Here is a 72,089-nt window from a genome sequence, read left to right as displayed (position 1 = left end):
ATATTTGGTATCGGATGGTAGATGTGGAATATGTAGTAGAAAGACTTGAAAGAGAATGGAGGTTCCCAGAAAGGTTGGACTTTGTGAATATCCTGAAAGTAGTCAGGGACCACATACAAAGGATGATAGAAGAGGAAGTGGGGAAGTTGAGAGGTTTCAACAATCCTAAATATGTAAGTGTCGGAACGTTATAGCAGACCCTTGATATTGTTATCAAAGTGAGATGTATTTTTGGATGACATCTTCAATTTGACAGAGTGGTCATTGTCAAAAGGGGACTGGACAAAAGAAAGCAGAAAATATGAAAAAGGTAATGGAAGAAGAGGTAAAGAAAATTAAAGATACCTGGGAAAAAGAGAAAAAGGAAAACTAAAACTAAAAAGAAAGAAAGAGGAGTTTGATCGATTGAATAAAAACTGGATCAAGATACAAGCGAAAGTTAGATTGATGGGCCACCCTGACTGGATGTCAGAGAAGGAAAGGAAGCAGAAGAAAAAGAAAGGAATCATTGGGAAACTGAGGAGTTGGTGGAACAACTGGAGAAAATAGAAGACGAACACAAAGTCCCTTTTCAGGGTCACTCATATGTCTCGAAAAGAGTTGCTTTATTGCCTATTTTTTTATAGTTATGTTGTATAGTTGTTTGTCTGTTGTCTGTTGTTTGATTTATCTCTGTCTCTGTCCCGCCAGTCCCGTTCCAGCCAAGCGTTCTAGGTTGTTTTGCCCCCGTTGTTTGCTCCGATTGAGGTCAGACCCTTGCTTCATTGTTGCTCACCGTCAGTACCGTGACGTCACCTTCCCTGTTCCATTCCTATTGTCCCTATACTAATGATAAGTCTCATTGTCCTTATACAGCCCAATATGTTTTTGACTGGATTTCCCCTTGTCCCTATACAGGACCAGGGGGTATTTTAATGGTAAGTCCCATTGTCCATATATCGCCCCCATTCACTACTCCTGTGTGTCACGGAAATGAAACGAGTATTGTTTTTTTATTGAACTTTTTACGTCGTTAACAAAATCTTCTTCGATGGCTAATATACTCCTATATATATATATATGGAGTGTCACCGATGAAGAATCTATATAATGTACTTCCCTTACTTATTTCTCTTAGGAAGGATGAGGTAAATATATGGTTAAAGAAATGTATCCAAATATATCAACAATAATTACTCATTAATTGAAGATTTGTATCCAAATAGTTGTACTCTAAGATGATAACTTTGTTTCAAAGAGCTTATACATCGTTTATTACCAAGACCTCCGGGATAATTTAAACAGGAAGCACTGACAAAGACAACCTTTGATATAGAACACAATCCAACATTGTTTCCTATTACACAAGGGTTTGCCTGGTTGTCTCCTTTTTAACCTATCGGCATGAAACATTTCAAACCTTCCGGGCCTATATAACACATACAGTGATATTGAATGCATTTGCATTCTATGATTCCTCTAAACCCGTTTAGCAAGCGGTACTTAAGTAAATTCTCAGATTTTCTAATAGGCCATAAGATAGAAAACGAAAAATAAATAAATATATAAAATAATCACACTAGACTATCTAGATGGATTTCGATGCTCAGATCATTATTTCAGATAGTTATAAAACACACTAAAATACAAGTCTGCTACAGCAGCAAAACCTTGTTTTGTGTAGAGAATGTAATTTTCAATAACATTTTTTAATAAGATTAAACAAGATGCATTTTGTAAGGATGAAGGAAAATACTGAAAGGAATCTATAGGGTATGTTGAGAACTATACAAGATATGTGTCATAGATGAAAACGTAAATTCCAGACCAGAACTGGGACAGGAAATACATAGATAAGATCCATTGATGGCCTTAATAGATGAAACATTGACCCATTATATAAAAAACTTTAAAAATGATGTCATGTTTGTACTGAATTCTATTATTAGTTTTCTCAAAAACTTATGAAACAATTGATTTAAGAATGTCAGATTGGCGACGCTTTCGATGTTTAAACAAGAATTGGCTATCAGACGGTGGCTGAAATTATTCTGAAAACGATTGTCTAAGATATTAGCTGTAAGATTACCAAATAAACCTTTTAGCGGAGAAGATTTCGATAGTATACATGGAGGCCCCCTCCCCCCTGGAGTGAATGACTGAAGTACTTTATTTTTTCGATTGTTTAAAACACTTTTCAGATACTTATTTGAAAGTGATAATTTGATGTTAGTCATTAATTCAAAAGCAATAAAGTCATGTGAACAGTATTTGCCACCTTATGATGTTGGATAATCTACGCAACGGTATCCAGGAAGTGCGTAAACTTGTATTGTTTCTATCTCCGGTCTTGAAAGAGAAAGTCATCTGCGGCACACAGTGTAGAGTTATTTTTTACATTATCTATATTATCAGTCCATGATTTGTATTTGTCTTACATAAATAAAGTAATTTCGATATTTTTTTTCCATTAGCTGCTTACTTTTTATTAACATAACACAACAGGTTAGATATCAGACAGTAGCAAATAGCATATAATGTTGAAATGGGCACATTTTCGCTAAGTGTTTTCCTTCTCATTTCATCACGTGCGATTCCTCTCTGTGTTTTCAGCACAAATTCAGATAACTAATTAGATTAAGTTATGCCTTTGTATTTGTCTTCAGAACGCTTTTATGTCATGCTTTCAAAAGCAAAGAGAATAGGAGACCTTAGAACTTTAGCTTGACCCCAGTAAGTCTGCCGGGAACCGCTAATTATCGTATTATTGATTCACAACAAGATAATTATCACTCACTAATATTTTCACAAAGGCCAAACAAACAAATCCTAAAAGCGTTAATCGATGGTAACTCGTTTGATCTATGTCATTTCCCAAACAAACAATACGCATGATCGTCTACAAGTGGACACGAACATAATTTTAATGAATTTACGCCTTTGATTCAAAGCGCATATATTGAAGGTAGTGTTCCTTACTTCAATCCGCGATAAACGAGCGAAAGGGTGTATGTTTATCAAAGCGTTTTGTATTTTTTTAGACCCAATACATGGTTTGGAATACCGTCTAATTGCGTAGAACGAAGAACTTATATATTTTTGGAAACTGCATTACCATCTCAGCATGGAACATCCTTTTGGTCAAAAATAATTCACCGACCAATATTTGCTTCTGTACAAAGTTATCTGCCCTTTAGACCTTGTTACTTTTTCAGTAAATATCCAAACGACATTGTAACTTGACTCATTCTTATTTGGAATCGTAGGATGATATTGATAAATATTTTAAAATATATCCAAATTTAATTTATTACAATCAGTTCAACAATTTGGAACCTAAATTTCTCTTACTAAGCTTCTATTTGTGTAAGTTAATTCTCCTGATACGATTCATGTTGAGGTATTTTAATGAAATCGGCAAGGATTTTAGAGTGATGTACTGTATGTCCATTTATTACGTATGCCGGAATATGATTATCCACTTAAAACAAACTGGTAATAGAAAGTGCAGAACTACCCTTTGTAATTTCTGGAACTACAGGTCCCTTTGTCAAAGGCAAATTCTCATGAAAGCCTCCTACAACATAAAAATTGAACTCAATAAATAAACAGAAAATAAAAAAATTCTACATGCTACTAATTATCCACAAATGTGTTCACAAAAGCAAACTTTTACATGAAGAAAGAGTGTTTGGATTGGTTGGTTGGTTGGTTGTAATGTCACTTTCAACATATTATGATTACATTATGCAGGGGAAATGAGAACAAAGTTTCTTTTCAGAGGATATTCTGAGAAAATGATCGTATCCGCTTGATATGCAAGTGCAGTGTTCCATTCAGGTAGTTGCTCTTGGTTTTCAAGCAGGTTGCTTTATGTCCATATTGAATATTAACTTTGAAAACGAACTGGCATTTCTTAAAGTTGTAACAGTAAGTCGAATGTGGTTTGGGCTTAAGAAGTCGAATATATAAACTAATCATTGGTGTGTTAAATTTACTGATCCACGGGAAGTGTAGCTCGAGATATGAGTGTCGTTTCTTTAATACAAAGTCCTCAGACTATTGAGACAAATGGAAATTCATTCGTTGTTTTTGGAAAATGAGATCATAAGGATCTGGATGTTTATTTTTTGATTTAAATTAAAATTAAAAATGTCATAACTTTGTTGCTTTAGTGTACAACTTGCAATCAAAGTCTCAAATTATGTGTATTGTATGTATATACCCATGTCCCCACTTTGTGCCATAAGAATAATAGAATAGAAGGAATGCAATTAATATTTATATAGTTTCTTTGTCTGGAAGAAAAAGGCTGTTATAAAAATATTTCTCTACCAAATTTACCCGCTCTTCGTAATTATAGGAAATTTGATATATCCTGAATCTGTATTGGGGGTGTAGGTGGGGTTGGGTGGGGGCTGGGATAGAATTTAAAGTGAGGGTCATCCCGATAACATTAACAAAGTCTTATAAAAACAATTCATAATTTGTTTTTCTTAAATATGTGTATCCTTTTGGTCAAAATTTAATCGGTAATTTACATGTGTCATGTGAATAAAAAGTATTATGTCTTTTTCTTTTATAATTTAAAAGCCTATGCTGAGAGCTGGCAAACGGAAATGTTTCCATCAAACATAGAATAGTAAGTAATTGCACATACGAACCAGTAAACGAGCCAGCTAAAACAGGATCTTTAATAGAAGACTACCTTAACAAAAACTGGACGTGAACCACCTTTCAGATTTTTTTCTTTGAAGAAGAAGAATGAGTTTTATCAGACCTTGTTTATGCAGTTAAATAAAACATATCAGAATTGGGTCAGATATCTCTCGATTTACTCACGATGTATGATAAAGAGATAAAAAAATTTTAATACAAAACAACCTTTCGAAGGATACAAATGGATTTCAACAAATTACAGGATGGCTCTGCTACAAGCTACTGAAAATGAAAGGGCACAAGGTGTTGGCCATTTAACAGAAGGAGAAGAAAACTTTATAGGCAATACAAATCACATCAATATAAAGATTTAGAAAAAAGTTACCATTAAATGAAAGGTTCAAACAAATGTTTAATGAAAACATCCAATTACTGCTATGTTTGCATATATTCTCTCTCTCTCTCTCTCTCTCTCTCTCTCTCTCTCTCTCTCTCTCTCTCTCTATATATATATATATATATATATATATATATATATATATATATATATATATATATATATATATATATATATATATATATGTGTGTGTGTGTGTGTGTGTGTGTGTGTGTGTGTGTGTGTGTGTGTGACTTAGTGGTGATGGAACATCTCCTGAAGACCGAAGTACTCTAGACACATTTCTTGATAATGTAATTTTGGGATTAAAAACATTGCACAATATTTGTTTGCTTTAGGTGAAAGCAGCAGTGGCATTGCCTGCATTATTGGCAGGAATAAAATGGTGATCAGCAAGACACTGTTTTCATGTGAGTTATGATAGCTATTCATTTTACTGTAATAATTAGCTAGTTATATTTGAATACACACATTATTATAGATCCTATGGTTATAGACGGAATTACAGAGGCATTGTTATTTGTTTTATGGTCAATATCTTTTAACATTTGTTAGCTTTGATCTCCTTCTGGTGTCATTAATCATCAAATTATCACTTTTAACTTTTAACACCAACTATTGCACTTATCAACATTTTAGTTCACTAAAATTGTTCATGTTTTGTCTACCTTATAAGAACTGATGAGTATCACTAGTATTCAACATTTTTTACAAAGTAAGCAACAACCAAAACAATTGCACCCAACTATTGCTAGGTAATAATTGATGTTGATAAATGTTGCGAAGATTTCCATTGGTCAGAACATAACAATATGGTCAGACCAAGTTGCATTTATTTCTGTACAAACTGTACGGAAACTAATTTACGCTAACTTCTATAACTATATTCACGTGCAAAGTAACTAATGTAAACACTGAATCGGAATGCATACACACTGCATGTCTTTAAAACGAAATAAAAAGGGTAGATTTCTATTTTATTCAGAAACTGTAATAAATTAATTTGACAGAATGAAATAAGAAATCGTTGTTGTTTTTCTGATGATAAATAATTGTTTCTTTGACTAGGTTAGAATAAAAAAAGCTGGGAAACTAAATATCTGCCAAGCTGTAAATTGGGGGTTATGCTATACAGCACTTTCACTGCTATTCGTTACAAATAAATTTAAAACTAAAGGTAAATGGATATATGGATTGGAAGGAGATTTTTTTCTTCTTCCAATTGTATAATAATAACAATAGGACTCACAGTCTTAGAATGTACGACGCCGACCATGGTAGTTACGATGTGGGGGTGGTTGGGAGAAAAATCCCGGTACTCCCTCCATCGAAACTGTCTGAGTCGATGTCTTGCACTGTTTGACTGTTTGACTCCCATCAATATAACCATTTGCCGATAGTCTTAATTTCAACTGTAAGCAGCTCCTTTAGGTAGCCTAAATTGTTAACGAACACGAAAATATATTTAACGAAATTTGGCTGCCCACGTGTCTGGACAATAGCCATTCGACCAAGTCACAACGAACTCAAAGAAAGCACCACATCCTTTGCTTTGAATACTGAATTTCTTCTACTCAAAATCATATATGCCAATTTAGATAAAAGATTAAGATCATGCTGTAAAATTTTCAAAACCATTGATAGAAGTATTTGTTTGATGTTGACGTAGCTATTAAGTTACAGATGGAGAATCCTCTGTTCTATAAATAGCTACGTAGAAGACGCCCTCAACAAGAATTCATACGCTTAAATATGACTATACAATTGACTGGAGATATCTTAAAATAAAAACAATATTAAAATGTATAATAAATACAGTTATAAAGAATTGCAAGTACAAGAGGTTAGTGTGGGCTTTTCTTAATTTCTGAGTATATATCGTGGTATAAATTGCCAGTTTCCGACTCATACTGCTTACGTACAGCAGTCAGTGTGATTAGGCAGCTGAGAGTTTATACCACGATAAGCTCAGAAAAAAAAAACACATCATAAAACTCTTAATTATCATCACATATCACGTGGTATTATAAATATTTCATCATCACCGGGTGTTTAATATAATTCTGAATCTGAAACGTATTGCTGAAAGCTTATTGTTATGGTTAAATCCAAATTAAATCCCTGCGCTTCTCCAATCAAAGTTTAAATAATTTTATCATTTTTTTTTGTAATGTATGTTCTATTTTGTGTGTGGGCGCCAGCCAAACTCTTTGAATCGGTTGTCAACTAAATATTTTAAAGACAAATGACTCCGATGTCGGCACCGACACGAGCAACGCATACGTATTTAAAACCATATTACACACACACACACACACACACACACACACACACACATTTTAGTATATGTTTCATAATGAGACATTGACATATATCAATGGTACAGAAGCGATATCGCCAGAATGAAGATACCACATTTATCGTTTTGGAACTACTTTCTTTTTCCATTTGATAAGTATACCTTCTACACTCTACCACAAATGGTATACACTCTTGGTTAGATAGAGTACTAACATTTTTTATTTAGCTATTCGAACTTCGATCACAATCACGGTAAGGTTTGAAAACAACGGAGATAATGGGCATTGTTGAGTGCTGATTGCAAACGGAAATTAAGTGACATTCTGAAATATCGTTATCACCCAACACGAGTCCAAAGTCGCCAGGGCACACAAAACTTCTCGTTTGAATGCAGAAATAAGCAAATTAAAGAAACCAAATCCCTAAAAGTAAACTCAAAATTATTAAAATATACAAAGGCTCTGTGATTTTTCAACAGAATCCATACCCCATGTTCACTCTATCAATCCGCCCAAAACAAATGTGTTTGGAAGATAAAACTGTAATTTCGAGTCAGTATCTTGAAATTTCGACATAGTATTTCGAAATTTCGAGATGCTAAATCGAAATTTAGAGATAATAACTCAAAATTTAAAGATACTAAGTCGAAACAGCCGTTGGTCACTTCGGTTAACGTTATGTAGCGATAATTTTGAAACAATAATTTGTTTCTGACATCTTACTGATCAAGTTTCCAAATGTATATCTAAGCATCAAATCACTGGACTTCATAAACGTATGATCTCGGTCTGTTTCATACAATATCATGTGATAGAGATGAATACTATGATGAATATTATGATTAATTATATCAATAGCAAGATTAGACATATCAATACTATGACAACCAAATCCAGCGTGTTTCAAGGGTTGTCATCGCCGGGGGCTGATGTGGGAGATAAGCATCCACTTCCCTTGGAAATCTCCCAATGACTTGCGTCTGATAGAGCCTCTGACAACCAAATCCAGCTCCAGACCTTCACGAGTGGCGGAATCTGTTTAAACCAGATGCTTCGGGCAGATGGGGCTCGTAAACCTTGCGTGGTCGTCCATCTAGGAGAAGGTAAACTCCAATTTCAAACCTTCGCTGCCTTGCGACTATACCCACTCATGGGAAAGGCTAAGGGAGTAAACCCCAACAGAACATCTGGAGACGGAGTCCCTAAGGCAACTAGGCATTGATTTCAGTGTCATATTGGCAACTCCTGCCATGACGTATCGGCTTGTCCTTTCCCTTGGATCCATCAGCCGCGTCGAGAGGGGGGATCAGCTACATGGGCAACAGTTGATTCTCCATATCACCCTACCTAGGCTTGCGCCCTAGAGAGAACACTCCAGCTTTGCTTCACAGCGTCGGCACAACACGGGAATCAGCAGTTTACCGGTTATAAGTCACCTCTCGATTGGCGTAGAGCCAGAAGCTAGAGGATGCTTCTGACAGTGGGAGAGACCAACATGTTTCACTGGACAGCTACCGCCCGCATCAAACAAGGCAGCCCCCAGCCAATAAGGTGCCGTCCCGCCACAGTTCGCCTGCCTTGCTGAGTGCGTAAGGCTTAAGGTACGCGAGTACCTGACAAGCGGACTGCAACTACTGCACCAAGAAATAACAACCACAACAAAAAAGGAAACTTAAATCCTCAAGCTAGGTACCTGGAATGTCCGGACCATGCTGACTGGGCTTTCAAATGATTTCCAGACAATCAGCGATGTTCGAAAGACTCATTCATCAACGACGAACTTGCAAGGCTTCAGGTCGACATCGCTTCACTACAGGAGACACGACTACCAGATTCCGGGTCACTCAGATGAAGCCAGCGAGGTTGGTGTTGGATTCACTTTCAGGAACACTCTGCTAGGGATGATAGAGCCCTGCCAACAAGGAAATGGAAGACTGCTATACCTCCGCCTCCACACCACAAACGGGACTGTCAACCTGACCAGCGTTTACGCTCCCACACTAAGATCCTCCACAGACACCAAGGATGAGTTTTATGATGAGTTAAACTCGCCCATCGACAAACTTCCCAAGGAAGAGAACTTGATTTTGCTGGGCGACTTCAATGCTGGGGTGAGTGATGACCATGACTCTTGGCCCTCCTGCCCTCCTGTCTTGGCAAGTTTGTCGTTGGGAAGATGAATGAGAATGAGCAGTGACTTCTAGAGTTGTGCTCGTATCACGACCTTAGCATTACCAATTCATTCTTTCAGACAAAGCCACATCACAAACTGTCTTGGAGGCATCCCCGGTCTAAACACTGGCACCAGCTAAACTTGATCATTACAAGATGGTCATCAATGAAGGGTGTTCTTCTTAGCCGTGGTGCTGACTGCGACACCGACCACTCGTTGGTGTGCTGCAAAATGAAGCTTCAGCCGAAGAAGAGCCACCCCTCTAGGCGAGAGGGTCAACCATGCATTGATGTGAGCAAAACGTCATATCCAGACAAGGCTGACGAATTCACATATGCTCTTTCCAAGACATTTGATTTAGAACCCCCCAACGGCAGTGGCAAAGAAAGATGGGATCACATCACAGAGACTGTATACAGCACAGCCACACGGATCTTTGGTAAGAAGCAATCAAAGAACAATGACTAGTTTGAGGCTAACTCTACCACACTCATGCCAGCCATAGAATAGCGTCGCAGTGCTCACCTGCAATACAAGCGATCCCCCTGCCAGAAGACACTACAGGCATACAGGTCTACCAGAAGCCAAGTGCAGAGATTAGCACGGCAGCGTGCCAATGAATACTGGCTTCAACTCTGTCAGAGCATTCAGTCATCAGCAGATCTTGGAAACATTAGAGGCATGTACGATGGCATAAAGAAAGCAATGGGTCCACGAAGAAACTGACAGTACCACTGAAGTCTGCCACAGGCGATACCATCCACAACAAGGGCAAGCAGATGGAGCGTTGGGTGGAATACTACTCCGAACTGTACTCCAAAGAGAAGCACGTGACCAATAATGCCCTCAACGCCATTGAAAACCTCCCTCTCATGGCCGTACTGGACGAGAAACCTACTGTAGACGAACTGAAGAAGGCCTTAGAGAAACTGTCCCTAGGTGAAGCTCCTCTGCCAGTGCTGAGACGAGGGTGCAGTGCATAGGACATAACCCTGTACAAGAACAAGGGCTACAGAAGCGACTGCAACAACTACAGGGGCATATCACTTCTCAGCATCGTGGGTAAAGTTTTCGCACGCGTAATCCTGAACAGACTGCAGACGCTTGCTGACAGAGTTTACCCAGAGTCGCAGTGCGGGTTCAGCGCAGAGATGTCCACAATCGAAATGATCTTCTCTGTCAGGCAACTGCAGGAAAAATGCAGAGAACAACACAGACCCCTCTTCCTGGCCTTTATAGACGTCACCAAGGCATTCTGTCTGGTGAGCAGAGACCGACTCTTCACAATCCTGGCGCAAATTGGTTGCCCTCCAAAGCTGCTAAGCATAATCCAGTACTTCCATGATGACACGAAAGGCACAGTGCAGTACGATGGCTCAACATCCGGTCCCTTTGACATCCGCAGTGGAGTTAAACAGGGCTGTGTCCTTTCCCCCACGCTATTCGACATCTTCGCAGTCCTTCTCAAGCACGCCTTTGGGATGTCCACAGAAGGGATTTACCTGCACACTCGATCAGACGGCAGACTGTTCAACCTGGCACGACTGTAGGCAAAGAGCAAAGTGCGTGAAGTAACCATCAGGGACATGCTCTTCGCAGACGATACTGCTCTAGCCACCCACACAGAAGCTGGGCTTCCGCGCCTGATGGCCCTCTTTTCTAAAGCATGCGATGAGTTTGGGTTAACCATAAGCTTAAAGAAAACAAACGTGATTTTTCAGGACGCGGACCCCACAAGCATCATCATCAACCACTACGAACTTGAGGTGGTGATTCAGTTCATGTACCATTACCAACAACCTCTCGCTCGATGCTGAGCTCAACGAGCGGATCAAAAAGGCATCAACAACTCTCTCCAGGTTGTCGCAGCGAGTGTGGAACAATAAGATCACCGTGTACCGTGCTAAGCACTCTCAAGTACGCCAGTGAAACCTCACAAGAGGAAAGACTGAGCGCCTTTCACATAAGATGCCTCCGACGCATACTCGGGATCACTTAGATCGATCGAGTAACAAACAACGAGGTATTCGAACGTGACAAGATTCCCAGCATGATCACACTTCTCCGCCAGCGTCGCATCAGATGGCTGGGCCATGTACGTCGGATGGATGACGGACGGATCCTCAAAGACATTCTTTATTCTGAACTCGCCTCTGGCAAAGGTCGATCGAACGGCCACCTCTCCGCTTCTAGGATGTCTACAAGCACGACATGAAAGCCCCTGATATCGATGTCAACACCTGGGAAGAGCTCGCTCTAGACAGATCAAGCTGGCGACATGCTTTGATCACTGGTCTGAAAGCCGGAGAGGACAAGCTACGCTTGCTAGCTGAAGAAAGACGATCACAGAGAGGAAGAATCAGCAGCTCCAACCAACACCAGACGCAACCTTCAAGTGCAGCAAGTTCAGCAGGGACTGCCACTCCAGCATTGGACTACATAGTCACAGCAGACGCCGTACAACCACCAACCGGAACATCTCTCATGGGCGCAGTTCCATATCAATACCATGATCATTATTAATAATGAGCGTATCAATCAATTTCACCTCAATCTCAACCAGTGATTAACAAAAAGTCAGCATCTACCTGTATCTTGGAGAACAAAATCTTTCTAACGAAACGATATGTGCTTGTCATTTCAGGAATAACACATAAAAGCTAAGCGATTCTGACTTGATTCTAATCCTTGATTACATTGATCGCATTCGTAACGCACGTTCTTAGTTCGATATTTTCAGCCTCTAAGATTCAATACCGTACATAAAATATATCTTTTACGCCTCAAAATTGTTTTGATTCAGCTCTGAAAAGTTTTTGCAACCATTTCTGGTGTCAAATTCAGTTATCACTAAACATCACTAAAATTCAGTTATTCTGATAGTATTTAAAGTATTAGATTTTATATTCGACATAATAATATTTTTATGGAATTGCCCTACTTGCCGTCTATTCGCTTTATTGAAAATTCCTTCAGGAGCTACTGGAAGAATTTCATCTGAAACTGTTTCGTGTCTTTGAATGAATTCTTACCTAAAAGCTTTCAAAGACAGGTTTACGTAAACAACTTTGAGCAGGGATTTGTCCTGTACCCGTTTTATATAGTCCAATGGCTTTATTTCACCGTTCATAGATCAAGACGATGTGTAACCAGCCAATAAGAACCCTCCTATTTATCAGATTTCGCTGAACGAATTTCATCGGTAATTCTTCTATTGAGCACCAGTGGCGACCTAAAGGTAAATGGCGTCCGGGGCCAGTGGCGTAAATGGTGCCCAGAGCGACGCTGATTACCCTATGTGCCTGAATACGAGACATGAATGGCCGAAGCCGAGGGAGGGTTGGGGACACTAGCGGGCTGGGGACACTGAGAGCTCCCCCAGCGGGACCCGGGGCTGATCCCTAGCGTTCAACGATTTTCCTGCAATTTGGTGGCTTTTCCTGGCATCTAAATTCTATCTTTCACACAAGACAACCAAGTACCATTTATGCATGTCTATCATTTCCACATTACGCCCATTACTTTCACCTTAGACATATTTACACAATCGTTGTAACGTTTCGAAGTCTGAAGTCATCGATCACTATCGAATACAGACACAGCTAGCAGTACACACACTATTCAAACCATACTACAACTGACATACCTTCAAGTGTCGATATTAAAGAAGTCAGCATTATTTGAAATTAATGACATCTGCAGACGTTTCCAAAAAGATAATTCCCCATATCGATTCACAAAATTCTAACTACTAGCGGTTGTCTGGCGGATTCAAAGACTTACGTCTGTCTTAACTGATTTGTGCACAGGCGATAATATTGATCAATTTCTGGATCCCTCTCACTCGCTGTGATACGAAAGCTGATTAGCGGGGTGTTGGGGGTGGGGTGGGAGGAGACGGCGATGGATAGAAAAGGTTTCTTCATGAAGCACACTCTAGCAGCAGAAATGATTTTGCAAATTCTTGTTATATGGGTGCGTTATGTAATTTGCTGAAATGTCGGCATTAAAGTGTGTGTGTGTGTGTGTGTGTGTGTTTTGGAATTTTAACGTAGCTTTAACAATTTTTCAGTCATATCGCTACGATGTCTGCAGTGTAGCAGTTTATAGTGATGTCTAGCACTGGGGCATCATGCCGCAGACATGTATCATGATGTCGTACCCAGTCACATTATCCTGACACCAGGCCGACCAGCCCAAAAACTAACCTCTTAATGCTGAGCGCAAAGCTTGGTAGCTGTTAGTACCATTTTTGTAAGTCTTTGGTATGACTTGGCCGGGGATCGAACCCACGACCTTCCTCATCATGCATTTAAGAGTAACAATTTACAAACACACAATTCTAGTTATTTTCAAAACAAGACTGTATCAGCTGTTTTGGCTCCCATAACCTCTAGTGCCCAGGGCAAAGCCTCGTACGCCACCACCTTAGTACCTACTGAGGGCCTGTGATTTATCTAAAATCGCAGGACGAATTTTGTCAAAACTTCTTATCTGCTTCAGAACATCCCTAACTACCAACGTTCAAAGATGGGTTCAAACAAAAATACTTTCAGTAAGGGTACTCATACTCCAAAGTGCTTAACGGACAGGCCCTGTCTCTAGAGGTTTTAAATAAGCGGCACCCGTAAGGACACTTCTTTTTCTCCTATTCCGATCAACGAATATGGTCTCAGATTTGTCTAGAGTTTTTTTTTCCAGTTTCGAAAGCCACATAAATATTCAAATAAAAATTAGTACAATATGGGTTCTGACAGACCTAATTCATAATCCAAGCTGGTCCGATGGGAAAGTTGCAGTTATTATTTCGATGTCGTATGTCGAGAAATCCAATATCACGTGTTGGATTAAATTGCATGTCGTTAAAGCACAAACCATTAGAAATTAGCTCGATACCACAATTTCAATTGACTCGTCGTCACCATACAGTTAGGATACAGAATTTGAGCGGCCACCACTAGCATCATTTCAACCTGTCTCTATCTATGGATTTCGTACGTACAATCCTGATGAAGAGTGCACCAAAGTCATGTGAACTTGATCCAATTCCGACATCACTGTTGCTTGAGTGCTTAGATCCAGTAATACCTTCACTAACTGATGTTGTTAATACCTCTCTCTCATCCGGGGAATTCCCATCATTTTTCAAAACTGCCATTGTAAAGCCTCTGCTGAAGAAACCAACACTAGACCATAACGATTTAAAGAACTACCGCCTAGTTTCTAATCTCCCATTAATACAAAAAATCTTAGAAAAGGTTGTTCTATCCCAGCTTGTATCTCATCTAAATTCAAACAGTCTTTTTAGCAATGTACAATCTGCATATCGCCCTTGCCACAGTACTGAAACTACTCTTCTAAAAGTAGTTAATGACATTCTTTCTGCGTTGGATATCGGAAAGATTACAGTCCTCATCCTCCTTGATTTGTCTGCAGCATTTGACACAATAGACCATGATATATTACTTCACCGTCTCCAGCATGTATTTGGCATTCATGGTACTGCCTTACTGTGGTTCAAGTCCTACTTGGCCAACAGGACACACACTGTATCTGCAAATGGAATACAATCCAGCCCAGTTGATCTATGTTGTGGTGTTCCACAGGGGTCTGTTCTTGGACCTGTTCTCTTCATTCTGTACACTCTGTCGCTCTCAAGTGTCATAGATCATCATCCAGTGTCTCACCAATTGTAAGCTGATGACACCCAAATATACAAATCTAGCCACCCAAGTTACCCAACTAAAGTTGATGCTACCATCCAAGGTGTAGACAGGTGCATTGCTGATGTGAAATCATGGATGCTATGTAACACGCTGCAGATGAATGATAATAAAACTGAGGCCATTCTGATCACAACACAAAGACTTTCTCATTCACATCCTTTACCTCAAGCAATAAATGTCAACAACACCAACATCAAATTCACACAATCAGTACGAAACCTAGGTGTTACTCCGGACAGTACTCTCACGTTGCACCAGCATGTCATGAACATATGCAAGGTTGCATATCTTGAGCTGAGACACATCAGCTCAATTAGCAAATATCTTTCAGTTGATGCCACTAAAACACTTGTGTGTTCATTAGTACTTTCAAGACTGGACTATTGTAACTCAATTCTGTCTGGTTCATCTCAATATCTGCTCCAGAAACTTCAAAAAGTTCAAAACAAAGATACTCGGATCATACTTAGAGTACCACGATCAGAGCACACCTCCCCGCTGCTCTGTACCCTACACTGGCTATCCATCCGATCCAGAATCAAACACAAAATTTGTTCTCTGTGCTACTTTTTACTGTCGGACTCTAGTCCAACATACCTATCTGACCTCACCCACGTTTACACACCAGCAAGATACTTACGCTCCTCTTCTGACAATCGTATACTCATTATTCCCACTATGAAAACAAAGTCATATGGACAGCGTTCTTTTGCATACCAGGGCCCAGCAACGTGGAATGAATTGCCCACTGAACTTAGACACAAAGACACAGTGATCACATTCAAGAGGGCTCTCAAAACTCACTTATTTCGACTGCAATATCAAACTTAAAGACCTAATAATGTTTCCTACATTAAATATTCTCAGCATGTGTTTTTAAAATGTTTTCTAGTTTCATGGTGTTTGTTTTTGTAATAATATCATTAATGTTTTTTTTTTTATATCTTATATGTGTTGTCTAATGTTGTAAAGCGCTTAGAGCTTCTAAAGATTAGGCGCTATACAAAGTCCTCATTATCATTATTATTATTTTCTAGATCTAGATGTTAGATTTTAAATGTTGAATTATACAGTGGTGGTTTAAATTTCTATTTCATATGTCAACGTTTTACAGTGTACATTTTGAATTAAACAGGGGTGGTTGAAATTTCAATATCATATGTCGAGAATCCCTAATTCACACCTTTTGTAACTGTTTGTGATGAAAGTTCCATTTGATATGGCAAGTATTTAGATTTCAAGTTTCATCTGTTGATTTCACAGCAACGAGAAGCAGTCTCCTTGTTTAAAAATAACACGGTCCGTTCACGAGAGCGACCTCTAGCGAAGAAATTCATAGTAATTCTCGACTTGTGAATGGTAACTTTCAAACTGTAAATGCACCAAGTGTAATGGCGCCTTGTAATTGAGTACACGAATGATGTATCTTAATACTCGATATTATTTTGAATTGTTAATGTGGACATTGTGTAATGTTAATTTTAACACCAACATATAATTTCACCATTTAAAAATAGCAATTTTGACAAGCACAATAAAATGTCCAACCACCGCTGTGTAATTCAACTAATACAATTTAAAAACTCAATATACGAGATGTAACTTTGAGCATAATCAATGTGATTCAACATGTTGAATTGAAACTCTGGACATATGACATTAAAAGTTCAACAACCGCCGTGTAATTCTGAAGATACAATCTAAACACTCGACATTGGACATCGAATTTTTAACCAGTACTGTGTGATTCAACGTAAGAAATTTAAATATTCAACATTTGAAATGGAATTTTCAACATAAACTCTTTGAACCAATACTTAAATTAGGAATTCTCGACGTATGACATTGACATGTCAGCCACCGCCGTGTAATTCAAACGACACAATCTAAAATCTCGACATAGAAAACATAATTTTCAATCACTATTGATTAATTTAACAGATACGTTCTAAAATCTCGACCTTGAAAATGGAACTTTAAGGACAAGCATCTTTTTATACAACACGTGAAATTGGAATTCTGGACATATGACTTTAAAATTTCGACGGCAACGTCCTGATTGGACCAGCTTGTATGCTATATGGCTGAACCTCCTGTTTTTACAAGGATGTTATGTGGACTGCACTGAACAGATTAGAAGTTTATTCTAGGGGTCCAAGTGAATCTCAAACCGCCAAAGGTCACCGAAAGGGTCAAAATCAAAGTACACCAATCAAAGGATTTTATTGTATTTGCCTCGTAGTATTTCCTAATAAACCTCCTTTAAGCATTATCTGATTTTTAACAGATGCTTCACTAAAAGATGTCCAAAAGAAGTCGAAGGTAAATCACGTTAAAAAGGAGTTCTTATAAGGGAGAAAAAGGTTGTTTTTTTTTTAAAAAAAAATAATATATGTCATCTGAATAATGCTATACGTAACAATTGCAAAAGGACCTTCATATTTCTCCCAAAATTTCGCTCGAGAAGATTTTTGAATTCTCCTTCTAGGACTCTGAAACAAATTCCAAGATATGAAATCAGAAACAGTTTCTAAATTAACTGGAACCCAGAAGGGCACTCCGATTTATTGGTTCCAGCTTGTTCCGGGGGCCTTTAAAGACCCGAAATAAGTTCAGTTGAAAAAAGGGGGTACAATAGGGGTTCTGATAGATCGAACTGATCGCGTAGTAGGTTATCTGTGTGTTGGCCTTACAGCCTTCCTTTCATTTTATGCAGATTCCGCTTAACGAATCTAGTCGAAACATTTTCATGGGTTCATGTAGGTCCCAAGATACCAAATAAGGTGTCAACATAAAAATACTTCATGCAGGTAATCGGATCGGTGATCTGTGGAAATGCCATGCATCTGCCCGTAGGCTTTTCATAAGTTTTCCTTATTTAGCTCATTTTCGCGAACTGATTGGAGGAATTTCGTCCAATCTTTTTCTAATACTTGAGAAGAGCCCGGAATACAATTTGTTTTAATTGATATTTAAATCAAAATACTTTATGCAGGGGATATCAAACTCCAGATTATTCATATAAACAATTGTCTGCATCAGGTTATACATACTAGCCCATAAGGGCCCTCGTATTTCTTTGTTAATACCTTATGCGATGGCATATATGTCGGTTACAACTACAAACGTCATAGATCCAGCAATGTTGTCCCATAAGACGCTGGCATATATGGGTCTATGCAGTTTTAGGAGCAATCAGTAGAACAAACAACGTAGACCCAGGCTCCAGTCAATATTGTTTGCAGTTGGACCTAACTTAAAAGCGAATACAGACGGTACTACGTCTATGGTTCCAATATAGTCCCTAGATAAAGAACTTAAACAAGGGGTCCAAATAAAATTAGTTTAAGAATTGGATATTGGACTTGATGAGTGGACATGCTTGATCATCTCCCGATGGACTTTAAATAACTATCATCGGCAAACTGTTCGCGGTATTGAGACACCGGTTAGAATTTTTTTTTTTAAAAATATGTCAAATACCAAAATCAAATACCCTAACCAATGTGACTAAAATCCAATTTCCACTGTCCTACGTAAGGGTCATGTTCTGGTGACCCATGTTATTACCATAATAGCTAATTTTATAAGCCAATCAGACGAAGTCCTATGTCTTAGCGTTTGGGACAAAGAGCAGTATGACTGAAGAGTCACAGTGTGTGCGGAATGATTAAATTTCGAAAACTGCATTTCCACTGGCTGATTCAAAAGTCACCAGAACATGACCCCTATGCGGTCGCTGTCAGATCTTCACGTTGGACACTGGAGATCTGATTTTAATCAGATTGCTACTGAACATTCCAAACAACAAACTTTCAGAGACGAGTTAAAATCAAATAACTTTTTAATGAACGATTAGCGTAGTTCAAAATGTGGATACACTCGGTCTTGTATGTAGTGGCTTGATTTAGCCTTTGAAGCAGAGGTCAAGTACACACATGCAATTGAATGAGAGGTGAAGTACACACTTACAAGGACAACTGATTGTTTAGGATGAGACAATTGATAGGCTTCAAATTGGCCTTTTTTGTACATTCCCAGTGTTTCACATCCGGACAAGAGAGGATTTACTAAGTAATTTATAATTTGGTACAATGAGTCTGTCAACAATGCATCAGATTGCACAAGTGCCTGACTTTTTAAAAGGCAATCACATTTTCATTTTTAAATTTTCTGAAAATTCAGGGGTCTTTTCTTTCTGGGAGCATACATGCACACTGCTAAAAACACAATTTACCACTTTCCGAGTATAATCATTCACACAAATGCACATGCACGCAAGCGACTCAACATTCATAGCCTACATTAGAAAACTGTCGATGATTGGAAATTTAAGAAAATATAATATGTGCACTGATGTATTGATAAGTTTTATTTTTAGCTACATCTTGGGACAATATAAATGTTGTATCATTTAATTTTAATTTTCGATATAAACAATATGTATTTGTCGTATCGTAGAGGGTTCAAAGTGGATTTTTAGGTTTGAACATAGATCATATATCAACTTAGAGTAGTTTTGTACTTTTTTGAGATTTTATTCATCTGATAGATTTAAATTGCTCCTTGTTTGTACACATATTACCCTAAGATTTAATTTTAAAAATAAATGGCCATTTATAAAATTTAAGAATTCCTTCAAGCTAAAGTTTTATCAAAACGGAGGTGGTCATCCAGTAATGAGGAAGAGGAAGATGAGTATTTTGTGGCGACTTTCTACGACGACAAATTGGGGGTCCGTTTGTTCGTTCAGAACCAGAACAGATGGAGAGCGTGTCCCAAGAAGACTAACCGAGCCTGGGTGAATCACGTGCTGCGACAAAATAAGCTATGAAAGAGAGAAATCAATATCACACAAAACAAAATATCCGGCACTGAAACAGGTAGAACCATAACTACTGAAGCACTTCTTCTTTGAAGAAAAGGAAAAGAGAAAACACTCAAATAAAGCAAGGATTGAGACAAATACTCAATCGACAAAATATGGTACGTGGTTGAAAAAGCGTTTTAAGGACTCAACGAAGGTGAATTTCCATGAGCGATATAGCACGTGTGTGATTAACACCAGTCCAAGCAAACAAGAGCAAGGTATTCCGTTACTTTGTTAGGACTAAGAAGTCAGACTGGAATCGTGTTCTTTTCAATGTTGGCCCTCAATGAGGAGGGAATAACTAGCTTGGAGGAGGTAGTATATAAACACTGTTAGAATTAATATTTTATTAACATGTTGGGACATGTATGAAGAAGCGATGGTATAGCCAATTCCATAAGATTGCATTTAGTTGTATTTGATATATTCTATATTCATTTGGTATTCACTGTATTTATGTTAGAGAACTGAGGAGTGCCAATATGCGAGCTTGGTGCTAAACCCTGAACAATTGATAGTTTTGTTTTAAGCGGTTTATAATCAATATTTGAGTTTTGAGATATACCAGAATATCAAAAAGAACACGAATAGTCAAAATGACACCAAATAAGGACGCATTTTTTTGTACTAATAGTTAACAATTGACTTTTTTCAGAGGCTTAAATTGAACTTTGGTGCAGTAGACATTCCCCTCAGTCCCTGTTAAGGGTATACAAATATCAGCATCATGATTTCGAATGGAATTTTGTTTTCAAATACAAAAATAGCAAGACTACTGCATGTAATAATGCTGTTGGAATGCCGGTCCTTTTCACTTTCAACCCGTATTAGAGATAGAACAGGAACACATATCTACTTTTGGCTGAAATGTCCTACCACCATGCATATAGCGAGTGCCTCCCCCTCCCCATTTCCACCCCTTATTTTATTTTTGGGTCTGGTGTTATATTGGTCTGGCAATTCTTCCACTGAGATAAATTAAAGGTCATTAAAAAGATGTAGATAATATTTAATAACAATGAAATCGAGTATCTTCTCTCAAAGCTAAGTATTACAATCGAACAGAAGCTTATTGGAATATAATCATAAATTAAATTGTAGAGCTTCACTTTCATCTTTCAATTCAAGTTAAACTCTCTGAAATGCATTTCGCGAGACAACTTACAGAAACGCAGTGGAGAGAGAGAGAGAGAGAGAGGGAGAGAGAGAGAGATTATGCATGAAAGTGGTCAAGGTTGCACACATGGGTTACATGGGCTGTTCATTTTTAAATCAAATCTCGTTTTACGCAGGAAATTTGAATACTCTAAGAATGAATATATCTGCTAATGACACAAATATAAACGCAATGCATTTAAAAGTACTTGACAAATTATAATATAAAAGCCATACCACCAGCAATGACTTAAAATCCTTACTTGCTCTGAAAAAAATCCCAACCTTTCCGGAAATTGTATGCAAAAGTAGGGACATTAAATTATCTGGCAGTTTGAATAAACCCAATTGTTATATATATATTTGTGCAATTTGGGAGACAAATACCCTTTAGATGAGTTTTCTAGATCTATTAGCCACTTAAAAAATCATTCCCATCAAGAACCTACAGCATGGTGTCACTTAGATTTTTAAAACAGGCACTGGTGTTAATAATTATAGTAGTAGTCTAAATAAAAGAGGTGAGGTAGGGGGATTTGATTTAGATATTTATAGTATTGTAGCTTTAAGAGGTGGGTATGGGTGTTAACTTTAGATTGTAATAGAATTGTGGATTTAAGACGCGATGTATGGGTATTTCCTGTATATGTTTATAGTATTCTAGCTTTAAGACGCGATGTATGGGTATTTCTTGTATATGTTTATAGTATTCTAGCGTGAAGACGTCAGGTATGGGTATTTCCCTGACATATTTAGAGTATTATACCTTTAAGACTGAGGTTAGGTATTTCCTGACTATATTTATAGCATTATAGCTTTAAGACGTGTGGTATGAGTATTTCCTAACTATATTTATAGTATTATAGCTTTAAGACGTGAGGTATGAGTATTTCCTGACTATATTTATAGTATTATAGCTTTAAGACTGAGGTTGGGTATTTCCTGACTATATTTATATTATTATAGCTTTAAGACTTGAGGTATGGGTATTTCGTATCTATATTTAAAATGTTCTAGCTCTAAGACGTGAGGTATGAGTATTTCCATTCTATTTTTATTATATTTGATAAATTATTACATATTTACTTTCAAACTGCAGAACATTCTTTGGCTTCCCTGTGTTTCTTGACCATATATACAATCAATGTAGTTTCTGTCTTATAGTAATATAAATACTATTTCATTATCTAGATTTCATCTGGCTTGGATCAGCAAAAGTAATTTTGTAAGAATAAACTTCTCTTTCAAATTAAACCAAAAATAGATTTAAGTTTTGGAGAATGAGCAATATCGTTTTATCAAGTACAATTTATACATGACCCAGTTTTAAAACTGATTTTAAATTTGAAGAGAGTATTATTTCCCGGTGGATAACATATAATAATAATAATAATAATAATCAGGACTTTGTATAGCGCCTAATCTTTACAAGCTCTAAGCGCTTTACAACATTAGACAATACCTACAAGATACAAAAATATATACAAAAAACAAGCACCATGAAATTAGAAAACATTTTTAACTTTATGCTGATAATATTTAAGGTAGGAAACATTATTAGGTCTTTAAGTTTGATCTTGCAGTCGAAATAAGTGAGTTTTGAGAGCCCTCTTGAATGTGATCACTGTGTCTTTGTGTCTAAGTTCAGTGGGCAATTCATTCCACGTTGCTGGGCCCTGGTATGCAAAAGAACGCTGTCCATATGACTTTGTTTTCATAGTGGGAATAATGAGTCTACGATTGACAGAAGAGGAGCGTAAGTTTCTTGCTGGTGTCTACACATGGGTGAGGTCAGATAGGTATGTTGGACTAGAGTCCGACAGTGAAACGTAGCAGAAGAGAACAAATTTTGTGTTTGATTCTGGATCGAATGGATAGCCAGTGTAGGGTACAGAGCAGCGGGGAGGTGTGCTCTGATCGTGGTACTCTAAGTATGATCCGAACAGCTGTGTTTTGAACTTTTTGAAGTTTCTGGAGCAGATATTGAGATGAACCAGACAGAACTGAGTTACAATAGTCCAGTCTTGAAAGTACTAATGAACACACAAATGTTTTAGTGGCATCAACTGAAAGATATTTGCGAATTGAGCTGATGCGTCTCAGCTCAAGATATGCAGCCTTGCATATGTTCATGACATGTCGGTGCAACGTGAGAGTACTGTCCAGAGTAACATCTAGGTTTCGTACTGATTGTGTGAATTTAATGTTGGTGTTGCTGATATTTATTGTTTGAGGTAAAGGATGTGAATGAGAAAGTCTTTGTATTGTGATCAGAATGGCCTCAGTTTTATAATCATTCATCTGCAGCTTGTTACATGGCATCCATGATTTCACATCAGAAATGCACTTCTCTACACCTTGGATGGTATCATCACCTGAAGTTGGGTGGCTCGATTTGTATATTTGGGTGTCATCGGCGTACACTTGGTGAGACACTGGATGATGATCTATGACACTTGAGAGCGACAGAGTGTACAGAATGAAGATAACAGGTCCAAGAACAGCCCTCTGTGGAACATCACAACATAGATCAACTGGGCTGGATTGTATTCCATTTGCACATACAATTTGTGTCCTGTTGGCCAAGTATGACTTGAACCACAGTAAGGCTGTATCATGAATGCCAAATACACGCTGGAGACAGTGAAGTAATATATCATGGTCTATTGTGTCAAATGCTGCAGACAAATCAAGGAGGGTGAGGACTGTAATCTTTCCGCTATCCAATAGGCCAATATTCTGGTCGTTGATAAAATTAACTATCTCTGTGCGCTTTTCCGGTGGTCATACTGACTGGGCATTGAATAATGCAATACGCAGAGGTATCTCCTGGATAGTTTACACAAAGGTTGACGAATTAATAGGGATTTTAATTAGGTTATCTAAATTAACGGTCGATTTCTTTTTAAATTGTTGAGCCGAAATAAGGGAGATAAAGCAGCAGAGGGGGCGAATCCGACATTTTGTCCAATCGTCATTTGGCTTAATTATTACTTTCTGCACTCAACGATCTAGTGTCGTCAGCGCCTGGTAAAAAAAAAACGACGACGTCGTTGGGGAATCGTCGCGTCGTCATTTGGTTTAATTAACACCTTCTGCGCGTCGATCCCCAGCGTCGTCAGCGTCCGGTAAGCACATCGACGACCGCGTCGATGTCATCGCCCCCTCTGCTGCTAAGTGGTTATTTACAATGAAAATTATTTACAACTAACCGAATATTTGGTCAAGTCCGATACGATATCGTGTCCGAGGATCATGTAAATTTATCGTTACGAATCCATGTGGGGTCGACTGAGCATGACTAAAAAAGTTTCGAAAAACATTAAAGTCCATGTCACCGCCGCACCATGTCTGCCAAATATTTCGTAGCGTGTGTGTATCAACGCCGTTGAACACAGCAAGAATATTACAGTTGTCTCTAATTACTTTTGGAATCTGAGTGTATCGTTGAGTGACATATATCACGTCAGTGTTTTTATGCCTGCCTCTGGAAAATATCCTAGCTGGGTTTTTTTGATTGTCTAACATAACATCATCGTACACGACTAGATTGTTAACGTCGCCATCAATATCATCAATACCCGGTGCATCATTGATATCTGTAATAAACTCAATAACATTTTTTTTAGCGATCGCTGATGCATTCTCGTTGAAATCTTTCAACACCTCGTAGCATCGTTGATCATCCACGCTAGGAGCAACCAAATACAACTTATCCCACTTCATCCATCTCATTATTAAATTGAGTAACAATTGCGTCTTGCCGGATCCAGATGGTCCGATGATAATCATCCGGATCGAGTTTGGTAACGCTGCAACATGCTTAACTGGTTCTCTTGTTTTAGTCGCCGAAAAATCAATTATATTCATATCTCTATACATAAATTATGGATCTATATTGTGTGAAGTGTAGAGTACGTACTGGCACAAATGATATGACAACCGCTACAACAAGAAATAACAGATCGGCCCTTACTGGCAAGTGTGTACAATGCGGTACAAAGAAATTTAGATTTATTTCTATTAGACCCGGAGATGTTTTAAAAAAAAGCGAGGAGGTGACATCGCAGCCAAGTTATCAAAACTCCCCGGAACCCCGTGGGCAAAGTATCCAGGAGAAAAACACCTTCCAGGATATAACTACTGTGGCCCCGGAACACGATTAGATATCAGACTCGATGATCAAAATCAGCCCCTGCCCGGTGAGTACCCAATAAACGCTATCGATAAGGCGTGTCATGCTCATGATGTTGCTTACAAAAGTAGCGATCTGCAACAGCGTCATATCGCGGATGTAAAATTAATTCACGCATTAAATGCTATTCCTGATAAATCCGTCAAAGAAAAATTAGCCTCATGGTTGGTAAAATCGGCTATGAAAGGTAAATTAATGATTGGAAGCGGAGCTTCTGGCGCTGGTAATTGAAAACGATAGCGTTTATAATAACAACATGGAATCCATCTATTATTCTCCGAGAGGATACTGGAAGGGGAAGTCCGCAATTGGTAAGCTTGCAAGCGCTGCAAAGGTAACAAAGACCACTGCGGTTAATTGGTTATCCAAACAGGCTATATGGCAAATCTATCTACCACCGCCTAAACAAATCAACTTCTCGCGCTTTGATGTCAGCGTACCTAATGAAGTTCATCAGGCTGATATACTATTTTTGCCTCATGACAACGGTTACAAATACGCGCTAACCGTAGTTGATGTTGCGAGTCGATACAAACAAGCGGAGCCGTTGAAAACAAAGTCAGCAACTGAAGTAGCCGATGCGTTTGAGCGAATTTATCGAAGAGGTCCTCTGCGCTGGCCAAATCTATTACAAGTTGATCCTGGTAGTGAATTTCGCGGCGTTGTTTTATCAACGCTGAAACATCATAGCGTCGCGATACGACGAGGTCATACTGCGCTACATCGTGATCAGGCAATTGTTGAACGATTCAATCGGACTCTTGCTGAACGGTTATTTGGATATCAATACGCGAAGGAATTCATCCAAGAAAAACGATCTCGTGAATGGGTTAAAAGGTTGCCAGGTGTAATTGCAGCGTTAAATAACGAGATTACCCGAGCAATCAACATGAAACCCAGCGACGCGATTAAATACGAGTATATACCCGGAAAATCAAAAATAAATAGCGTTTCCAAGCCGATTCTCGGCGATGTTACCGTGAGATATCTATATGAACCAGGAGAGCTTGAAGGCGGTAAAAAAAGAGCTACTGATCCTATTTGGAGTGTTACCACACATAACATATCAACGATAACACGATCAACTGGTAGACCACCGATCTATAGACTGGATTCAACTGCTCCTCAGCGCGGATTTACACGCGAGCAACTACAAGTGATACCTAACGATACTCAATTGCCCCCACGTGGTCTTAACTAGCGCCGTTGCGTCTATTGCACTCAAGACAGGTCAACCTCACATTGTTTTTGACATGACCGAGACTGTTATCGATCCTATCCACGGTAAATTGGCGAGTGTCTTTATCCGAATAACGCCAACTCATTATACAATTGCAACTCGCGCAGTGATTATTCTGTTGTTGTCGTAGCGAGATTATTAATTCGGCATCAATATCAAAACGCCGCTGTTTTTTTTTTATCCTGTTGGCGGTAACCCGAGAGTTTTCTATCAATGACGCTTGCATCGATGGTGACTTTGTCGCCGGCTTCGTCGGTGGCTTCGTCAATAACAATTCTTCGAAGCTGATTTATCCTTCGTACTCTGGACACTGCAAGATAGACTAGATTCGACCATTCGATGCGATTATCAACTATCCAAACAATTGTGTCCGTGATGGTTAGTCCCTGCGAGGAATGTATTGTTGTTGCGTATCCTAGCGTCCACGGGGATTTATCAGCACGTAGCGCGTCTTCGACGACGCTGATATCAACGAGCACAATATCATTCAGCACAAGAATTTGTTTTTCTGTCCGGCCCGGGATTTCAACTTCAATGTTCTGCCGCCGTGTGTCCGCGGGTCTATAACACAACGGCACTGGACGCGTTGGAAACTTTTCCTTATGCAACGCAAACAATTTCCGCTGAAGTGTGTCTCTGACTATCTTTCTACTCGCTACAATCAAATCGTTTGGTCTCCATGTTTCCCAGAATTCATTTAACGGCGTTTCCGGAATCACCTCGCGGATTATTTCACATTGAACTCTATCCGGCTGTAATCTGATTAATTTTTTAACCTCGCGCAGTTGTTCATCAAGTGCTCGGTAATCAGTATCGGTTTCTTCATAATAGTCCACGAACCCGCTCAACCAATCATGTGGACCCTCGCCGACAAATGGTGGTGGTTGGCCATGGTCGCCACACATGATTACCGCTGTATTCGCGCGCAGCAACCACTCAAGAAATATTTGTAAAGTATCTAACGAAACAGTACATATCTCGTCCCAAATGATAACCTCAGGAATAAATTTTTCCCCCATTCGATCAGGAGTTCACTCACCGCCGCTGTATCGAAAAAAGCTGTGATAAGTAACGGCGTCAACATTTCGTTGTTTTATCTCTCGCGCTAGTCTATGGGTCGGTGTAAGCACGATTATACTTGCCCGCGTTCGAAATAATTCAATTGCCCGAGTCGTCTTTCCTGACCCGCCACAGCCGCTTAAATAAACCGTCTTGTGTCTACAAATTGGATCAGAACACGGTGGTGCATTAGACCATTCTGATAATTTATCACCGCGTAAGTAGTCGTTCTCAACGGTGACATCTGCTGACGGGGAATAATCGCGTCGTATTTCATTTTTAATTCTCCATGTACCCCAACTCTCGTCCGGACTAGTAAACTCGGCTACGTTTTCCTTATACGCTACGTCAACATAAAACGAATCAACGGCTACTCTAACCGCGGTATCGGGGAATCTATTTATCATCGAGAATAAATTGATAGCGGCATAACCCAGCATAGACGCCCTCAAATGTGGATACGCCGGGCTGTCTCCGTCGCTGTAGGTAACAACTGTACCCAACCTCGTTCCATTGGACAAGAAAGCTGTTTTGCAGTTCACGTATCTATTTTTTGCCACTGCGTCCTTGATTACGAAATCATATTCTGCGTCATCTATAATCAGCCGTGAGCAATATCGTTTGTAGTCGTGGTTTTTTCCACCTTGTGTGAACTTACCGATTATTCTTCTACCGAGATCTTTTGCCTCTCTGTTTCGTTGGTTAAATATCCTCCTGGACCATTCGATGATATATTCCTCGTCGGCATCAATGTTTTTTCTGGATTCGTCAATTATGCTATCTAGACGCTCCGGTTCTGGTAACCAGACTTCAGTCTGCGCCCGGTATGATATAATCGCGTCACTGACAATCAACGAAACTAGCATGCTACAATCAATCATATACCGTAGCAGCGCTATTGGCAACCACTTCTTTTCAGCTATGTGTCTACCGATCCAAATATAGCAACAGCGATGGAGTCCTGCCGCGAATTCAAATGATACTATGCGAGCGAATCCGGTTAAATCAAAATCAGGCAGTGGTCCATTAATAGCAACACGAGTCATTTCATGACTGGGGTGTCCAAATCGTTTGAAATACTCAGCGGCGGATCCATACCCGAGAAAACTCGCTGGATAACAGGCAACCATATCAACCGAGATCATAGCGTCGCGGTTGTATTCAGTGTTCCATAATCCACCGTGATAATACTCCAAACAACTGGATTGTACATCCGGTAGAAATTCCTTGCGCGTTGGTCTCCACGCATTTTTCCTTGCTGCAACATGAGCTACAACCGATGGAATCGTAAAACAATTTGTTAGCAGTTGTTCATCATGCTCTTCAAATTCCATGGCGGTTTTTTTCATCCTGTTGTGAAATGCTTCAGTGCGATATAATTCGCCGTTTGGTCTTACAAACTGATCAAAGGTATCCATGTCGTTTTCAGCGCTGCGAAGTAACCACACTGATACAGGGTCATTTTTACACAAGCAAGCAATAGCATCAAATAGTTTTCTCTCCGCGAGAAAACCGTCCTCTCCTAAAAATTCCCCCGGGATATACTTTGCTGTTCTATCCCGTGGAAATATTGTGATCGCGGGCGTCCATGCGTGTTCGTTATGATCAATAATTTTGATTGGGGCCCCATTTGATTTGTACTTTGATTCGTATAATACTTCACCGGTTATCGTTGTAACGGTTATTGGAAATCTCAACGACGTTTCTAATCTCGCTATGTCGCTGATGGTCGCTCCACGCTCTTTTACGGTTAGTTCCCACTGGTTGATTTTGCTACGTCGTAAATCAGTCAATTTGTTTCCTCGACATGCATTTGTAAAATGTTCTATTATTCGTTCTGCTACACAATTTATCCCCGTTGACTGTTTCATCGGTTTCAGTTTTCCGATATCAGGTTTCTTATTTAACGGGTATATTCCATAAACAACTGCTGTTTCAGGATACGCTCGTTCATAGTATGGTCTGTCAATTCCGGTTAACAACCCCGGCTTGGAGTCGCGGCTGACAGTGACTGTTTTCTTGTCGCTGAGAACTGGTTCAAATTTATCACGTATGATCCAATCGCCTGATTTCACCCGGACAATGAATTTTACTCTGAAGAAATACCTTTTACCGTCAAGTTGTGATATTATCGTTGCCGCGCGGTTGTCGTTCATGGTAGCATCAACAACACCATCAATTCGAAATGTTGACCAACTATGAGATGCACCATCACGCTTGAATTCATTGATACAATCGCGTATTTTATTCAACAGGGTTCTATCGTTTATTAACGCTTTTGGTGTGTCCTTGAGGACTCTATCGAGATTGAACTTAATATTTTTCCGGGGCTTAATTACTGCTAATCTCTCGAACTCATCCATATAATTAAAACAAGTATTTAAATGAAAGAATATAGTATAATGAATAAATGCAAATGGTTGATGATTGGGTCGACAACCCCGTGCAATAAATCATGTAGAGGTGAATTCTGCGGATATCATTTACAAAGCGTTCGTAATGGCTCTCTTGGCCCCCTACCGTGCTTGGTTTGCCACGTCGGTGTAAGAGGAAAATCGCAGTTGTGTATCAATTGTGGCGGAAAGCGATACAGGGAACTAAAACGCTATTATGACAAGCGAATTAAAAACGCCGTCATTGACCCCACCGCAGACTTCGTCATCAAAACTCCTCAGGACTACATTGCAAGGTTTATAATTAAACCAAATAATAAATTAGACAAGTAGTATTATTATACAAATGGACCAAGAGTTCAGACCTCACCCTGTGTTTGTTAATTACGAGGCATCTCGCGACGGTATTGTTAGAAACCGCAGACTGAAGAAGCCGGTTGGTACCGTAAATAATCACGGATACTTGCGATTTAATGCTGGGAAAAAAATCTGTCTTATTCACAGGATGGTGTATGAAGCCTTTAACGGACTGATCAACAACGGTCTCGTTATTGATCACATTGATGGATGTCCTCAAAATAACAGACTGTGTAATCTAAGAGCTGTTACACCGAGTCAAAATTCCAAATTTGGAAAAACAGGAGGGATGAGAAAGGCAAAACCCGTAAAGTCATTTGATACAATAACGCACGAGGAAAAAATATTTCGCTCTATGAATGCGGCTGGTAAATACTTCGATATTTGTAGTAAATCAGTTCTAGATGTTGCGGAGAATATAACTAAAACAGCGATCTCAAAAAAGACGGGTCACAGAATTCGATTTTCATATATAACATCAAAGGGAGATAACTCGTTTTGTGATAGCGTCTCATGACAAGAGTTATGTCCCTTGAAGTCCAATTAATGTTGCGATTAATTAATCATTTTACGATGAAAACTAATGAAATACACGCTATTATCTAACAGCTGTATTCTTTTTTTTAATGTTTTATTTGAGTATTTGGTTTCATTTAAATGCCGTGAAACACCATTAATAAGTATTTAAGGATTTAACGATTCAAGGGAATTCAAATTAACACACACCTTGTGACTGACGCCGCTGTATTAGTCACTTTATATATAAGATGACTCGTTATAAGCCTGGGGCTTTCGAAAGCCAATTCAACTAATCAAAACTAACCCACGCTCTTAACCCGGGCGTGTGGTTGTCTTTTGTTTACAATCATGCAACCGGGTTAATTTAATTGGGTTGCTTTTGATTGGTTGAATTGGCTGTAGAGTTCCGCCCCGTCGTTTTATGTTTGTGCTGTCTTGTGCCGTCCCATCATCCATCAATCATTTCATTGTAAATATATTCATCCATGTAGTGATGTCCCTAACATATCTTCTGGGAGGTCTACGATGACGTTTGTCATCCTAGGCCTCCCCCCCGGAGATGTATGTTTAGGGTTCCAAGATGTGAATGTCCTTAATTAAGTATATGTGTATGCCTGTAATCTGCCACAACACTCGAGTGGAGATTTACGGCATTGTACCGTCCATGTATGCCTGTAATCTGCCACAACACTCGAGTGGAGATTTACGGCATTGTACTGTCCATACAAAAAACGGGGTCAAAAATGACCCCAATAATTTTATTAAATTTTAACTTAAATTTTATTAAAATTTTTGATATTAGAAATAAGATGTTTATAAGAATAATGAATATCGAAGACATCAATAATATATTAACTGAGATTTCAAAATTAAAAAATCAAGGAATTGAATTATCTGATGGTCTCGACAGTGAAAAAATATTATCCGATTATGAGATTATTAACGAACAGTCGAAACGGGGGCGTTTTACCCTGGCCCGCGAGTATTTTTTTATAAAACGATTACAACATACGATTAATGAAAACTTGTACCACAATGACGCAAATGCATTCATTGGACTATTTACTACCGTTGAAATAATACGAAAAAAACTCGGACGTGTTTATGAACGACGCCGGGAGATTTCTAGCAAGATCAAAAACATTAGAAGGATTATAGACGAAAACTCCGGCGAGAAATTAGAAAATTGCGGATCAATTTACAATAATGGTAGGTGAATCACTTACTACTCGGCTAGCCAGAGAGCGGCTAGCAGCGCTTAAAAAGTTTATACCGTTACGAGACAGGGTGAGAGAGAAACTTCAAACGCGACAACAAATGCAAACCGATTTTACTGTTGGAAGCGAACAGTTATTTGCCCCGGTAACTAAAGCGACTAAGGATGTTACGGCGGCAACTGTACCCGTTCTTGGTGCGCTTGAAAAGATAGCGGCAGAGACAAAACAAACAAAAAGGTCTTTAGAAACACTCCCTGCAAAAATAGCGGCTGCTACAACACGGAGGCCACCACCACTCGCTATAACCGAACCACAAGAACCTTATGTTACAATGGCCGACGAGGAAGAATTAGGTGCTACTGCGAAAGAACCAGAAGAAGAAATACCCGAAGAAACACCCGAAGAAACATCGAAAGAAAAAAAGAAAGAGGGAAATATACCCCGTAATGTTCTTAAAAAGTCCGCAATAGATCAAATTAGAGACATCGACGACGATGAAGAATTAGTTAATTTTGTTGCTACAACATCAACTAAGAGCATTCGAGATGAATATATCAATGAAGGTTACAAGAAAAAAATAACCTCGACGGAGAACTGGGCAAGAATAGTGTATTTAGCGAGTAAACATAGAGAAGCATTACCACATCGTGGTGATCCCGATTACGATAAATTCCTCGAGAAAGTTAAGAGTAGAACACCAAAAAAAGGAAAAGGATACCCTGTTGGTAAAGAATCCTACGGCGTTACCTGCCCTAATAGTGTTCTCAGTGATATATCACGGCTGGAAGTACTAATTGGAGGAAAACGAGCCGGAAATAACTCTACGGAAATAATCAATGAGGCCGCTGATATTTGCAAGCGGTTATTTGCAGGCGGTATTATGGACATTAATGCATATCGAACGCTCATAGACGAACTCGTGGATGATTAATTGGAAAACTGGTGTTTTTAATAAGGATGATCATACACTACAACCATGATAAACCAGTACTCGTCTACGTGGTAAACTCGCGATTGCCTGTTTACCGCGCGTACTATGGAGATGGTCTCGGTAGCACCATTGCGGGGTTATTTACAAGAATGGCTCCAAAAGTAGCGCCGTTAGCCAAACAATTAGGAATGAAGGTTATTGATGTTATTCGTGATAAGGGTATTAGTGCCATTGGAGATGTTGCCGGAAAGGCGTTTTCAGCCGCGCGGGACAAACTAATGTCATTGGTGAAATTCAGGAGAAAAAAACAGAAACCACCGGTAATGCCATCAACGACAGTGATGCCTGCAAATGTCAGTAAAGTAATAAATAACGCCGTGGAAGAAAAATTAGAGTCGTTGGCGACGACTTCGCCATCCGCCGATGCGGCAACCAACGCGCTCATGAACGCGATAGCGGGGAGTGGTTTAAATTCAAAGAATTTACGACGAAAAAATCGCAATTGAAAACATCAACATGATAAATAATAGAATGTTTGCGCGTACCGCTGATCCCGCGTTTGATATGGACGCCCCAGTACGCAGGGATGATTCTGTCCGTGATTATCAATATTATTCTTATTATGCAGCGCAACCTGACCTACGATCGCGAATTGAACTTCAAGTCCAAGATACCAGTAAATATTTTTTGCCGTGTGAAGCGTTTATCGAAATCGAGGGAGAACTCGTGACAAATGCCGCCGATAATGCACCATACGCAGATGACCATCGTGTTCGAGTTGGCTTCGTCAACAACGGTATCATGGCGTTATTTGAGAGCGCCAGATATCTTATTGACGGGCGAGAAATTGAATCAATAGAACGCGAGGTTGATGTTGCAACGACGATAATTGGGTTGGCGAGATACTCGGATGATTATACAAGATCGGCGGGCCCATCTATGATGTTCGCAAAGGACTCCACCGATAACGCTGATCATATTCAGTACATTAACGTGTTGGTGGAAAGAGATACTTCAGTTCCTAATCAAGCTGAAGCAGCCAACCCAGACCGCAGAACAAGACCGGGTGCTGAGTTCAATATCATAAAAAGTACTAACGATAATTTTAATCTAGGGTTTGCAACACGAATAGGAATGTTGCAAGGACCACGCCGAAAGTTTTCATGCGCGATTCCACTCCATCACATATTCGGATTCTGCAGAAATGTTAGAAAAGTTGTCTATGGGGCTAAGCATACAATCGCGCTGACGCGAAGGGGCGATGATAACAATGCAATATGGCATGCTGCTGGCGTCGCTGCCGGTAAAGTCATTTTAACTAAAATGGCATTGTGGATGCCGGTGCTGACTCCATCAGTTACCACGGAAGCACGATTGTTAGCATTTATGGAACAGGGAGGGAAATCGTTGTTGAGTTGGCTAGCGGTAACAACTGATGCTAAAGAGGATAACGTCGCCGATACGTTTACATGGCACCTAGCATCAAAACAGGGTGTTTCAGCCCCGCGTCATATATTCATAGCGCTACAGAATAGGGAACGATTGGGTAATCAAGAACACAGCCATATGATATTTGATCGATTAGGAGTCATGGAGGTTTCGCTGAGAATAAACGGACAACAGGAACCATCCGAGGATATACAGCTTAATTACGGTGACAACCATGTCGCACGTGTGTATCATCGATTGCTGTCATATATGGGTCGTGATCAAAACGTCGACACTGGTTTGCAAATATCACAACTTGATTTTAAAAACCTGTATCCGATTTATTACTTTTCGTTGGAACATCTTGATTTAACGAGACAATCCGTCGTTGATATACACTTCCGAGCTCGTATAGCCCCAGCTGGTGTTAATTACAGAGCGGTCGCTGTCATTCTCAGCGATAAATCAATGCTGCTAGAAGGTGTTGGTGGACGAATGAGAATCGTTGATGCGCCAGTGGAAAACATGTAATTGAAAGCACAAAACGCGTTTACAATAAAATGTCGTATAGTGTCGTCAATGTAGAGTTGACTGATGGTCAAGTCAAGAAATTACGATCAAAGTCGGCTAAACAATGCGGAACCACAATAACGCTGAAGCCGTCACAGATGGCGGGTGGTAATCATAAGATATCGTTGACGGCGCGTCAAATAAAACATTTCAATGATGCGATGAAGAATAAAAAGGGTGTTCAAATAGATTTTTCAGCCGCAGCAATTAAAAACATGGAAAAGACCGGTGGGATATTTCCGCTGTTAGCTGCGATTCCGGCATTGATTGCCGCGGCCGCACCAGCAGTGGCTAAGGCGGCGGCGTTAGGAGCCGTTGGTACCGCGGCGGGGATGGCATTGAAGAAGGCAACCGGGAAAGGCTACAAAAAAAAACGACCCGTGGCCGGAAAGGGTCTAAGACTACCGGGAACCCCGTATTCATGGTACTCGGGAAAGGGTCTAAGACTACCGGGAACCGTTTAATGACTCCCATGTCTAATTTTGATTTAATAGACGCCGCAAACGCGCTAGCGATAAAAAACTTCAGAGGTGTTTTTATGAGGGATCAATTACCGGCGGCACCAAGGAATATTGAAACCGGCATAATTAACCTCGATGGGTCCTCCGGAGCGGGAACTCATTGGGTTGCATACGCGATTGATCCGCGTGCGATCGTCTATTTTGATTCATACGGGTTAGCTCCGCCGAAAGAGTTTATACGGTATATCCGGGCGTGTTCAGCCCGGGCGTGTTCAGCCCGGGTTTTTTATTCCACGCTGCCAACACAGCAATTAAGTGACCCACCGATATGTGGCCGCGAGGTATTAAACGTACTTGCGGCGATTTCATCATCGCGAAAACCACCTCATGTGGTTGTAAACGAATACACTAGTGGAGTCGTAGAAGCTCAACGGATTTTAGAGAATAACATTTACAATAATAATGATTGATATTTGGGGACGACCGGTTTCGGCGCTGAAAAAGCCCACGGAAACGCCCGCCACCGATGACATAAAAAAACTAATTGAGGATGAAATCGCTGATACGTTGAATTTAACCAGTGTTGACCCAGATGAAATAGTTGTATTTCAAGACCGCCAGGGTAAATTGAAATCCAGTAATGTGTCACTGGATGATGTTTTAATACGACAGCGCGATGCCGCCGAGGACACTATCGCGCTGTATACCAGCGACGGACGAATCAAACCGGGTGAATCCATCTTGACGATAAATGGAAAAATAAGTACACTTGGCGACAATTATATAACCATGTCAAATTCGTTAAAGGGTTTACGTAGTGAAATTAAATTATATGAAGAACGGATCGTGTTGACGCTAACGCATTTCGACGATGTGCAACACATTGTCAATAGTTTTTTTCGGGGACCCCCGACGGCAACCGAACCAAATCTTGCAACAATAACAAATGCTATTTCGGAACTTATGGCGCTGTCGGCCAATTTACCACCGTTGCGAAAAAATGTTAACAGGATCGATGACAACTTTGATAAATTCTTTGGTAAAAAAAATACCAAGCCGGATGAGATTACAATAACTATAAATGATATCACTGCGTATGGACAGGAAATAAAAACAATCAAAACTGATATTGAAGCGAACAAAAAAAGTGTAGACGTGCATGAACGGGAAATAGAAATAATCGGCGCTAATGTTGCAACGATCATAAATAATGTAGACTCGCATGGACGGAAAATAGAAACAATCAAAACTGATGTTGCAACGATCATAAATAATATAAACGCGCATACACAGGAAATAGGAATAATCAAAACTGATATTGAAGCGAACAAAAAAAATGTAGACGCGCATACACAGGAAATAGGAACAATCAAAACTGATGTCGAAGCGAACAAAAAAAATGTAGACGCGTATTGGCGGGGAATAGGATTAATTAAAACTGATGTTGCAGCGAATAAAAAAGGTATAGACGTGCATACATATGAAATAGAAACAATCAAACTTGATGTTGCAGCGAACAAAAAAAGCATGACCGAGAATACACGGGAAATAGAAACAATCAAAACTAATGTTGCAGCGAACAAGAATAATATAGACGCGAGTTGGCGGGGAGTAGGAATAGTTATAACTGATGTTGAAGCGATTAAAGACAGACTACCGAGAATGGCAGAGCAACTCGAAAAAATAAAAATCCCTCATGAGAACATCATCAACACAGTATACACAATTCGGCATGGATCATTCGATTGGACTCCTACACAGAATACAGTAAATATCACCGCAACTGTTAAGGGCATTTATCGATTGACACTGATTTCAATGATGCAGTTTAATATATTATCGTCGAGTTCATCCGGGTTTAACAATACAATATCAACAATTATAGACAAGAACGCAACTGAAAAGTTTACAATTTATGCCGTTGATAGAAATCTAGCCGGGGCGAACATTACATGGTATGTGGAATTTGTAGCGAATCTAAGTAATTAAAAACACTAGTTCTTTTAAAATAAAAATGACCACCAAGGAAATTGAATCAGAGGTATCACCGACGTCACATCAATATCGATTCGATACCGCAAAAGAATTATCCGCGAATTTGAAAACGCTTTCCGAACAATACCGTATAAAAATAAAAAAATACCGCAGAAAAATAACCGCCATCGACGCGGTCGTGTACTCGGTATCGGGTATAGTAGCTGGCGCCGGTGTTATTTTATCCACGATGACCACGATAACCCCGATCGCTGTTCCAATCGCTGTCTCCGCAATGACAACAGTTGCTGGAGTCGCCAACGCAATCACTAGGAAGATATCATCGTGTTTTCAAAAAAAACTCAACGAGTATACAGTAAAACATCAAATAGTATCCGACGCGTACTCAAAATTATCCGAGTTGATCTCGTTGTCAATTGATAATTTGTTAGTATCCGATGTTGAATTCTCCACAATGGTCCAGTTGTATAGCTCCGCGATGTCAAAAATCGAGGATTTTCAACTGGAAGCCGGAACCACCTGGTTGCTGAAATTAGACACTAAAGACAACGAATAATAATAATGTCGCTGAACCCCGAAGGGTTTCAATTACTTCAGCGGATCGCGGAGAACACCACTCCGGTACAAACAAATATGATATCAATAACGTCAACGAAACCCGAATTCAGTGTGAACTTCCCGTCGCCGGTTCCAGTGAAGGAAATAGCGCTGGCAAAATTGCGAGTATATCACAGTTGGCCTAATATTCGAGCGGACGCATTTAACGGACAACAACCTAATAACTCGCTGGTTTTTGCACGGAAAAATAAACCCGATGGGACCCCAGACTGGGAGGAGGTTACAATACCAACTGGGTCATACCAAATAGAGCAAATCAATAAAGAATTTCAACGCAGAATAAAATCGATCACAGGAAAGGAATCAAAAATCGCTATTACGGTTCATGAACCGACGTTATCATCGACGATTGAAATAAGCACACCGGGGTATATGGTTGATATTTATAACAGTTCAATAAGAACCATACTAGGATGGCCTAAGAATCCACCCGCGGATTTGCACACAAATGTGCAATCGTATCATGAGATTAATCCCAGTTATCTGAATGATTTGTCTATTATAAGAAACACGTTATTACCCAGCGAGTTTATATTTCAAGACAGGAATACCATGCAATGGTTTTTTCCGTATAAGAAAACTCCTGAATTGTCAGCCAAGGTCACAGTTCGTTTAGATGATATCACTGGTGCGTTTGCCGAGATTAATCATTATTACCAATTACAACTAGAACAACTACGAGAGACAAAAGCACAAAAACACGTTGAGGTGTTAAATCAACTTATATCAGACATGGAATATATCAATGAACGAATCGTTAAAGTAATATCCGATAGCAGCGATGATAATAAACAAAAATTCCTAACCGGGTATAATATCACAGAAGCCGATTTACCCGATTTCAAGTTTCCAGGATACAACGCGCCAGAACTAAGAAAGTCTCTTAATGATTTTCTCGATCCATCAACTTATATCCTCAGACACGATAACGGAGATGGTGGTAGGCATATTGCTCCATACAACGTAAATATCGCATCGGTGATAGCAATCAATCTAGTGTGTGATGTTATCGAAGGGAGTTACCAGGTAGATACCAATCAATCAAATCAAGCTCAACAGGGGTATATCCTTTATTCATTTTCACCAACAGCCCCTCCGGGATTTTTAATCGTTGAGAATCCGATTAATCCGGTCTATATGCGATGCCATGATCGGTTTTTAACGAGAATTAATTTTAAACTCACCGATCAGTCAAATAACCTAATTGATCTACAGGAGGAGGAGTTAGTGATCACTCTGTTTGTAAGATCATTGTAAATAACCACTTAGCAGCAGAGGGGGCGATGACATCGACGCGGTCGTCGATGTGCTTACCGGACGCTGACGACGCTGGGGATCGACGCGCAGAAGGTGTTAATTAAACCAAATGACGACGCGACGATTCCCCAACGACGTCGTCGTTTTTTTTTTACCAGGCGCTGACGACACTAGATCGTTGAGTGCAGAAAGTAATAATTAAGCCAAATGACGATTGGACAAAATGTCGGATTCGCCCCCTCTGCTGCTGATAACTGGAATTACTATTTTTGTTTTACGCCGGCCAGCTTTGAATCAACGTTTCTTTTTTGGCGTCTGTTTACATTTAGGTAATGATGAATGTAGTCCCAGTTCGTTTAGTCTAAAGCACAATGTAGTGTGGAGAGCCAGAGTGATCATTTAAAGCAATCAATGAGGGTCCATCGTAGCATAAACGGGTCGACTGGCGAGTATCACGTTATGTTGGTTTGTTCAAATACAGTGGAGCAAGACAGCTGAGAAAAAGTCTAATTGCTCTAATTTCCAAAACAAGGAGATGAAGAAACACAAACGAATTTAACAGCCAATACATAATGAACACAATAATGTAGATGAAAACAGGCAACAAGCACAAATATCATGAAAACGGCAATAAAAAACGGAACAGCTGCTTCAAGCCGGTTAAGCGATAGCGGCCATCTTGTTTGCAAACCTCCGCACAAATTCATGTTGTCTCGAAATTCAACATAATAGATATAACTACATATCATACATAAAACACAATCACATACCATACTTAAAAATCACACATCATACCTAAAAGCACATACCATACCTAAAAACTATCATACCTAAAGATTTCATGTCATACCTAAAGGACAACCTATCATATCTAAAAATAATCATCATGCCTAAAAATCACATATCAGACCTAACTCACAATCACCTATCGCACCTAAAAAAATCACCTATCATACCTTAAAAAATCACGTAATCATACCTCAAATCACATATCATATATACAAATCATAGCACATTTTTAGCAAATCAGTCTGCTGATAAAGTCCTTAGTGTAAGAACGAGAGCTTTAGGTTAGCTTTTCCTCTGTTCAGTTTGTGTATGTGACTGAACGGTTGAAACATTGTCAGTTATGAATATAATACTACACAGTAAAGTGTTCACCAAAGTATATTTAAAACATAATTACCAGTCATACCCAAAACACAACCATCTATTTTACCTAAAACTCAACTAGCATACCTAAGAGACAATCACCTGTCATACCTAAGTCACCATCACTTATCATACCTGAAAACCACCGATTATACTTAAAAATCACGTATCAAACCTAAAATCACCTACCATACCGAAAACACAATCACCTATCATACCTAAAGAACTGAGATTAAGAACCATTGCAAAAGTGGTTTTGAAGATAAATATTATCTCGTTTTGCGTTGTAATTAATAAAATACATATAAAAGTTATATAGATATAAACTCGTTTTGCGTTGTAATTAATATAATACATATAAAGGTTAAAAATTTTACGTTATTTTATTATCACAACAATCTAATGTTTATACATCTTACACAAACGTTTCATGGGGGCCCCGAGTGGCCGAGTGGTCAAAAGCGCTCTCCGTTACTGATCACTGCCATCTCACCTCTGTCTACATTGGTTCGAGTCTCAGATTTGGCCAATGTGGGTGTGAGAAAGCTTGCCAGTAGCTTCTCGAGGGTCGGTGGTTCTTTCCAGGGATTTCCCGGGTTCTTCCTCCACCATAAAACTGACCGCCATGTATAGCCTATCGTGTGCTGAAAAATGGCGTTAAACCACACAACAACAAACGTTTCATTGGACCCTAACCCTACTTTGCAACAAACTGAACATTTTCTTTTCAAAACATGTATAAGATAAGAGCCTGGCATGTCCTTTCCTAGGCCGAAGTGTGTGTGTGTGTGTGAGAGAGAGAGAGAGAGAGAGAGAGAGAGAGAGAGAAAGAAAGAGGGTACTTGATTTCCTTTAATATTAACAAGATATCAATGGAAACTATTCTGATTTTTACATAACTGATTTTAACTGGCGTTTCGTTGCTCAGTATATCAGTCATACATCCGGCCAGTATGCTACATGCCGTGTTCAACTCCGGATTATAAATCGGACTTTTAAATAAGAATATCCATATCCAAAGGGACATAACTCTTATTCCTTAAAGATGGTGGGTATACTCAGGCAAAACAAATTCATGTAATTTAGCCACGTTCATCATAACCACTTGGTTTTGATAAGTTAAACTGTTTCACGTTTTTTTCTTCTTCTTGCAGGCAAAGTTTTTCAGTCAAGGGGACATCGAACGTAAGTCCTGCTAAAACATTTTTCAATTAAATGACCACGCCCAAATAATACTGGTTAAAAGTTGTAGTAGTTTCCAATAGTTGAGTCGTATTAAAACACTAGACACGTTTCTTTTGCTCCATTGGTGTTCTTTATGCAGAGGTTCAACTAGAGGGAGAGAGAGATGTTTGTTATGTACACGTGTATAGCACAAGTCACGCATGTATGCGTATTTACTGATATAAGTTGTAAAAAATAATTTTATTTTAAAAAATGTAATCTTAATACAGTTATAACAAAGTTTATTTAGTCGTGATTTTTTAATGATCGACAAATTAATTGTAACAAAATTTCCAGCCAAAAATTATCGATCGCTATGGACTTTCAGACTGGCAGTTTGGCATTACACTGGTAACAAATGGCGATATTGGGTTGAACTAGTACTAGTGCAGGGGGAATGAAGGAACAATCGTGTGACCAAGAAGTTGTGTGCATCTTCAGTTATCTCCTGTGTGGATGTACAATTATGAATGGACAGCTTCGGTGGCCTAGTGGTTAGAGCATCCACCTCCGATGCGGGAGGTCGTGGGTTTGATCCCTTGCTGAATCATACCAAAAACTTACAAAATGGTACTAACAGCTGCCTCGCTTGGCGCTGAGCATTAAGAGGATAGTATTAGGTCCGGTCAGCCTGGTGTCAGGATAATGTGACATGGTGGGACATCATGCTACATGTCTGTGGCATGATGCCACAGTGCGAGCCATAACTATAAACTGTCACACTGCAGACATTGTAGTGATATGACTGAAAAATTGTTAAAGCTAGGTTAAAAATCCAGATCTCTCTCTCTCTCTCACACACACACACACACACACACACACAGACACACACATACACACATATTTGTACTTGTGGTGTACTGTAACCAAATTTGTACTTGTGGTGTACTGTAACTACATTTGTACTTGTGTGCTGGTACCACATTTGTAATTCTGGTGTACTGGAACCACATTTGAATTGTGGTATACTTGTACCACAAACTGATTTATGCAAGAATCTATACAGGACCTTTTGTCAAGCACTGTTTACATTTCAAGCACTCTTTTCAGTTTATAAGGAGTGTTTTTTCTTCAACTGCAAGCGGGGATACCTAACACAGGAGGATGAGCTGGCAAGAATCATGAGGTCCCTGAATTGCAGTCCAACCATGGAGGAAGTGGGAAAATACATGCAGCAGTACAGTAAAAGTATGCATTTTTGATCTTCATCCTTCTGCATAGATTCTAGAACTGAATATATATAGTGGAAACCCCACCCATAAATTATAAATGGGGAATTCTGAATATAGGCATGAATAAAATATGAATACAAAATTGGATATATTTGATTTTTTTGCATGATAATCTTGATTCATTGCAAAGAACCAATGGCAAAAATTTCTAGCCCATTTTAATGAATTCTTGAATTTTCACATCGAGGGGGAATTCCACGCTTGCAGTCTCATATGGGATTTTCAGTTTATAAAGGCATGGGATGCAGTTTTTATATGAAAACAGTATCTATGAATAGACCCTTTATGGAATGATAAACACGTGTATGATAAATAACTTTGAATACAGATAAAACATGTTTGTTTATTATCATTATCAGCATAGTGTCAGTGGTTTTTTGTTGTTATTATAGCAGTATGCCTTATGCTTAAAAAGTTGCTTGTAACATGAGTGATTTAGATTATTGTTTGTGCTAGTAGTAAGCAAGTATCAATTAAATAGTTAGCTGTCAAACAAAGTTCAAGCGATTGTAATGATTGTAATGGGGTTAGGTGGAGCCACATAATTTAGATCTTAGCATACAAGGACAGAGATCTCAGAAATGCTTAATTACGCTTATTTGGATGCCAATTTTTGGGACGCAGAAAATCACTGAAGCGGGAGTCCTCCGTACACATGTAATAGGTGGGCGGCAAAATTTAAAGACTTGCCAGTCCTGCTTCAGCCACCTGCTTTGTGGGAAAATGTGTCAATCAGTTAGCTGTGCTGATATTTACAATGACAGAATTCAGACTGTAAGACCCCTTGATGTACATACATGTTGCCATTATAAGAGTACATCAAAATGAACATGATGCAGTAGCTGGGAGGCCAGTTCAAAGGCTTTGACTGGCAGCCGGGTGGGAAAATGTACTGATATTTATAGTGATTGAATTCATAGTCAGAAAGACCCAGAGATGTATGTGTGCTCATCTATAAATGTACATCAAAAAAAAAACTTTAGCTTTCGTTATTGTATTCATTTCCAAATGTATCGGAATAAATAGTGCATGAGAATCAAGACATGTTGATACTTAGACAAAATGCCATTTGTAAATTTGGATAAGTATTTTGGGGCTAAACGGCAAACTTAGGAAGATTGTAACGAGATTCAGAATAGTGCTAGAGCTGCTAGAATTGATAGTTTGGATATGACAGTAGCTAAGTATAAGAAAGTGTGTGATGCCAAGCTTAGTGTTTGGAATAAATCCTTACTTGGATTGACAAAATTCAGTATCACTGATGGACGAACAAGAGCTATTTAAGAGGTACATTGACTGACCATACTTTTTTTAAAATGCCCGTCGCCTTAGCCCGGTTAGTTCTAATGTTTGTATAGAAATGTATTCATCAATAGATCAGTAGCTAGGCCAAGTTTTGATATCAATTACGTTGACAAACAAACTCCTGCCCATTCACAAGCATATGTTTTGATAGCTGATTGACCATTAACCCTTTTTCGAGTAAGGTAGCAACTATCAATTTCCTGCATAATATCCTTTGATGATAAAACATACAAACATGTATTTTAAGATCAGAATCAGTGATCTGGATATATATTAACTACTACTTGTACACTATTTCGTCATAAAATCAGTTTGAAACTGTAAGTGAACCAGTAGGCATAACGGGAAATAATGGTGGACTTCGCTAAGTCTGGGATGTCCCAGTTTATTAGATTGTTTGTTTTCGTACATCATAGGGCAGATATTTTCAGAAAAATATACAAATCATTGAAAGCAAAGCCAAGGTATTATTTTATTAAAGATTTAACTTTAAACTGCAAATTATATAGGTCAGAAACGTAGATCACAATGCTATGTTGTGGAATTTGCAAGATGCGCTTTAAGGTCTAAGCTGTTTTCCGACTTGACACGTATTTGCCTAAAATAACTGTGTACAAGGACGTAGACAAATAAATAAACCATAAATTTGCAATCCTGTCAATGGACTGTTGTAATGAAGCTATATTAAAGTGAGTGATTACATTACGGAAACCTCTCCATCTAAAAATAGATGCACTCACGTCTGTGTTGATTCTGTAGGAAAGAAGGGACTGCAACTTTTGATGGTGGGACTCCTATTTTTACCAAACTGGGAGTTCCGTACTCCTTGTTTTAAATTTTGGTGGGACTTGTACAGTTGCATGGTTTGAAAAAATTACTGTTTATTATAAAACATTCTGGAATATTCAGCCCATAAATGGTCATAATAATAGAAAATGTTAATTTCCTTATTCTATTATTTTGCCTGGGGTTAAGGTGGCGGTAAGATGGAGTTTGATTCATTCTTGGAAGCCATGCACGACCACAGGGAGAGAGAGAGATGTAAGGAGGAAATTCTACATGGATTTATTGCACAGGATGAAGATAGGAAGGGCTATGTGACTGCAAATGAAGCCAGGCATGTCCTTTCTAACTTTGGAGAGAGACTCTCCAGGCATGAAAGTAAGAATTTTTAATTTACTTGTATATGGGTTTACACATGTTTTCCACAGGGCCTTTTGGTATGGCAGACCTACTTCCATATCCTGAACAGCTGTCATTCTTTTATAGATACTGATCTATTTAGAGTTGGTATGACTGCTTAGATCTAGTATGACTATGCTTAGAGATGGTATGACTGTGGTTAGAAATGGTATGACTATGCTTAGAGTTGGTATGACTGGTTAGATCTGGTATGACTATGCTTAGAGTTAGTATGACTGCTTTGAGATGATATGGCTATGCTTAGATCTTGTAGAACTAGTATGACTGCTTAGGTCTGGTTTGAACTGGTATGACTGCTTAGATCTGGTTTGAACTGGTATGACTGCTTAGATCTGGTTTGAACTGGTATGACTGCTTAGATCTGGTTTGACTATGCTTATATCTTGTATGACTGCTTAGATCTGGTATGACTGCTTAGAACTAGTATGGCTGCTTAGAACTGGTTCGACTTTGCTTAGAACTGGTATTACTGCTTAGAGCTGGTATTACTGCTTGCAACTGGTTTGACTATATTTAGAACTGGTTTAACTATGGGTTAGTACTGGGATGACTATTCTTAGAGCTGGTATGACTGTTCCTATAGTTGGTTTGACAATGCCTGAGCAAGTCTGTTGTAATATACTTATTCATTGTTTGGTTATTTGATGCACCAGTTAGTAAACTTATACTTTTTAATCAATGTCATCTGTTTTGTTTTAATTATTTTTGCTAAACATTGTCAATTAGATGTGAAGATACCCTAATTCACCCTTTGATATGGATGCCAGCTTGATTATTACCAGATTGTATAGGTTTTTAACCGTATCTCCATGCATCAACTTAATATTTGGTGGTCACATGGCACCATATACTGCTTAACAGGGAGCTGTAATTACAGTGTTTCATGCAATTTTCACATGGGTCAATTGCAATGTTGTTGTTCTTGTGGGGTTTTGTGTCATTTTTCAACACAAGATAGTCTATACATGGCAACCAGTATAAATGGTGGAGGAAGAACACAGGAAAACCCTGGAAAGAACCACTGACCCACGAGAAGCCACTGGCAAGCTTTCTCATGTATCCACGTTGGCCGAGCCTGAGACTTGAACCCATGCAGACAGAGGAGAGGGCAGTGATTCATAATAGTGAGCGTTTTTGACCACTCAGACACTTAGGGCCCCAAGCAATTATAGTGCAATGGCAGCACTGTTTCTACTCACTGGAAATAAATGAATGGCAGAATGAGGATTCTTGTAAAAGGGTTTATGATAGATTTGTTTTCTTCGTATAAAGACCATGCTGCTGGTAAAAGACAGAAAGTCTTACATTTTCATCTTTTGATCCTTGCTTTACATAATATTGAATTTATTAGGGTTTGCTGGTAAAACTTTTGACCACTCCAGTGTCCTAGTGGTTAGAGCATCTGCCTTGGATGCGGGAGGTCGTGTGTTCAAACCTTGGCCGAGTCATACCAAAGATTATAAAAATGGTATTAACAGCTGCCTTGCTAGGTACTCAGCATTAAGAGGTTAGTGTTAGGACCAGTTGGCCTGGCGTCAGGATAATCTGAATGGGTAGGACATCATTCTACATGTCTGCGGCATGATACCCCAGTACTAATCATCACTATAAACTGCCTCACTGCAGACATCATAGTGCTATGACAGAAAACTACATAAAAAATGCAAATCACACATTGGTAAAACTTGTTATTTTTTTAATACACAAATGCAATTAGCTGTTTTAACAAAGTCTTATTTTTCAGAAAAAATGTTTGAGGGTGTATATCCAACAATGCACACTGTACATTAAGTATCACTCATTTATTTGGCATGGAGAGGATGTTTGTGTGTGTGTAGGTAGGTAGGTCAGCACAATACTGGTTGTATTGTGGCAATTAAATGTTATGATCTAAAAATAAGGATAGAAAGGGAGATGCCAACAATCTTAAAAATGATAAACCCTTTCATATAAATGTCAACTTTTACAAGTTGTACTAAAAGATAAAATGTACAGATGTTACATGAGTCATACTGTATACTGCCTTAAAATGAATCACATGATACAGTACTCTCCCATTATGATGATGTCCATGGGAGTCATACTGTATACTGCCTTAAAATGGATCACATGATAAAGTACTCTCCCATTATGATGTCTGTGAGTCATACTGTATTACTGACTTATAGTCAGACTGTCTTATAATGAATCACATGATACAGTACTCTCCCATTATGATGATGTCCATGGGAGTCATACTGTATAATGCCTTATAATGAATCCCCTAATCCAGTGCTCTTCCATTATAAGTATGTCTGTGAGTCATACTGTATACTGACTTATAATGAATCACATGATACAGTACTCTCCTGTTATGATGATGTCCATGAGTTGTACTTTATACTGACTTACAGTCAGACTGACTTATAATAAAGTACATGTTACATATACAAACTAGGGGCCCCGAGTGGCCGAGTGGTCTAAAGCGCTCTTCGTTACGGATCACTGCCATCTCACCTCTGTCTGCGGCGGTTCGAGTCTAAGATTCAGCCAATGTGGGCATGTGAGAAAACTTGCCAGTAGTTTCTCGTGGGTCGGTGGTTCTTTCCGGGGTTTTCCGGGTTCTTCCTCCACCATTAATACTGGCCGCCATGTATAGCCTATCGTGCTGAAAAATGGCGTTAAACCCCACAACAAAAAAAAAAAAAACATATACAAACTTGTCATTAGCAGCCACCCATGAAAAATGGCAAAACTTCAGGTAGCCTTCATACTCAGTTGACTTCTGTACACAGATTCATCTTTCCCAATTTTTAAAAATATTAATACAAATTCCATGTACCAAATGTTACATAATTATTTGTATTATTATTTTTATTACATTGTCAAGATAGTTTTATGTGCAATATTCAGCCAAGTCATAAAATGTATGTATGGATGTTATCTCCCAAATTTATGCTTCACAATGCATCCTACTCTCTTTAATCCTTCCTATAAATCAAATCATTAATGACTTTAAATAATTAGTGATCTTTGTTTTGTGTACAATGATAAACCATTAATTTCACTGATTAACAATTTATATATGACTGTAAAACAGGGCTTGTAAACAGCTATTCATGCACCAAAAACAATACATGTATCTGATTGCTCAACTCACAGAGAGCAAAAGACGGTGGGTTTATAAGAGGCCAGTGATGAAAAGGGAGTCAGATGAAGCCATAAAGAGCTATTTTTGCAACACATGAAATGAAACTTTGCCTGCCTTTACAAACAAGTTTAAATATAGAATGATCATCATCCCAGATCCTGATGAGAAGGGATATAACTCATCTCTTCTCAGTGGTGACGTTTTTTTTATATATATATTAGAGGTAAATTTAATCCACAGGCAAATAGATAAAGATATCAGTATACTTGTAATACTGGCACAAAAAAGCGACTTCCATTTCTGCTGCGGTAACAAGACTACTTTTTGCACCATCCAACAATTGAACTGCTTTGACCTTCTGCTGTAAGGATAAAACCAGCTTGGTTTCGAAAATGACATGCTTCATCATTAAGTTACACTGACAGTATGACTGGAGTACAGTGAGCACAAGCAAGATATGAATGTTTACAGATGACTTAACATAATATGCCTGTATCTAAACAATGTCTTGCTCATCAAACAAAAGATTCATTTGTATACTCAGAGTGGTCACTCTTGATACGTCCCACTGACCACATAAGGCAAGGAGAAACCAGTTGGTTAGGAAACACTGGCTGTTGCCCATAGGAGGTAGGTGGCCAATATACACAGGATATTTATATAGGAAGCATTTTCCAGTATCAGATTGAAATGGTCATTATGACCAGATGACCGCTATGTACAGGCGATGTTTAGGACAAGTTGGTAATTTTACTACCATTTGTTGAAATAGGATCTGTGACAATGTTTACTTTATAACTATAAGTGTTATATTGAAGGGCCTTACAGTGAGGGATTGCTGTGTCATATTTAATGCAGTGAAAACATTGTTATTGTTGGTATTCAGATTGTGTGTTATTAAAGTTTCTGCAAGTCATACACAGTGGTGATGTATCGCAGCCAAGGTGCTTTTTTCCTTTAAACCATTGTTGTTAAACTTGGTCCATTTTTTGTAGTGAGTTGCACTTGATAAATTGTTCTTGGAAGCAAGTCATTGTGTTTTAGAAGCTTTTTTGATACAAACCATTTTTTGTTTGCTTGTTGCAGTTGAGACGCTGTTCAAGGAAGGCAATGTTACCGGGGGCCAGTTGAGGTACAAGGAGTTCGTGGACAGTGTTCTGACCCCAGCCCCAGACTACTGATCATACTGTACACAGTTATACTAAACATACTGTGCAGTTACACTGAATATGCTGTGCAGTTACACAGGACATTCTTAACACAATTAAAATCACCTTGAAAATGGTGTCTTTGACCAAATCCAAACATATCCAGCTGCAGCCTGATTTCTTTGCTGGATTTTCATGGACCTCAGGACAAGTGACCTTGGATGCTTTACTGCAAGTGCTAATTACCCCTAAACATATCTTTTATTTTGACAGGATCATTGCATGGTCCTGACATTGCACAGTTCACCCAGATTACCTCCCCTTCCCAAGATATCCTGCAAGAAAAGAAATATTTGCAGCTGCACATAAACAGGCCACTGCGTGAAGTAGCAAATATCTTTTTACCCAAATTGTAATCAGTAGTACTTTTTTGTTGTATTCACCCTTATAAAAGAAACAAGACCCTATTTTTGAAATGTTCGTGGAATTTTCACAGAGCATTTTCTGTTCTGTTATAGGCTCTTGGTATGCCTTGTGCATACAAGATATTGTTGGACAAGTATGCAGAATACATGCACTACTAGATCTTGGATGCTTAGGCTAAACCTAGATAAATATTCTGACAAATGTTTAAATTGCAGCTTGCCATGTCATTGAGGTATATTTATATAATTAAGTAGCTTGTATTCCCACTGCTTGCAGATGGGGCAGTTTTGTTCTGATTTGTCAGCCCCTTTATTTTTACCAGGAACCTTGTTACTATGATCTTGCAAAAAGTTCTCAACTTAGAGAAATGAAATTTAGTAGACATTTTTACATCCATATGTAGAGCTCGGACATGATTAAGCTTTTCTATGATTTTGTGATTATTGTTTTGGTGGAAACATTTTGTACACGTAGTCTTTTTAATTAAAATCTTTTATCATGAATATGCAGATCACATAGACAAATGAAATGCTGTCCCTATTCAGATGATCATCATATTTTTATGCCATTGGAATAATGTTTACCAAAACTAATTTTTCCTGACTTATGGACCTAGATATGTTCGGTTCATGTAAAGCCTTCTTAGTATGATACTGCAGAAACCACTGAATCTAAGCCAGTGAAATTAGAAATGCCTGTAGATAAGTAGATAATTTGATTCGATTTTGTTGCCTTTTAATTGAGTGTTGCTTTCTTTAATGGGGTTTGAACTTTATGAGCTTCTTCATTTTACTTTTAGAAATAAAAATATCTTGTTTTTACAAATAATAAGAATTTTGTTTTTACCGCAAAAATATAGTCAGAACATTTATTTTGATATCCAGTTAGCAAACTGTCTTTATGATGCGATATCCTGAATGGCTTAATTCAGTAGCAGTTATTTACCATTTTATTAGATAAACTGTTGTGGACACCCGTATAGTAACTGTTGAGCTCAATACAATTTTGCTTTGTAGTACTAATTATTATGCTTGGCATGTTTCAAAAATTAGTATTGCATTAGTCTGACTGATCTAGTAATTTGTTTCTATTTATGAAAATACATCTCCTCAAATCTGACCAATAATATTGCTTAGGAACATTGTAAACCAGATCTTCCATGTCATAATGCACTGACATGTAAGGGTTTATGCTATTTTCTTAACATTATATGTATAATAAAAATAACACAGACCCTCATCTGCTTTCACACTATAAGACTGTGGAGCCTGGTCAACTATCACACTATCAGATGGGGCTCCAGGTGGCCAAGTTGTCTAAGGTATTAACCTTTACGGATCACTGATATCTGTGTGGGTTCAAGTCTTGGGCTTCGCCAGTGTGGATATGTGAGAAACCTTGCTAGTAGCTTCCCATTAGTCACCAACAGAGAGTGAAGCTTGGTCTGATATAACACTATATAATATTGGAGCCTGGTCTGCAATGACACAAAGAAAATGAGAACTTTGTGGACCCAGATCTACCATGTCATAATGCACTGACAAATCAGGTTTTAGGCTATTCTCTTTGTCTGCCATAACACTATAAGACACTGGAGCTTGGTCTGCTATTGCAGTATAAAACAGTGGAGCTTGGTCTGCATTGGACACTTGTTATGCATGAGCAGATTCTTTCAATACATTTATTTCAAGGTTTGGCTAAAATTTGATTTTCTTTGTTACTTCAGTTCATGGATTGGAAAAGTGGTCCAGTTATTTTTAGAGAAGAATCGTTGTTCATAGGGTCTTTAAATTTGATTTTGAAACCCAGGAAATCCCAAATTATTTGTACCCCATGAAAAATAATGAATTTACAATATATTAGGTAATCAAGAATTCATACAATGGTTTAAGGGCGCAGATTGTTTCAGATTAACTAGACTACAGAAATATTCCTCAAAGGCAAGTGGTACATTTAAGAAGAAGCAATTTGTTTCACCATTTTTGATGCCACACCATGATGAGGTTAGGGGTATTTGCTATATCATTGTACATCTGTCCATCATTCCATCTATCACACCTTATGAGGTTTCGTGTTAAATCTTTATAAGCACTGTGGTAAAGTTGCCAAGTTTCACAAACACATTTCATGATTTATGAAGTTATAAAACAGCATGGATTTGTTATATTAGTATTATAGATTTAGAATAGCAGCAAAGGCAGGTAATCAATGGGTAAATTGAATAAGGGCAGGTAATCAATGGGTAAATTGAATAAGGGCAGGTAATCAAGGGGTAAATTGTTCTTTAAAGGAAACATGGTCAAATCCATCTTCTTTCTAAGTACAGGTCAGTGAACTGGAACCTTATTTCATCAGACATCATTAATTTAATGAATGTTTTATTGTTATTTTGCAAATTATTTTTTTTGATATATCATTTATATATGGATGTAGAAGTAGAAAAGCACAGCAACATATCATGGTATGATTGTATTACATTTTTAGCCACTACATTGCTTGTCTAAGATTTCCAATTTATACATTGTGCAACCTTTTGTATTACATTTTTGGCCACTTCATTGCATATCGAAGATCTCCAATTTGCACATTTTGAAAGTTTATTAGTGTCAGGGTCCTATTTCAACAATATTTGTGACAGTTTATAATTGTATTTGCAGCACATAATAATTTTATATTTTTTACTAATTATTTTCAAACATCGTGATTTGGGGAAGGTTAGTGAACAGCTTTATTTTATTCCACATAAGTATGTCTACATTTCCAGTGTTTTAATTTTATGCATTCTTAAATTAATTATAAAATGTATATTGAAATAAATCATATTACATCACATCCTTGTGTTCATATTTTGAAGAAACTAAATCAGAAATATGGTTCTAAGCAGTTGTGATATACTCTTTAGCAGCAGTGCAAATCTATCATCTGTTCATCTTTCTATCATTAATTTGAACTCCTCTGCAAAGCTGATTAAATTTGTACACAATTCATGGGATTTTATATCCAACATATACCACATGCATCATATGTAATATTACAGGCATATCCTGTGGATGACCTGGTTTACATCTGACATACCCTTATAGTTTGAGGGGGCCCCGAGTGGTCTAAAGCGCTCTCCATTAAGGATCACTGCCATCTCACCTCTGTCTGCACCTGTTTGAGTCTCGGATTCAGCCAATGTGGGTATGTGAGAAAGCTTGCCAGTAGCTTCTCGTGGGTTGGTGGTTCTTTCTGAGGTTTTCCCGGGTTCTTCCTCCACCATTAATACTGGCCGCCATGTATAACCTATCATGTGCTGAAAAATGACGTTAAACCCCACAACAACATCTTATAGTTTGAGTATAGTGGACGAGATCAACACTTCTTTTTACCTTGGAGATATCTTTGTTGATGAGCTTCATCAGTTGGATCAACTGGATACATAAAAGATTCACCATACTGCTGTGAAGTGGGAAAGTATACATTACTACAGATGAAAACATAAGTGGTTAATGAAGAAGAATCCTTACAAAAAAATTGAAGGGCAGTGAGATTGCTTAGGAAATCGGTAGAATGGATAAATACCAATCCAGAAACTTCGTTTTGGAATGTAGATTAAAGGATGGGGGTCTATATTCCCTTAACATTCTGTACAAATCACAATGGTCACTCAGAGCTATTTACAAGAGGAATGTCATTGACTAATAAAGGTACATGTACAAGCAAACATGGACAGAGGGAAATGCCTTATGACTCCTAAATATAGTAATATAGTTCAGTGTTATTAATGACATGGATTTACAAAAGCTTAAAATCCAAAAGCTGCTTTGAAAACCTCATAGAGTCTAAAAGCATTAAATTAAAAGAAAAGAATTTTGCACAACAAATAATGGTAAAGGGATATAACTCTTCATATTCATTTATGTTTTCAAGAGTTACTCCCCATGATAGTTCTAGAAAATTAAAAAAATAAAACATTTCAGTTGGATTGTTAAGATAGGTTTCTTTCTCCAAGAGTCTATTCATTATAATATAACTTTATTAAAGACTATTTGTGTTTTATAAAGTACATGCTTATAAGCATACACATTAATTGTTCTGGAAATGATGTGTAGACAAAAACACATGGTATGGAATGACAAGGGCACAATAGAAATTTGCTGATTATAAGAGCTTATGTGATTGCCTTTTATCCATAATCATTCTGTTAAAACATCTCCTAAACTATTTGGAGGATTGCCAGGAAACTTTATGCACACATTCATCTCACGGTCTAGTTGATCCTATATGAAAATGGTACCACTTTAACATCCAGTGTGGCTGCTATGGTGACCATCTTAAAATTTTTGTAATTGCTAGTTATCCTAAATGGATAGTCATATCTACACAGCTTTTTCACCGATTTACACATTTTACTGGCTTATGTTGAGGTCTAAGCTCAAAAATCATATAAGTCTCTTTTAGCACTCTGTATTCATATTTTAAGATCAAGATTCATGAAATTTGGTGAAGGGTTATATCTAGATGAGTACTATATCCTCATTACAAAAGTTGGTCATGGTGACCCATATTTCATGCTTCACTTGCCTTGATTTTAGTCTCAAGCACTGTTTATGCCAAAATCAACAAACTAGTTAGACCGCTCCGGTGGCCTAGTGGTTAGAGCATCTGTCTCGGATGCGGGAGGTCGAACCCAGACCGAGTCATACCAAAGAGTTATAAAACAGTTACTAACAGCTGCCTTGCTAGGCGCTCAACAGTAAGAAGTTAGTTTTAGGACTGGTTGGCCTGGTGGGACATCATGCTACATGTCTGTGGCATAATGCCCCAGTGCTAGACATCATTATAAACTGCCACACTGCAGACATCGTAGTGATATGACTGAAATTTTTTTAAAGCTACATTAAAATCTAAATCACACATGCAAACTAGTTAGTATCCGACCTTTACGACAAAAAATGCCTTGGTGACCTACATTTAAAATTTTACTGGCTTGGGTTAAATTTTTTGCATTTAGCTCAAGGCTACAATGGTGTTTAATTTACTGTATATTACTGCTGTACCTGGGGTCATAGAGGATGCATCTTGATGAGTACTATGCTCTCATCTTAAGGTTATTTCACTTACTTTGGCTCAATTTGAAATTTTTACCGCTAATGGCATAATCCTTAAACTAGTTGATTGTATCAAAAATGGTCACAGTGACATTTTACAGGAATTTTTTAGTGATATTTTAAGGATTTGTCAGGAATCTCTCATTTTAATTTTGTATTGTCTTCACAAGATGTTAAAACCACTCCGGTGGCCTAGTGGTTATAGTGTCCATCTCGGATATGGCAGGTTGCAGGTTGATTATAGTATCAAAAAGTTCTTTCATGTCATGCACAATGTAATAACGATCGTGCATAGGTTGCAGGTCAAAGCACTCTATCATAAAGTGTTTAACAGTGAATGGTTCATTGCAAGAAACGCAATCTGGTGGGTCTTCACCTTTTAGTATGTGGGAGTGGGTTACATGCATATGACCAATTCAAATTCTTGCAATGACTACCTTGGTCATACTTATATCACCCACACCCACATTCTAAAAGGTGAAGACCCATCAGAGTGCGTTTCTTGCAATGAACCATTCACTGTCAGGCACTTTATGATAGAGTGCTTTGACCTACAACCTACGTGCGATCGTTATTACATTGTGCATGACATGAAAGAACTTTTTGATAATATAAACATCACTCGTATTATAGAGTTCTTGAAAGCCATAAATATTTACTCTAAACTCTGACTTTTATGCTATCACCTTGTGCAGTTTTATGCAATATATATACCGTCCCATTTTAATACCTATTCATCATTTTTACATCTCCCGTTGATCGGGAAGCTTTATTTTGCACCGTTATCATCTTACCATTTTTTAATTTCAACCATTTGTTCTTTTATATCGCTGGTCGATATAGGACCTTTTATAAGTTTTAAAAGATTATACAAATAACACTTTGGCGCTAAATAGCCTAACAGTGCCGATGCGCCGTTAAAAATCAATCAATCAATCAATCAATCAAGCAATGACTACCTCCTCCCTAATGGATGGTTCTGTAGGAAGGAGTCCGTTTTCCCAAGGGATGGCTTGATGACATGAAATTTATTATTGACTGTATCATTCCATGATACCTGTCACTTCTGACCTAAAGTCTCTTTAATACTAGGTTTAAAATCAGTATACAGTGTTTTAAAATCAGTAGTCTCTTGAGATAGGGCCATTTTAGCAGTGCAATTTGCTTTTTCATTACCTTTAATACCAACATGGCTAGGTAACCAGCAGTATACAATATTGTGGGAGGTATTCAACTTAGTATTTTTGACGAGAACATTAGTCAAAAATGGGTTATCCAGTTTTCTGTTGTGTAGAGACTGAAGTACTGATAGGGAGTCGGAGAAGATGATGCTGTTTAAAATACGTTTATTTTCTATATGTTACAGAGCAAGGTCTATTGCTCTGATTTCAGCTAAAAAAATTGATGTTCCATTTGGTAAGCGACCTTTTGTTGTGTGATTTCCACAAACAAAGACAGCAGCAGCCTTTTCCTCATCCTAAGATCGATGTAAATTCTTGCGTAGTTTTTAAATTTGGTGAAGAGTTCATGGTAAGAGTTGTGGAAGACAGAAAGGTTTGTCTCGGATTATAAAAAGTACTTTTGGTTGTTTAAGTAGCCAGGGTGGTGTTTCGGAGTTGGACGTTTTCTGAATTTTAGAAGGATCAATTTTTGTATTGTCAAGGCTGGATGACATTCTAATGCCAAAGGAAGGTATGGCGTTTGGTTTATTTTCGTATAAGGTTTTGTATTTGGGTTGAAAAACAGCCAAAATGCAGGGTTCAGGGGGTTTGATTTTAATTTGAGAGCATACTGTGCGGAAAGCATTTCTCTGTGATGTGATAAAGGTGGTTTATTTGCTTCAGCAAGAAGGTTTCACATGGAGATGTTTTAAATGCTCCCAGAGCGAGTCTTATTCCTTGATGATGAATTGGATCAAGCATTTTCAAATATGACTTTCTGGCTGAACCATAAACAATGTAACCATAGTCCAGTTTGGAGCAAATAAACATTCTATATAAATTGAGGATGACTTTTCTATCAGCACCCCAGTTAGTGTGCGCACTACTTTAAGTAAATCTAGAGATTTTAAGCATTTATCTTTCAAGTTCTTTAGGTGTGGAATAAAAGTCAGTTTTCTGTCTAAGATCATACTTAAAATCTTGGTTTCCTCAACAACTGGAATAGGTGTTCCATCCAGCGTGAGTTTAGGTTCATTGTGATGTCTTCGTAACTGACAGAAATACATACATACCGTTTTTGATTTCGAGAATTTGAAATCATTAGTACTGGCCCAATTTTGAATCTTGTTTATATTTTGCTGTAGTTGTCTTTCAACTGTATGCATGTGCTTTGATCGATAACATATTAGAAAATCATCAAAGTATAACGAGCAATCCACACCAGGAGCCAAACACTTGGTGATGCTATTGATTTTGATATTGAAAAGCGTCACAAATAAAATACTGCCTTGGGGTACACCCATCTTTTGCTTATGCAGATCTGAGAGGGTGGAACCCACTTGTATCTTGAATTCTCTGTCTGAGAGAAAGTTGGGTACAAAAGAAGGCAGACAGACTTCTAGACCCAGATTGTGCAGGTCATCCAGTATCCCGTACTTCCATGTCATGTCATAGGCCTTTTCTAAATCAAAGAAAACCGCTACTAAATGTTCTTTCTTGATAAATGCATCGCGAATAAATGTTTCCAGTCTAACCAGATGATCGTTGGTGCTCCGGCCATATCAAAAGCCACTTTGGAAAGGAGATATTAAATTGTTAGTTTCCAGGTACCATACAAGCCGAGAATTGATCATTCCGTCTATCGTTTTGCACACACAACTTGCGAGTGCAATAGGTCGGTAGCTGGCAGGATCTGCACTATCTTTACCTTGTTTGGGGGGGCCCCGAGTGGCCGAGTGGTCTAAAGCGCTCTTCGTTACGGATCACTGCCATCTCACCTCTGTCTGCGGCGGTTCGAGTCTAAGATTCAGCCAATGTGGGTATGTGAGAAAGCTTGCCAGTAGCTTCTCGTGGGTCGGTGGTTCTTTCCGGGGTTTTCCCGGGTTCTTCCTCCACCATTAATACTGGCCGCCATGTATAGCCTATCGTGTGCTGAAAAATGGCGTTAAACCCCACAACAACCTTGTTTGGGAACTGGTATTACTGTTGCTTCTTTCCAAATGTTAGGTATATTACCAGTAATCCATAAATCATTGAATATTTTCAAAGTAGATATTAATGATGATTCTGAAAGGTGTTTTAAAACCTGGTAATGTATTTCGTCAGGCCCAGTGGATGTATCATGGGCCTTGTCTAAAGCCTCCATAAGCTCCAATTATGAGAACAGTTGGTTATAAGTTTCCAAGTTATTGGATGTGAATTTTAGACATGACTTTTCTTTTTGAGTTTTTAATCTTTGGAAGGCTTCTGAATAATTAGATCATGAGGAATTTTTTGAGAAACTGTCAGCAAGAATATTAGCTATGTCTTGTTTTGAACTAAAATTGTTATTGTTAAGCTGCAGATGTCAGAGAGAACTGTGTTTTCTCTTTCCGTTTATTGTACGAATAGTGTCCCAAACTTTCTTAAGAGAGGAACGAGGGTTTCAAGAAGAAAAACATATAACTTCCATGAATATGATATGTACTTAAGTTTTCGGGTGTCTGATGATTAAATTTTTCAAAGATTCTCGGTGTTGTGTAATGGCTTCCTTACATTTCTTAGTAACCAAGGTTTTAGTTTTTTTTACAGTTCGGTGAGGACTTGGGAATGGATTCCTCTGCAATCTCGGTTATAACAGAAGTAAAATGCTGAATAGGGTCATTATCATTGAAAACTGTATGCTATTCAGCCTAGTTTTACAGAGTGTTTCAAACTTAGCCCAGCTGACCTTCTTTAAATTCCATTGTGGAATTGCATCATCAATTATAGAGTTAATATTTATAAGGAATATTTTAAAGTGATCACTGCTGTGAAGGTCATCAGCGACCTTCCATTCCTAATCCAAAAGCAGTGATGGGGAACAAATTGTCAAATTGATACAGGTGTATGTAACCATTCCTGGGTACAAATATGTCAGTGATTTGGTGTTAGAAGGACACAAATCTTGTCTAGAAATGAAGTCTTCTACTTTGTGGTCTCCATCACTTATGTGGTTGTATCCCCACAAAATGTTATGAGCATTAAAATCCCCAAGTAAAACAAATTGTGCAGAAAGTTGTTGAACAAGTTAGTCTAAATCATTTGGTACTACGTTGGTGTTTGGTGTTTGGCGGGAAGTAAATAGAACAAAAGGTAATCACTCAATATAGAGTGAAGCTTACAGCAATGGCCTGAATATTTGTGTTTATAGGGATGATGCTATGAGGGGCTCTATTGTTCACAACAACAGAAACTCCTCCTGAGGCCACTGTCAACATTTTGGGAGTGCATGTTAAACAGAGAGCAGTTTTTAAGTGTAATGGTATCCGTATCTTTCAAGAATGTTTCCTGAAGGCATAGTATTGCAGGATCATGTTCTTTAAAAGTAGGTGAATTCCATTGTATGAATTTAAATTGAAGATTGTGGAGCTAGGTTATACCTTTCGTGGAGGCAATTTGTGTGGTTATTTCTCTGGAGGAAGTATGGGAGTGAATGTTCTGTTGGTAGGTCTGGAACTACCTTGAGCGCATGGAACAGTTTCTTCTGCATCCATGCTCTCAATGTCTCCAAACCTGTTATATAGTTTGATGGGGTCATCTGACCCCTTTTGTTGTCTGTTAACACGAGATTTTTTTTTATTCTTTGGAGATTTCGGTGGTGGTGTATTAGAAGAAGTTGTCTGCTGTATTTTTCTGTGCTTGGTAATGGGGGTGTTAGAGCTTGGTGTTGAATTGGGTGGATTTGTCTGTGTTTGATTGTTCTTTGTTGTTTTCAGATTCTTCTTCACTACAGTGGAGAGGGATGGGCCAAGATGGGCTGTTTTGGCCTGAAGGAGTTTTCTAGCTTCTTGATAGGGAATGTTAGATGTGTACTTTACCCTCTGCATTTCCTTCTTCTGTTTCCAGGTATCACAATCCTTGGAATTGGCGTGGTGCTCTTTTCCACAGTTGACACCTTTCCACAGTTGACACAATGCGGAGTTGCTTTACAATCAGATTCCTGATGAGCATTGTCTCTGCATTGGCCTCATATTTGGCTTTTTGAGCGGTCTTCGTGATGGCTGTATTTCTGATACTTATAGCACTGAAGGGGGTTTGGAATGTAGATCTCGACCTTCACTTGCAAAAAACCAACCTTTACCACTTTTGGTACTGTTGGTTTGTTGAAGGTGATTATAATGGTGTTGGTGTCCTGCAGGTTGTTGTTATGTTTAATACGTATTCTACAGACTGCAGTGACATCTTCATTTTTCATCCCTTCTATGATGTCTGTGTTGCTGACTCCAGCCAAGTCACGACAGGGAATCACGCCTTTGGACGTATTGAGTATTGTGTGAGCGAATGAGGTCACTGGGATATTGAAGAAAGTTTTCATTTTCTTGATGTTTTCTGTCTGATCTCATTGCTCACACTCAATAAGAAGACAACCCGATTTCAACTTTTTTAACACTCTTTGGTGTGCCAATCGATCCCGTGATAGTCTTTTCGATGACAAATGGAGATAGTGAGGCAAGTGGTTTTGTGGCATCTTTAGATTGTATGACCATGAAGCATGGAAATGAATCCACACTACATTGGTTCGTCAACTGACTCAGATCCAGTTTTGGTACATTTGTTTTGATTTTTTAAAAAGATTTCCATGTTGGATTGATTAAAATTCAGCACCCATTCTCCCCACCCCCATGTAGCCCAACAAGGGGACACTTTTCAAGGTTCAGTGATAAACAGATGCTATACTCAGTCGATAAAATTACCTATGATTGACCCGTGAAACCACCGCCTTCTTGGGTCACTAAAATTACCTCCTGATTGACTCGTTAAGCCACTGCCTTTTAGGAAGTCTTCGAAGACTTGGGAAAGGGAAAGCTAAAGGAACAGACATGGGGCAATGGTGGTATCAAGAGAGATACGAGGAGAAAGATTAAGAAGGTGAGTGAGTAAATAAAGACTTCCTAGGGCTCGGCGTGACCAGGCGATTTGTTGAGACTGGGCCAATCCCGACCACGCGTCTAGAAGAAGTAGAGGCAAAAGTAGTGTATTGCATGGAAAGCCTCTGCTCAACTACCAGGATCCCTTCCTCCCCCCAACACGGGATGCAACCCATGACAAACAGGTTGCCTCTACTTAATCTCCTCTTACGACACGTCAGGCCAATCCTACAACCTCAGACCCGCAGGGGGAGCCAGTAAAGAAAAAGTGGACAAACCACCCCCCCCCACCTACATGCAATTAATGCAATGACTCCTATCAAAAAGCTTTTTGTGACTATCTAAGAAACCAACTGAAACAAAAACAACTACCATGGGAACCAAACATGAATCTCTTAATTCAGACAACCAAGTATTTCAGGTTACAACTACCTTACCCCCAGTTACTTAGAAATTGCACAATCACCGATTAAAAACTGAATTGTGGCAGCTATTGTACCAACTAACAAACCAGAAGCATCAACTACAATCCCCAGGGACATAAACACATCAACCCCAACAACTGACAATAAGCAGGGGAAATCAACACAAAAAACAGTAGCATCAACTAACACTCAAACCCCCTGTATGAAATTTTTCACCTGTGATTTAGACGTACTCCAGGGGTCCTATTTGTAAAAATTCCAGGCGTAAGGTTTAATAAGGACTAACTTACCTGAGATGTAAACCAAGCAGAATTGAGATGCAAGTCAGGTGGAATCTGAGGTGAAATATGTAAATTACCAACGCCTGGAAATACACTTCAACTAACATCAAGTGATGCCCGGAAATACATTTTAGCTTGATGCTTGGAAAAATGAATTTGGTTTCCACCTCGTTCCAATAATATGCATCTAAAGTATCATTTGAAGAATGTTATGGTTATAGGTTTTCCTAATTTTTAATTCTATTTGTATGCACCTCATTAAGCAAGAAAGAACGATTGCCGGTATTCTTAATATCATTGCCAAAAATATATGCATGTGCACAAATGCAAAATTACATAATTATATAATAAAATTACATAGAGCAACGCTAGCATACTCCAAATTATCCTTGCTATTATCATGGAGCCTTAGTGATGGAAAAATATCAGATTTTGAGTTCACAGAGATGATCAAAATCTACAAAGGAGCAATGACAGTGATTGATTTAGAAAATCAAGATTTAAATAACAATGTCAACTCCACTGATATCGTCAGGTGAGCTACTTGAAGAAATCGTAACAAACAAGACTCCGTCAAAAACAACAAGGATATGGATAAGCTCAACTAATCCAGAATTTATTGATAGCTTTCCAAATGCAATTCTAGTGAAATAAATTGCACTAGCACAATTATGAGTATATTACAGCTGGCCAAATATCAGAGCAAAATCATTTGGTGGATTACAGGCGAATAATTTGCTTGTATTTGCAACAAAAAAAAAAAGGATGGAACTTTTGATTGGCAAGTTGTTTCTATTCCTACAGTAGCTATCAAATCGAACAAATCAATGATGAATTTCAGCGCAAAAAAAAATCTATAACCAGAAAAGAAGCAAAAATAGCTATTTCAGTTTACAAACCAATGTTATCAGCTGCAATTGAAATATATTCTCCAGATTACATTGTAGATATTTATCAATCATCAATCAGATCTGTTTTAGGTTGGCCATAAATTCCACCAGAGTATCATGGACCACCAGAAAAAATTTATAACAATTCCAAAATATCTAAATATTTTCCCGTGGAATGGAACTGATGATGTATATAATATTTATGCTTTTAGTGGCAAAATAAGATACTTGGATGTTTATAAAATGTATTCCAACCCCATTCAATCTGAGGTCAAACAATCAATCAACAAAATCTGTTTTTGTCATTATCACAACATTATAATGATGATATAAAGCAAAAAAACATTGAAACAATACAGCAACTAAATCAATTAGAATCAGATTAAAATCATATTAATGACACTTTCATTAAGGAAGTATTTAACCATGCTATTTCTTTCACCCACCCTAGAAGCCATTTATCAATCATTATAAAATAACAGAAAAAGAATATGAAGGACCAGGTGATTTTACATTTGTAGTACCAAAATGTAATAAAGAGGAACTTGTTGTTGTTGTGGGGTTTAACGCCATTTTTCAGCACACAATAGGCTATACATGGCGGCCAGTATTAATGGTGGAGGAAGAACCCCGGAAAGAACCACCGACCCACGAGAAGCTACTGGCAAGCTTTCTCACATACCCACATTGGCTGAATCCGAGACTCGAACTGCCGCAGACAGAGGTGAGATGGCAGTGATCCGTAATGAAGAGCGCTTTAGACCACTCAGCCACTCGGGGCCCCTAAAGAGGAACTAAAAAATGTATTAATGAAAATTTTCCCAAAACACTAGTCATGGAGAAAAATAGCTCCACCAGCATCTCTTCTAAGACATAACAATGATCTATACAGTGGCGGGCATCTTATTTCACCAGGAATTGTAAATATAACCTCAATGATTGCAGTCAATCTTGTATGTGATGTAATTGATGGCAGCTATCAAATCAATCTTGCAAAATCAAATCAGGCTCAACAAGGATATATTCTTTATACATTTACTCCGCATTTGATTGTACAAGAACCTATTAATCTTGTTTATCTACAATCTAATAATAATTTATTATCAAGAATAAATTTCAAACTTACTAACCAGAGCTGACACTTAATTGACCTGCATGGAGAATTTTGAAATCTAAATCTACGTAAGATATTTGATTTTCAACCTCAGCGTGAAATCAGATTTATTTTATTCTGATGACAAAATTATTTTTCTGTATAAAATTGTCAAGGAAAATCTATCAGATTTCGCAATTCTTGAGGGTGAAAACCCCAGCGATTCTCTAAATGATTTATTGATAAATCGATAATTTTTAGATAAATTCTTGTATAAGACACCTATAAATGTTTTTCATGTATTTTTGTCCATTTTTTTTACCTTTTTCTTGAGCAAAAAAAAGAGAATTTATCGAAAAATGGTCAAAATAAATTAGAGAATCACTGGGGTTTTCACCTGCAAGAATTATGAAATCTCATCGATTTTCCTTGACAAAAATGGGCGAAAAAATAATTTTCATGACAAATAAGAAATTTTGACCAAAAGGCAGAAAAAAATCAAAAATCATTATAATAAAAATATTGTCTGTAGATTTTTTGATCATGAAGATATTTTTGCAGAGTGTTTTACAATTAATTAAAATCAGGAGGTATATTATATAATGTACCAACATGTGAGGGTTTTTATACCCGACAAGGAGAATGTACTTCAAAATGCCATCAGAACAATAATGACACAGTCTCCAGTCAATACAGAACAATTTAGTGTTGATACAATTATTGATGAATACGGCAACGAAGACTTTTTAATTAAGTAAGAAGAATTAAAACAACTGCGGCGAAAACATATTTCTATGATCACGTGTGATAGAGATCAGATTCTGAATTATCCACATTCCTGTATTAAATTTGACCAGCTTAAAAAATATTGTCTACTTCTGAATAAAAAATCTAATTTCATTTATTCTAAAATAAAAAAGTATAATATAACATACTTTTTTAAATACTGATTCTCGGGTAGAATAAAAGTCAGAGGATAATCAACCATGACATTGTCGTAACTTTCATTTTGATAAGTGACGTCACTTTCACTTTCAAAATTCTTCTATTTTTGCTTTCACGATCTTACATAATCTTTCTTAACTTTCTCACCTGCATGTCAATAATTTTCTTTGTTTAGTATTCGTGAGCTAATTCTGATCTAATTTTTTCTATCACGCTTGAGAGGATTACGAGTTTTTTAACTTTCGTATCTTTTACAGTAGCCAAAGATTGGAACATAGCCTGCTGTATTATTTTTCATAAACCTATAGTCAGCTGGTAGTGTATATTTATCTTCAAATGTACAATTTTGTAATGTTTCAAAATCAGAAATAATTTTCTCTGGATCAAGTTGAATTTTTATTCCGTGTGTTTTTTTAAAAATTTTTTCATCACAGAAATAATATCATAAATATTTTCATAATTCATAATATAGGTTATTTTTTATATTAAATAAAAAAATAGTTACACAACATTACACAAGTCCCATTTGAAACCCTAGATTGCCAAACGACATTCTAGCAGACTCAGAGGGCACAAAATTGCACAACCCAACCCCATTTGAATCCCTAGATTGCCAAACCAAGTTCTAGCAGATTCAGAAGGCATGAAATTACACAACACAACCCCATTTTAGCCCCTAGATTACCAAACCAAATTCTAGCAGATTCAGAGGGCATGAAATTACACAACACATTCCCATTTGAAACCCTAGATTACCAAACGATATTCTAGCAGATTCAGAGGGCACGAAATTACATAACACAACTCCCATTTGAATCTGCTAGATTGCCAAACGACATTATAGCAGATTGAGAAGGCACGAAATTACACATCACAACTCCCATTTGAATCTGCTAGATTACCAAACGACATTCTAGCAGGTTCAGAAGTCACGGACTATTTACAATCTTAATTCTATAGACGGCACAATACAGATATGGGGAACTTCTCTACGTTCAACAGATTTTTGAACCCCCCCCCATAATCAACCACGAGAGAGTGCAAAAAAGTACCTACCATGTGGTGACATGGTGGGGTGGGTTGTTTTTCTGTTGAAGTTCGAGCTTTGGGGCGGACCCCCATCTTATGTAGAAAAATTGTGAAAGATCGCAGCCGTCAACAGTTGTCAGTCACGGGTCTCGATCGCCAGACCACGAGAATCAGGGTTCTATGCTTTAGCAATGAGCTACGAAGACATCTTACAGATATACGTTTCAGATATTATTATAAAGATTGCTACATACAGTTCTGAGTAAAATTAGAGCGTGGATTTAATTTCTATTTTCCAAAACTATATAAAATAATTGTATATATAAATTTCTGACTTGACAAAGTCAGGTTTATTTCTTTGCAACAGATATATTGTATTGTACATGTAGTTCTGCCATAATTTCGTTTGTAAGTTAGAAACCAAAAATTATCCTTCTACTAATTTGATCTATTATAAAATTGTTGCTTCACTGATATTAATTATGACATATATGGTCAATGAATTAATTACCATGACAAAATGGATTACGATCTACGCAGAAATATATAATACAGGATTATTGCTCTTGGTTGATTGATTGATTGATTGGTTTATTTTTTAACGGCGCATCAGCACTGTTATGCTATTTAACGCCAAACATTGATTGATTGATCGATTGATTTTTTACGGCGCATCAGCACTGTTAGGCTATTTAGCGCCAAAAAAAGGTTATTTGTATAATCTTTTAAAAATTATAAAACGTCCTATATCGACCAGCGATACAAAAGAACAAATGGTTGAAATTAAAAACGGTAAGATGGTAACGGTGCAAAATAAAGCTTCCCGATCAACGGGAGATGTAAATGTTCTATGTTAATGCAAAAAGATGAAAAGGTATTAAAATGGGATGGTATATATATTGCATAAAACTGCACAAGGTGATAGCATAAAAGTCCGAGTTTAAAGTAAATATTTACGGCTTTCAGGAACTCTATAATACGAGTGATGTTTATAGTATAAAAAAGTTCTTTCATGTCATGCACAATGTAATAACGATCGCGGGTAGGTTGTAGCTCAAAGCACTCTATCATAAAGTGCTCGACAGTGAAAGGTTCATTGCAAGAAACGCACTCTGGTGGGTCTTCACCTTTTAGTATGTGGGTGTGGATGATATAAGTATGACCAATTCGGATTCTTGCAATGACTACCTCCTCCCTACGAATAGTTCTGTAGGAAGGAGTCCATTCTCCTAGAGTTGGCTTGATTGCATGAAGTTTGTTATTCACGGCATCATTCCATGATGCCTGCCACTTCTGACGAAAGAACTTTTTGATATAAGGTTTAAAATCAGTATATGGTACTTTAAAATCAGATGGTTCTTGAGTAAGGGCCATTTTAGCAGCGCGATCTGCTTTTTGGTTACCTTTAATACCAATGTGGCTAGGTAACCAACAGTATATTATATTGTGGGAGACACTCAGCTCGGTATTTTTGACGAGTATGTTTTTCAATAATGGGTTCTCCAGTTTTCTATTGTGTAGTGACTGGAGTACTGATAGCGAGTCGGAGAAGATTATACAGTTTAAAATATGGTTCTTTTCTATATGTTGCAGAGCAAGGTCTATTGCTCTGATTTCGGCTGTAAAAATTGATGCTCCATTTGGTAAGTGAACTTGTGTTGTGTGATTTCCAGAAACAAAGGCTGTAGCAGCCTTTTCCTCATCCTTTGATCCATCAGTGTAAATTCTTGTGTAGTTTTTAAATTCGGTGAGGAGTTCATGGTAAGAGTTGTGGAAGATAGAAGGGTTTGTTTCTGTTGATTGATTGATTGATTGATTGTTTGTTTTTTAATGGCGCATCAGCACTTTTAGGCTATTTAGCGCCAAACAAAGTGTTACTTGTATAATCTTTTAAAACTTATAAAAGGTTCTATATCGACCAGCGATATAAAAGAACAAATGGTTGAAATTAAAAACGGTAAGATGGTAACGGTGCAAAATAAAGCTTCCCGATCAACGGGAGATGTAAAAAAGATGAATAGGTATTAAAATGGGACGGTATATATATTGCATAAAACTGCACAAGGTGATAGCATAAAAGTCAGAGTTTAGAGTAAATATTTACGGCTTTCAAGAACTCGATAATACGAGTGATGTTTATATTATCAAAAAGTTCTTTCATGTCATGCACAACGTAATAACGATCGCGCGTAGGTTGTAGGTCAAAGCACTCTATCATAAAGTGCTTGACAGTGAATGGTTCATTGCAAGAAATGCACTCTGGTGGGTCTTCACCTTTTACTATGTGGGTGTGGGTGATATAAGTATGACCAATTCGGATTCTTGCAATGACTACCTCCTCCCTACGAATGGTTCTGTTGGAAGGAGTCCATTCTCCTAGAGTTGGTTTGATTGCATGAAGTTTGTTATTTACAGCATCATTCCATGATGCCTGCCACTTCTGACGTAAGAACTTTCTGATACAAGGTTTAAAATCAGTATATGGTATTTTAAAATCAGATGGTTCTTGAGAAAGGGCCATTTTAGCAGCGCGATCTGCTTTTTCGTTACCTTTAATACCAATGTGGCTAGGTAACCAACAGTATATTATATTGTGGGAGACACTCAGCTCGGTATTTTTTACGAGTATGCTTTTCAATAATGGGTTCTCCAGTTTTCTATTGTGTAGTGACTGGAGTACAGATAGCGAGTAGGAGATGTTTAAAATATGTTTCTTTTCCATATGTTGCAGAGCAAGGTCTATTGCTATGATATCGGCTGTAAAAATTGATGTTCCATTTGGTAAGCGAACTTGCGTTGTGAGATTTCCACAAACAAAGGCTGCAGCAGCCTTTTCCTCATCCTTTGATCCATCAGTGTAAATTCTGGTGTAGTTTTTAAATTCGGTGAGGAGTTCATGGTAAGAGTTGTGGAAGACAGAAGGGTTTGTTTCGGATATTTTTCCATCGTGAAGTGTAAAACTTAGTTTTGGTTGTTTAAGTAGCCAGGGTGGTGTTTCAGAGATATACGTTTTCTGAATTTTAGAAAGATCTATATTTGTAGTGTCAAGGCTGGATGATATTCTAATGCCAAAGGAAGGTATGGCGTTTGGTTTATTTTCGTATAAAGTTTTGTATTTGGGTTGAAAAACAGCCGAAAAAGCAGGATTCAGAGGGTTTGATTTTAATTTGAGAGCATACTGTGCGGAAAGCATTTCTCTACGATATGATAATGGTGGTTCATTCGCCTCAGCTAGAAGGCTTTCACACGGGGATGTTTTAAATGCTCCCAGAGCCAGTCTTATTCCCTGATGATGAATTGGATCAAGCATTTTAAGATATGACTTTCTGGCTGAACCATACACAGCGCAACCATAGTCTAGTTTAGAGCGAATAAACGTTCTATATAAATTCAGGATGACTTTTCTATCAGCACCCCAGTCAGTGTGCGCTACTACTTTAAGTAGGTTAAGTGCTTTTAAGCATTTGGCTTTCAAGTTTTTTAGGTGTGGAATAAAAGTCAGTTTTCTGTCAAAGATAATACCCCAAAATTTTGTTTCCTCAACAACTGGAATAGGTGTTCCGTCCAGCATGAGTTTAGGTTCATCGTGGTGTCGTCGTAATTGACAGAAATGCATACATACCGTTTTTGATTTCGAGAATTTTAAACTGTTCGTACTAGCCCAATGTTGAATCTTGTTGATATTTTGCTGTCGTCGTCTTTCAATTGTATGCATGTGCTTTGACCGATAACATATGAGAAAATCATCAACATATAGTGAGCAATCCACACCAGGAGTCATACACTTGGTGATGTTATTAATTTTGATATTGAAAAGTGTCACAGATAAAATACTGCCCTGGGGCACAACCATCTCTTGCTCGTGCAAATCTGAGAGAGTAGAGCCCACTCGTACCTTGAATTCTCTGTCTGAGAGGAAGTTGGAGATGAAAGAGGGCAGACGGCCTTTTAGACCTAGATCGTGCAGGTCTTTTAGTATCCCGTACTTCCATGTTGTGTCATAGGCCTTTTCTAAATCAAAGAAAACCGCTACTAAATGTTCTTTCTTGATAAATGCATCGCGAATGAATGTTTCTAGTCTAACCAGATGATCGTTGGTGCTCCGTCCATAACGAAAGCCACTTTGGAAAGGAGATATTAAATTGTTAGTTTCCAGATACCATACAAGCCGAGAATTGATCATTCGTTCCATTGTTTTGCACATGCAGCTTGTGATTGCAATAGGTCGATAGTTGGTAGGATCTTCACTATCTTTACCGGGTTTGGGAACTGGTATTACTGTTGCTTCTTTCCATATTTTAGGTAGGTTACCAGTAATCCATAAATCATTGAAGAGTTTCAAAAGAGATGTTAAAGATGATTCTGGAAGATGTTTTAAAAACTGGTAATGTATTTTGTCAGGCCCAGCGGAAGTATCATGGGCCTTGCTAAAGCCTCCAGAAGTTCTGATAGTGAAAACAGTTGGTTGTAGCTTTCCGAGTTGTTGGATGTGAATTTTAAACGTGACTTTTCTTTTTGAGTTTTCAATTTTTGGAAGGCTTCGGAATAATTAGATGATGACGAATTTTTTGCGAATTTATCAGCAAGAACATTTGCTATGTCACGTTTTGAGCTAAGATTGTTATTGTTCACTTTTAGATGTCGGAAAGAATTGTGTTTTCTCTTTCCATTTATTTTGCGGATCGTGTCCCAAACTTTCTTAATTGAGAAACGAGAGTTTAAAGAGGAAACATATTTCATCCATGATGCTCGTTTACTATCTTTGATTGTGCGGCTTGCTTTGGCCCAGAGAATACGATATTTACTTAAATTCTCGGGCGTGGGATGATTGTTAAATTTTTTCAAGGCTTCTCGGCGTTGCCGTATGGCTTCCTTACATTCCTTAGTGAGCCAAGGTTTTAGGGTTCTTTTACAGTTTGTTGAGGACTTGGGGATAGATTCTTCTGCAGTGTCGGTTAAAATAGATGTAAAATGCTGAATGGGGTCGTTAACATTGAAAACTGTATCCTCATTCAGCTTGGTTTTACAGAGTGTTTCGAACTTGGCCCAGTCGGCCTTCTTTAAATTCCATTGTGGAATTACTTTATCAATTGTAGAGTTATGATTTACAAGGGAGATTGGGAAGTGATCGCTGCTGTGAAGGTCATCAGCGACCTTCCACTCATAGTCCAAAAGCAGCGAAGGAGAACAAATTGTCAAATCGATGCATGTGTATGTACCCGTGCATGGGTGTAAATATGTAGGTGTTTTGGTATTATATAGACACAGATCGTGTCTAGAAATAAAGTCTTCAACTTTGTGACCTCTGTCACTTATATGATTTGATCCCCATAAAATGTTATGGGCATTAAAATCCCCGAGTAAAACAAAGGGTGCGGCAAGGTGTTGAACAAGATTGTCGAGTTCGTTTGATACTAGGTTAGTGTTTGGTGGTATATAAATAGAGCAAAATGTAATCACTCGCTGTAGAGCGACGCTTACAGCAATGACTTGTAAATTGGTGTTTAAATGAATGAAGCTATGTGGAAGATTAGAAGATTGTTTGTTTTTTTACGGCGCATCAGCGCTTTTAGGCTATTTAGCGCCAAACAAAGTGTTACTTTTATAATCTTTTAAAACTTATAAAAGGTTCTATATCGACCAGCGATATAAAAGAACAAATGGTTGAAATTAAAAACGGTAAGATGGTAACGGTGCAAAGTAAAGCTTCCCGATCAACGGGAGATGTAAAAAAGATGAATAGGTATTAAAATGGGACGGTATATATATTGCATAAAACTGCACAAGGTGATAGCATAAAAGTCAGAGTTTAGAGTAAATATTTACGGCTTTCAAGAACTCGATAATACGAGTGATGTTTATATTATCAAAAAGTTCTTTCATGTCATGCACAACGTAATAACGATCGCGCGTAGGTTGTAGGTCAAAGCACTCTATCATAAAGTGCTTGACAGTGAATGGTTCA

General features: G+C 38.2%; 1 protein-coding gene across 1 annotated transcript; it reads left to right on the top strand.

Annotated features, from left to right (window-relative positions):
* Positions 1–41,597: 41,597 nt before the first annotated feature.
* LOC149793947 (calmodulin-like protein 4) lies at positions 41,598–53,151 on the top strand. The gene is made up of 5 exons (XM_089967876.1): positions 41,598–41,699; positions 41,806–41,836; positions 42,926–43,063; positions 45,388–45,573; positions 49,832–53,151. Exons 1-5 carry the CDS (start codon positions 41,697–41,699, stop codon positions 49,924–49,926), a joined length of 453 nt encoding a protein of 150 aa, XP_089824002.1. The 5' UTR covers positions 41,598–41,696; the 3' UTR covers positions 49,927–53,151.
* Positions 53,152–72,089: the final 18,938 nt, after the last annotated feature.

The sequence above is a fragment of the Sinohyriopsis cumingii genome, chromosome 8 (genome assembly GCF_028554795.1).
Source record: "Sinohyriopsis cumingii isolate HCF-2022 chromosome 8, ASM2855479v2, whole genome shotgun sequence".
Lineage (NCBI taxonomy): Eukaryota > Metazoa > Mollusca > Bivalvia > Unionida > Unionidae > Sinohyriopsis > Sinohyriopsis cumingii.
This window is presented reverse-complemented; position numbering and strand designations above follow the sequence as displayed.

Coding starts and splice junctions, on each gene's coding strand:
- LOC149793947 (XM_089967876.1), top strand. Junction 41,837..42,925: donor CAGTCAAGGGGACATCGAAC/GTAAGTCCTGCT, acceptor CACTCTTTTCAG/TTTATAAGGAGTGTTTTTTC. Junction 43,064..45,387: donor CATGCAGCAGTACAGTAAAA/GTATGCATTTTT, acceptor CCTGGGGTTAAG/GTGGCGGTAAGATGGAGTTT.